This window comes from Aquila chrysaetos, chromosome 26 (genome assembly GCF_900496995.4).
Source record: "Aquila chrysaetos chrysaetos chromosome 26, bAquChr1.4, whole genome shotgun sequence".
NCBI lineage: Eukaryota > Metazoa > Chordata > Aves > Accipitriformes > Accipitridae > Aquila > Aquila chrysaetos.
The window spans coordinates 7,958,729-8,030,817 of record NC_044029.1 but is presented as its reverse complement, the minus strand read 5'-3'; positions in this window follow the sequence as shown (position 1 = coordinate 8,030,817).

Genomic DNA, 72,089 nt, shown 5'->3' with positions numbered 1-72,089 from the left:
GATTTAAGAATCACACATGGAGGAAAGGGAATTCAACTACTGTTATCCCCTTAACATTAGCTGATAACATACTGGAGTCAGTGCTGATGCAAATTCATTTCTGATTCGATTTTGTGTTGGAGATAATGAAAGTTCAGGTTGTAAGTACAGATAGGAGCATTGTGAGAATCCAGTCTGATCTCCTACATCACATAGGCTATAGAGTTTTTTCATCAATTCTTGTTACGAATTGGAGCACATCTTCTGAAGAACACGCCATTTCAAGTAAAATATTTATAACATTGGAGAACCTATCACACACCATAATAAATTGTTTTAAAGCTAAATTATTCTCAGTGTTAAAAATTCATTCCTTAGTTCATGTTTGAATTTGTCTGGCTTCAGTTTTCTGTCATTAGATGCTATATCATTGTTCACTACAAAGAAGGCACAATTTCTAGAAGAGTCTAAGTGAATAGAAGGGGAAAATATAGTTTTATGAGTTCAGTTGCAGGCCTATCTATGTGACATCATGATATCATGAATTTTTTCAGCATTTGTTTTACTCCATAAAACATGAGCTACATAGACAGAGAAACACGATACTTCTCCTTTCAGATAATATGCAGACTTCAGAAACAAAAAATTGTTTTGTAAAATTTTTTACCTCAAAGTAAAAAGTTCTCAGCTAGTCCTTAGGGTAAGATATCACAAAGCAATAAAGCTTTCACAAATTGACTAGAACATATTGTCTTTTCATAAGCATCTTATCATGAGGCTTTATGTCAAGTATGGAAACTACTGCATCCAAAATATTTAAAAAACTCTTCTGTGAAGCTTCCCTATGCTGCATTTTCCTAAGGTAGTCCCAAATGAAATCCTGATTCCTAACAATACTGGGTTTTAGGAAAGTTTGAATCAGAGCACGATGTTGTGGCTTTGAGAATGCCGTTTACCTATTTTGTAACTAGTTTAGTTTTTACTAAATGTTCCAAGAGATGCAATGTCTCTCAAGAGTACTTCACTTTTAATTTATCTTTCTGAACAGATCCAGTTGTACTAATGTGGTTATATTTAGGCACAGATAATTTGATTTAACTTTAACACTGTTTACTGGATCAAATTTAGCACTGCTTTAGTTTCTTAAAACTGCAGTTTATACCAGACCTTTATTTGAAGTATTAAGCATTTTATGACAGTTCTTTAACAAAAAGAAAAAAGAAAAAAAAAATCAGATACAAAAAGGTTCAGGTCTGAGGCTAGAATTCACATTATTTTAATAGTAATTATCATTAATGAATCACTACTTCATAAGTAATATGAACTCAAAACTTTCAGAAAACCTGTGTAACACATTTAAAAAAAGATAGTTCTGATGACTGAAGGATTCAAGTATTGACTCAAATTCTTCACAGACATCCTGAATGCTTGTTCAGATCCCAGAACACTGAAGTTAATTAGAGTTTTGACGGCAATTTTAATGGATATAAGAGAAGGCTCTTTATCTGTCACTTCATGACTCACCTCAAAAGATATCAGCACTGTATTATAAACTTAAAACTATCACTGTTGAACAAGAGAAAACACAAAGCCATAGAAAGAGAAGAGAAAAGATCAAAGTCCTTGTACTGACAGAGTACGTGAGCTCACACTACCCAAGAAGCAGACACTGCTACGTACCACCAAAGACAGCAAAAGCAGAACTATCATCTCCAAATTAGATGAACAAAGAAAGTCACTGCTAATCTGATATGGAGAAAACATTACGTTGTAACTCCAAATCTAGTCACTGAAGTATATGAGCAAGACACACTAGCCAGACAGCTGAAAAGTTTCTCAATGCCAGCAAAAGCACCAGCTCGCCTAATCCAGTATCTCTTCTCTAGCAGCAGTCAGTCTCCAGTGGTTCAGAGGACAGTGGGAAAGGGAGCAACCAGTAGGCCCTGATGCATGGAATTAATTACCGACAGAATAAACAAATCAAACTAAACAGTGAATAAGTTTCCTTCTCAACCATCTGCTGCTTTCATTCTTAAACAACAAATGAATTCAGGAATTAAATACTTAGCAAAAAAACAGCCTGTAGACGCAACAGTGAATATTGCTGGTACATCCATGTAATTGCTGCAGGACAGGATGTGTCACGCACTGTTTTATATCTTGTTTTATTTATGGCTTTTCCTTTTACTTAAAAAGCAGTAAAGAAGAAAAAGAGTCAACTGTAATTTTTCAGATACCAGGTATACAACTTCTGAAAAAAAATACAGCAACAAAATATTCCATCTGCTCCATGTATTATGAGATTAGCAACGCACATGCTCAGGACTGATGGTTAAAGCTGAAGGCCTCCAGATATTGGTATAATGAAAATCTGTATGCCAAACACTGTATCCCATTTCATAGTAATCATAGGTAATATTTTATTTCAGTGATTTTTTCCCTGATCATTTTTGCAGCATTGTAAATGTTATGGAAACTTGAAGACGGTCAAGTTAAAATTAATGTGGATTGAAAAGCTGAAAAGCCAATCAGTACCCAACAGAAATTTACTGTTATATATAGGTCCTTCTTATTGTTTGGTAACTGAAGAACTTTTTGTCTAGCACAGGTTTTGTCTTCTTTTGGTTTTGGATCATCTTCCAGTACTCAGGGTCAAACTTCTGTTCCACTCCTGTCCCATTCTGAAACTTTCCAAAGATTCTTAAATCTACTCTCCTGGTTTCTATGGAAACTCTAAGAAATTACACAAAGTTGCTGCAACAGTCATTCTTCAAAGCACAATTAGAAAGAGAGTAAAAAAGCCTCAAATTTGCTTATTCTTAGCAAGAAAAAAATTGAGTTGAAGCTGAATATGATTCAAAAAACCCCAGTGAATATTACAGACCTTCCTTTCAGATCACTGGTTTTACAAAACATTATATAACTCTCCTACCCACCAATCACTCCTCCCCCTCTTATTTCTGAAATTTGAAACTGAAAATATCTAATTCATCACCATGGCAACAGAGGCGTCATCAAATTTTCTTGAAAATATTAACTCAAAATTTACTTTCTCTGTTTGCTACATTTCATGGGTAATGATACAGTTATTAGTATATCAGCAACACGTAAATATGGAGTACAAATTTTGACAATAACATAGCCCTACATCCATAACATCATGGCAGTTTTCTCAGTTCTAAGAAACATCTAAGAAAACAATAACAGAATTCTCCAAGTGGACCCTGAATTCCCCATCATAAATATGGGAAATATTTTGGATAAACTGGAAAGAAACTTATCTTCCACTGTCCTCTTCAACAGAAGGATTAGATTTTCAGATCCTGTTTACTTCCTAGACTGGCTCACATCTTCATTCCAGACTGTGCTTTATCACATTTTCATGACATTCTTTTTTTCCTCATTATTTAAATCAAATAAAAAATCTTGGTGTGATGATTATTCTGTTGTGAAGAAATATTAGCACCATTTAGTACCCTGCCAAATATTAAAATTCATTTTTTAAGTAAAGACAATTAAAGGAAAAGTTTGCATTTCCAGCTTCATTGCCCAAACTTTAGTTTTGAAACAGTGGAGAACTGGATCCAATGGAGTAAGGAAAACAAGATGACATCAAAAGGCATGATATCAAAATACTGTAATCCTAACAGCTGTAGCAAATTATAGAATAGGTATTGAAGAGTGAAGAGTTCAATACTGAGCTTCTTTTGAATTCTACAGCATCAAAGTAGTCATCTCTTGAGTAATTTCTGTCACTGTAATGAAAGTTATCTCACCAAAACTTCTTACTTTCTAAAGTGCTCTTGCAAAGATCTGAGACAATATGAAGATAACGAAAACTAAAAGGAAGAAAACCTTGGGAGAAAGAAAAAAGTAAACTATTGTAGAGACTTTTTTCTCCTGTTGTAAAAGTATGCATAAATAAGGTGCACAGTTTGCATATAGGCCACACTAATAGATATGTGAGCATATATTGTCTCTGTTGCTTGGAAGTGTTTGCTATAGTATGTAGGAGACTTTTCAGGCATCAAAGTGGAACATTCTAGTTAGATTTTTATCAGTATACTTCAGCACCATAGTTTCTCCACTGAGACTGAATATTTTAGGAAACCGAGGAGAGGCATAAAAGTTAATTGACATTTTATGGAGACAATAAAACTAACATTGAAAAGGGTGAGTTCGGGACACCATTGCCCTTCCTCACCATTTCCTCATCCAGAAATATAACCATTCTGGCATTTAACATAGTGTTTGGCTCAAAACAATTCAACTTTAACAGCATTGCAGAAGAATACCAGTGTGAGCTTGAAAATTATCTACCATGAATAACCAGATACTTGGAATCAGTAACGAGTTGACATTAGCTTGTTTTGAAATATAAATTCCACTGATGTTATTGTTATTTTCATTCCTATTAGATTTCATTGAAAATATGAAAATGCATTGAAAATATGAAAATAGGTTTCATGCTATTTTCATTCCCATTGTTGACCAAATGGGTAAGCTGGCCTCATCTGTTGGCTTGCTTTGCTTTATTAATAGTTAAATTTCTTTCACAAATATTAATCAAATGCATGTGTGTTAACATCAGTATGAATTAGCTTGTGACTTCTGTGGGAGTAAGAATAGGCCCTACCAGACAAACAAGATTTTGACTCTTAAGAACTAAGTACATACTCTGCTTTTGAAGTAGCAGCTGGGTTTTTTCCATTTATCAGACAGTGGATAGTCTCTTGATGTAAATTTGCTTGCAACGCCAGGTCAGAGCCAAGAATTTTGAGTGGAGAGAGTTTTAGTACAAAGGTAGCTACTGAAGTGAGATTCTACTCAACCAAGTCTTAGTCATTCTGGGCAAGCTTTTGGAATTTACGTGGCATTTGACGTTTTAGAGTAAATCAAGCTCTATAAGAAACAATGAGACTTAGTTGCTTTGAGAAAAACAATGTTGGGGTAAGACAGCAGAAGTCATATTACAATGTTAGATAGTGTGTTACGGATTAGTTTTAAAGAGCATTTTAGCCTGGTAGTGGTACATGCTTTATGGCAAATATCCCTTTTCCCAGATTTTCCACATCTGATGTTTCTTCAGAGCATCTTGTCAAATGAAGCACAAGGAAGTCCTGGGGAGAAGGAATCTAATCCATAATCTATTTCTTTTTTCTGTAAGCGCCAAAATATTGAATTTATTCGAGATTAAGTCTTTGAAAAGAGAATTCTGTGCCTTAGCACCAACTTCACTAGCTCTCTAAAATCCTGAATCTGACCTCACCTCCTAATCTTCAGTCTGTGGGAATTTTTCTTTTTCGCTGGAGAAAACAGAGAAGCAGATAAGGTTCGGGATTGTATTGGGTTTGCGTGGCAAGATTTTGGTGGTGAGGGGGCTGCAGGGGTAGCTTCTGTGAGAAGTTCCTGGAAGCTTCTCCCATGTCTGATAGAGCCAATACCAGCTAACACCAAGAAGGAGTAGACATAGTTGTTTTATAGCCATTACTTTAGAAAATTTACTCCTGAGGAGCATATAAATTCCATTTCAATTATTACCATAAAAGTACATTCAGACACTTATAAATAATTGTCATTCTGTATTAAGATATATGCAATGAGAACTATAGCATTATAAAATCTAGATCATTCTGTCCCCTCTTAGTTATAGTTCTACCACTCATATAGCATACATCTGTAGTGAATATATTTTCAAAGACCATAATTCAGTTTTCTTTACTGATGAGTATTTAAGGATTAGATATGGCCAAAATATTTGTAACACCTGATTTGCTTTCAGGTATTTTGAGACACAGGTTTTCTCATTTCAGCTGAATTTGTAATGTTATTGAAGAGAAAAACATAAATGGCAAAATATTTTGCATACAAGTGGTGGATGGAGTTGTGATGCTTCTTAGAAAGAACTGATGTTTTCTATTAGGAAAGCATGCTGTTTGAACTTGTTGATTCCCCCCCCCCCCCCCCGTAAAGGTGCTCAGAGAAACAATATGACTGAAAAACATTCCATTGTTCAACAAAGCTATAAAAATACCTGCCTGTTAAAGTAGTCTTTGTTTCACACATCTGTGTACTGGTCCCAGCATACTGTTTACCCCTCAGCAATTGTTATTTGACTCACCTACACCTCTAAAGAACTAGAAATAGCTATACTTGTTTACACTGTAATTGCCTCCTAATTAATGAACAGCTTTACCTCATTATGTGAGCATTATATAAGAATAAACCTATTCCCACAATATACAGAGAATGTTTAGATAAAAGAGAACAGTTTAACATTAAAGAAAATAGGCAGACAAGCTAGTGTTTCTTTCCATGCACCTTTATGTTCTTTGATGATCCATGGCACATGGGTTTACCTTAGTTGTCTAGTCTTTTAGATCTTATGGCTTATATTTTAACTGTTGTGTTTGTTCTTTTTATTTTTGAAGGATAATTTTATATACTTACGTGTGTTCCAAGCAAGGTAATTAAATATATTACAACATAAAAATACAGAAAAGTGAAAATATGAGCTAATTCACAAAATTGCATAGCAGACTTGGGGAACAAGTAATATTCAAATAGAGAAGTGGTAAATTTACTATACAGAAAAGTAACAAGGGACACAGTCAAAAAGGAGATACCTACATTAGGGTGCTAACTTTGTTCTTTGTAGATCAAAAATCTATTCCACATTTCTTTCTGAGTGACTTGGGGTTAAAAGAGAGAAAAATAGGCGTAGCTCTCAGTGAAGTGAACTCACAGCACAGGTTATAAGCAAAATAAACTTCATTCCACTTAAAAGACGAATACGATACATGTTTTCTATGAGTTCTTTCTACTTTACTGAAATATAACTGTGAAAAATCCATGGAAAATTATGCTTTTGCAGCATAAATGTTAATTCAGGAGCTATGCATTATCAGACTAAATGTTAACTCAGGAGCTATGCACTAAAAAAAATGCAGAAGACCCCAAATACAAATGAGTAGTAGAAAAACTGGACACAGCTAGATATTTATTCAGAATCTTAAATCTGCTGCCAACAAATGTATTTCAGCATTATCACTGGAAAGGTATTATCACTGAGAAAACTGAATACTCCTCAGAGGTCAGTTAATGTGCTATATTTAGTAGCCAGTTCATATTTTCATAAGGACTCAAGTACTCACTTGCCATTAAGCTGTGTAACACTTCAGGACTGAATCCACAGCAACACACAAGCAGGCCTTAATTTCCAAATTCCTATTTTAATACCTTTCTGAGATCACCTCATTTGCCTCGTTTGTGATCCCCAGAGTACGGGCCGTGGCGATGCTGAGGGGCAGAGCCCCGTGCCTGGAGGAGTGAGTGATCCACCGCAGAGCTAACCTCAGCAGACCGTGCCGTGCCGTGCCGTGCCGTACGTACGTACGGTGTGCTGCGTTGTGCCGCAGGACAAACTCAACCAGCTCCTTGAAACAGGGGAGCCTGCGGGCAGCTCCTGCTCGGCACCGATGCTTATGGTTCCTGCGTGGCCTTGCCTTTACCTAACAGCGCAGCGAGCAGTTCTCATGGGCACATCTTTCATATTTGACTGTAGAAACGGTGAAGAGACTTGCTTGAAAGACCAAAAGGGGAGAATCTCTGCTATGGACAGGGTCTGCATGGCATGCCGCACGTGGGTCAGGGTCCTGTTCCGTGCTACACCACTCAGGGCTCCCAGCTTCTAAGGGGACATAAAATTATACATGCTACTCTCTTCCAATGTTAACTCTAACAAATAGCCTTTTAAAGGATACTTCAAAGAGTCTAAATGCCTTGCTTACTTGGATCATAATGGACCAGCTCCTCCTGGGGCAAAACAGGCCTACCCAGATATTTTTTTTCTTAGTGTTTCAAAATGTGGTTGCCTGCAGGCTGTCCTTTGTCTTTTCCTGCAAACATTTTGAAAGCCCTGGGTCAACAGAAGTTGTTCTGATTCAGACTCCAGGTGAGCAATCCAGAGTTTGTTGGGTTTGTGACGATGTCCTGGCAAAGTAGAACTATTCTTCTGCCAGCTCTAAAGATGATCTGTTTCCACTAACTTTTCCAACTAACTGTTTTTTCTCTTTATAAAGCCTTATCAAAGCCAAAGCTGAATCTGTGCTTGATTTAAGTATAAATTAAATCTCTTATTGGCATGGATTATATTCATTTCACAAAGCACATAACAGGATAGTTTTATCTCACATACTTAGAGGAACCCTGTTCCAGGCCTACTTAAAGCCCTCATTGCCACCCCCTCTACAATGCTGTGGCATCCCCCTTGGTACAAATTGAGAAACAAACCACAGTGGCCAGGTTTCATCCAACAAAACTGCTGATATCCAACTGACGCAGACCATTTAAAAGTTTTGCCACTTTTGGCTCCCTCTATAGTCAGTGAAGAGAGAGAACTGAGAGAAAAGACACCTCTTCAGAGGAAAAGACACAGCTTAGGTAGAACAAGACTAAGCCAGCAAGACTAGGAGTTACAGTCACACCAAGGATGTAGGTACTGCAGGGCTGTCGCTGTAGTATGCAGATGGCATCACTGTACAGAGCAGTGTACAGAACTCCAGGTGAGGACACGGGATCTCCATCCCGTGATTAATAGTTGGAGGTCCAAGAGTGGATTCCACACCAACCAGCTTATTGAACACGGAGCTTCTTCCCCTAGAGAATAATGAATGCCTACAGAAGTCGGTACCTCACTCCTCTTTGGATTCATAACTGTAATCAGCTGAAGAGCTTTTGGAGTCAGTTACCTATATTTGCCGTTGTAAACAAGACTGTCTCCTCTAAGTGAGAACACCAGTGTTTAAAGAGCTCTGAAGAAGTGAGGAGGCCATAAATTCATAACCCTTGTCTTGGTGAAAGAACCCAGTCCTACATCTCCACCCTTCTGGATAGTGCTTTAACTATCAGCTATCAGGTATATATAAAATGATATATTCAATCATTATCTGTAAAGTCATTCCATTATATATTACTTCCCTTGTATCATGTAACAAGGTAGGAGGGAAAGGAAGGAGAGAAGTATAGGAATGGGTGAGATGTTCTGAATGGGGAAAGAACTGCATTTCAGAATCTGTTCTAAAAACCAACATATACAGAATGGATAGATTGAATTGGAGAGTCTGAAATCCTCTCTGTCCTTACTGATATTCTCCTGATAAATGAGAGTTCAGGTGTTCTTAGGCAGCACCAAGAATTATTTCCAGCAGCTATGGTGATTAATTTAAATACCAGCTTGTCTGTCTGAAGGATAAACTACTTGATGTGGATCAAAGTTGCTGCTTAAAGATTTCTAAGAGGTTGAGTCACATAGATTTACTCAACACAGGTTTTGGCAATTATAGAAATTTTGGGTGCCTAAGAGATGCTATGTAAAGAGTTTGAAGTCAAATAAGGAATCCAAGCAAAACATGAAATTGGTCTCATTTATTCTCAATGCTATTAGTCTACATAAATTAGTCAGAGTCTCTAGAATAGTTAATGTTGAGTAACAAGGGATAGAACCACAGTTACTCTTTGGTGGAATCATCCTAAAGTTTTTAGGTTACGTAGGCTTCATTGTTTTACATAGAACAGACTTTCTTTGGACAGAGTTTCTTATTCCCAGAAGGATTTGAAAACTGTTCTTTTCCCAGCTGAGTGAAAACAGTGCCTCAGCTGTCACATCTGCAGGGAACAGATGAATAAACATGTATCCTGGACATGTTGCATTGCACATCAATGATTTTAATCATGTCTTTGCATTTAATGTTCTCTTTCCATACACATAAGCGATATTTAGACTTTTCAGACTGAATATGTTTCAGATGGTGGCTTTTATTTATTTATCTATCTGTGGAAAATTTTAGTAAATGTAAAGTTATGTTATTTTTGCTACAAATGGTTATCCAATGAATTCTCACCAGGAAGAAACTTATTCTGTTCTTGTCCCTACCCACCCATCCCCTGCCCCACACTATAATTATTAGGAAGCTAGCACAACATACATGACAGCTGTGACTAACTCTTCCATCCCTAAGATGGAATTTTTTGGCATAACGGTGTGGCAAGTGTTCCTGGATTAGACACACACGCAGAAGTCCGTGGTGTTCAAACCACTCATGAACAGGAAAAGGCTAATAATTTTAACTGGAATATTCCGCCAGCTGCAGATGTAATTTCATTTTCAGATTACTATTTAATTACTGTTACAAACAATTAAGGAAATTATTCTGAAGGATACCATATGGAAGTCTACTATAGTTGATGATAAGCATTGCATAAATAGCTGACTTTTCAAAGGTGTTGGGAACCTGAAGATTCACTAAAGTGAGTGGAAACCCTGAATTTAGTTCAGTTCCAGTCTGCGTGAGCAGTTTTACAACTGCTAGATGGATCTACATTCAGCTTATGATCCTTTTGTTTCCAGATCAATTATCTATTTTAGTGTTGTTTAGGGTCCTGCCACGTTTGACTTTAATTTTAAACTGCAGAAATTTCTGGGGGAAAAACAGCAGTGAATTTGTTGATTAATAAAGTACCTTTATTTCTTTGGAAGGAAGTGTATGGAAAATTATTCTGTGACGGTTAAGCAAAACCAATTATTACATCAATTGTACCCTTCCTCCTGGATATGTTGCTACTAATGTGTTTGTTTAACAGATAATAGAGCAAGAATTTTTAATACTCGATGATGCCTACAGATGATCCCTGCTCCATAAAATGTCCAATATTTTGCTGGACTTTCATACAGTGACTTGGACAATAGGACAAGAATTTTCTGGCAATAGCACAATATACTTGATCCGTCAGTTTACATTGTCCTGTCACTTCAGACTTATTTTTTGGAAGGCACACTTGGATACCAATGTAAGCAATTTTTCAGAGCATTCTGAGATTGTATAAAGCAAAAATTCTGAAGTACATAAAAAGGGAGGAAAATATTTGCCTTGAGAAGTTACTTCTAGCAAGGAAGGTGTAGCAGGAAGCTTTGTCTCCTGTCAGAGGCTTTCTTGTGATTATCATTTAAGGGAATAGCTAGATATTCCTGATGCCACTAAACCCAGAATTGTTTTCTATGAACCTCAAAGGATAAGAAGGACACTTTCCAGCAGAAAAGCAGAATTGCAGCTGAGGCTATTGGCACTTTGACAAACAGTGCCAGTGAGGGACTTACCACGGCTGCTGAAATACCTGTTGTCATAAAGCCAGATCTGAGTGCCACAGTACATTCTGGCCTCTTTCGTATAACACCATGTATACATGCAACAAATTATTCATATAAATACAGCACTCTGTATTTTATTTTCACCCTTTTTGTCTTATTAATATTTTCCTTGCTTGCTGTGATTCATGTATGATCTAGGCTTATGTGTTTGGCCACCATGGCATTTCTGTCAGTAGCCAGTTACATTCAAGAGTCTTTCTGGACTTTGGTCTTTACAAGCTCTCTCTTTATCTCTGCCTGCTAGAAATTGCTTTTAACTGTTCCGCTGAGCCTTTCTTCCTATCAAGTAAACATCTGAAAGAGAATACTTAAAATAGTCAATAAAAGCAATTGACCTTTTTGCCTCTCTTTAAATATACTACTTCTCTTTTTGAAAGGGCATACCTTTGACCACTTAACTTTTTGAATTTTATTTGATATCAAGGGAGACTTAAGTTGTCTATTTCCTGTTACAGTCAGTTGTTTATCATGTGAAAAAAGGAAAATTCACTTCTGGACTCTATATAAAAGTAACTGATCTCAAAGTAAGGTTGTCTGCCCAATTGTAGTTATCCAATTCTAAAGTTCTACAAATGAACAAATAAATAAGTATAGACATTGTAGACATGCCAGGTAGACATTGTGGACAAGTAGACATTGACAGACATGCCAAATGTCTGTATGTCACGCCAAATCTTGAAGTGCTTAACCCACTCAAAACTTTCTGTTGAAGTTCACAAGTGTCTGGATTAGGACTTGAAAATCAGACCATTTGGAATTTGAATACCTTAATCACTGACAAAAAGTTAGTGTCCTATCATTTAAAAAGGAGACAGCTTTACAGTGGGAGAGACAATGCACATCTTTGAGTGACAGCTATGAAAAACTACACATTAAATAGTTGCAAATCAAATTATGACCCCATCCAATTGTCTGTGAAGATAAGATTCCTTCAGACTATGGAAAAGTCAAACATAAAAAGAAAAATCTTGTGACAGAAAAAGGTGTTGATGAAAAGTAGATTCACTTAGAATGTTCATTTAAGGAGAATAAAGAGAAAGAAAAAATAAATAAAAAGAGGAATATTGTTTTTCCATTCTCCAACCAAAAAATAGTAGACATCCTCATTGAGGTAAAGCGAGTTTTCAGAAAAATTGTTCTTATTCATACCCACTTTTAGAAGGGAAATAAAAATGAAATATTTAATATTATATCAGATCTTTATGGGAAAAAAATCTAAAACCCAAAAAACCTCTAAAAAATCCAGATGCTCTAGTGGCACCCTAGCCACTAGCAGGTGACTTCTGCATGCTTTCTAATATTTTACTAAGTGGTTAGTCAGTCGTCCAGCATCTTGATACGGATCCCTGGAAACAATCAGATGTCTTAATATTAAAGAAACCCAGAAATCAAAATAAGTAGCACCGTAGTTAATGTCCAGATCTATAGCTGGACCAGACCAGAGAATAAAGTCAATAAGACAGCTTAATTCCAGTGATTTGGTCTCAAACACCTAAGTCTAAACCCTTATCAGCTTCAAAACCTGTTCAAATACTTCAGATCTAACCATGGAATGAGGGGGGAGGTCATCCTATTGAAGAGAAGAAACTGGAATGCTTTTGCCTTACATATTTTCAGTGACTCTACTGACCCACCAAGGGAACAGGGGGATTGACTATATGGGAGTCATTTGACCCTGAATCGGCTTCTTTCTGAAATTAACTTCCTAAGGAAAGCTTGAACAGTTCTTAAACTGGGATGACAGGAAAGAAAGGTCAGGCACCTGTCTCCTTGCTGAGTGCCTTCTCCCGGGTCCGTGCTGGGCGCAGCACTGAACGCCTGCTCACAGCTTGCCTCCGAGAGAGAGTGTCCTCTTCCATTAAAGGCATTTTTGCAAAGCAGAGTCTGAAGGAAGAACACTTGAGCTGCAACCTAAAAGCTACAAATGGCTGTTTCAGAAGTTTCTAACTAGCTCTTAGTCTTACTCAGTCCTGCCAGTAGGTAGGACAGCGTTTGTTTGCAAGGTGGCTTTGTAATCACCAAAGACCATTAAGAGTTGCTTTTTCTTCAGGTTTGGGAATGGTGTATCAACATATCATTTTCCTTTCTGTCTTAGCTCTTTAAAATTTCATTTAGAGGCATAATTAGAGCAGAAGATGGTTCTATTTTCCTTACAACTAACTGTGTCACAAAAGAGGTAAAAAAAAATTGCTAAAAAAAAAGCAAAAAAATTTCTACATGACCTACTTCAAAGCTTTCAAGTCTGGTATACGTTGACACATAGATTGGAAACTATAGAATTAAAAAGGGTTTAGAAGATATCACTATTGGATTCCTTATCTCTGTAAGTACAAAACAATCCTCAAACTATCAATTTAAATTGCTCTCCAATCCATGTGTAGGAAATATTTGGTAGAAATAATGATGTAGAAAATTGTTCAGATCTGATAACTGTGAAGTAATGATAAATGGAAATTACTAGTCGTAAATAATCAGAACAGAGAATAAGTGAAGGTTTGTTTCAGGCAAGAGAGCTCACTGCAGCTGAAGTCACTCTGCAGTTGAGAAACAGCATAAAGCAAAAATCTAAATTTTATTCGTCTTTAGTGCCTTAATCAAAAGTTTTACATTAAGATTTACATTTTATATAACTTGAACTGGCCAAAATTTAGGCATCCTGAAGTTATTTATGCTACCTCATCAAATGAAATAACTTATCTCAGACTAAAAGAGTATTTTTAAGATGTATTTGCTATTCTGCCTTAGCAAAATGATCTGGTTTATAGGATTATTACCCCATAGAACAGTTGAATAGATGCATGCTGCACTGCAGTTCACAATGACTAGCCAGAAGCAGGCATATAAACCAGTTTTGCCCCTGGACAAAATGTTTATAAAATTACATCCCTCGATGATGAAAGCGATGAAGCAACCCTCGCCCGTGTACCCACTAATCCCCATACTATCTACACACATTTCAGTTCTTCAGCACTGTACAGACACGAGTCTTGTTTCAGAACAACATTTTATAAAGCAATTTTAACACTTCTGCAATTTTGTATACACCTACAATTTATAGTTTTTCCTTTTTGTGGTCTCGTTAGGTACAGTAAGATTCTCCAAGCAAATGCAGTGGTGTAGCTGTTGAAGTGCTACATTTTTGCAGAAATTATCTCCTAAAGAGAGCACCACTATTGATATTTTTTTATAACCAAAAGATAACTTCATGGTATCCTAACCTTGAATCCTAAGTGATATCATTATTTGAAAGCTATAGGGAAAGAAAACTAAAAGCTTTAAAATTGCATATAAAAATAGAAAATGTTAATGGTGTAAGGTCAAATTCTCAGTCTTTAAGAAAAGATGACATTAAAGTCATTTGTGCAGTTTACTCATGTTCCCTTGCTCACTGATGTTACAGCAAAGACTGTCCGATATTGATAATGGTTCAATACTGTTTTTCCAAATAATAGACTTTTGGTTATTAAACTAAGATATGCCTTCTGAACATATATCAGAGATTTTTCAGAGGATCTTCATATTCATGTAAAGGTTTGGCCACATTTCCTTCATAGCACAGGTCAATCAGCTTCCAGGATGACCAGAAACATACAGAATCATAAACGATGAAAGACTTCTCAGGTTCATGACTGTTTTTTTAACACTGTCATAACAACATTTTCTTTTCTCCTCAGTTTTTTTCTGAGAAGTAGCTAACTGCTGTTGCTGAAAAATCTTGCAAAAATACAAGGCCAGATAATTAAAATCTAGCAAATTTTTAGAAAAATAAAAATAGAGCCTTAAAATGGAAAATATTTGGCAACTTATTCTTTTAGTGTCCTTCCCAGTATCACCTACAGAAATGTAAAGGCAAAGTATCGACAGATTAGCAAGTTTTTTCCTTACCCTAATTTTATTCTCTGATTCTCTTACCATCAATTAGACAAACATGACAACTTGTTGGGCTCCCAATTACTTTTAAATCTGGAGACTGGAACACTTATGCTACTTAAATAATTATGCAGTTTTGACAAGGAGTTTTAAATGCATGTCAATCAAACAAGGGGATGGTATTTTTCTCAGTTACTTCCACTGTTGACATATGGCATGGGAAAAACAAACAGGGTGCTTGTCATAAGGCTGCACTTACTGGAGTTATTTGCTAAGTAACAGAGCCATAGAACATAACTTTCAAAATACTGTGAATTTTCTTTGTTTCCCTTTTTGGACTCGATGATCAGACAGCTGTCACACTGTATATTTTACTCAGATTAATTTATACCTAAAATTTGGGTGATACTGTACTAAAGAGAAAGCCCTGACTTCATTAAAAAGAAAAGAACTTTCCCTGTAACTTCATCGGGATCAGTAATCTGTCTAAAAATTTTATGATTAACTTTTTGTGCATATCATTTGTGCCTGGGAACACAACCATGTACTGTACCTCTGCTGAGAGCACAATAATAAAAGACTCTCCTAAAAAGCTTATTATCTAAAGCTGTCCATTATGGAAGCTACTTTCCAAAATAAAGCCCGTTTTAACCAAGAAAAAGTTTTCATCAAAGAGAAGCCATACTGTAAGAAACTGCCAGAATGAATCAGCTTGTCTTGACCACTCTTTTGTCCTGAACAGTGACCAGTGGTGAACCCGTAGGGAAAATACAGAAAAATAAGCATGTACAGAGTGGTTCTTACCCCCAGCTCTTTGAAATCAGCAATTCAGGCACTTTCAAAGTCAGAAGTTAAATCCATCTATGCTCCACTAACGTCTCCAGACCTATTCTGAATGGATATATTTTTGTGTGTGTCTGTTATAACCTGTGGCAATACCCCATGAGCTATTTGTTTTATAAATAACTCTTTTCAGATTGCTACTTCGTGTAATAAAGCTATAGGAACACCTGATTAAATGATCAGCTTGTTGTTCTGAAATAGATTATCCTTTTCAAGTCATTGTCTCCATAGAATTAATGATTTCATAGACTTCTGCCATAACCTTCTCCCTTACATATTTTGGCAGTGCTAACTTATTTAATCTCTACTTAGATGGAAGTCATTCCTTACCTGTGAATATACTGCACACCCTCCCTTCCCTGCTCTGTCCTGTTGAAATGGAGTGGAAAAAAGGTATTTCTGTATAACTATTCCAGAAGCTTTTTATTAGGCAAATCAAAAGATAAGGCAAAGTGGTGGATACAACTGATAGAGGCAAAGGAAATAATCACAGCAATACTAGACACCACCTTGCTGTGATTTCCCCATCTTTTGATCATTTCCCATCTGTCTCCTATAAACCCAATAGCATTTATAGTTGTTAGATACATTCTTGTTCTTGGAATTAGAAGTAAGTTAATTACATGTGCTTCTGATAACTTGAAAACGAATGTTTCAAGGTGTCAAGCAAGTTATCAACAAGATCCACTTATGGCAGTAGTTTTGAAGCCTGAGTTGAGAAAGCAGGGAAGGAACAAAACTCACTGCGAAGAGGTAGGTGGAAAGCCCCATAAAGACAAAGAAAGGAAAGGAAATTCAAGATGTATCATTCACAGTTTGGTTGCTTGTGGCTGTTAATGTCACTGTTTTGCCTAAAGAAGTAGTTTCTCCTGATGTAGTAGAAGAATGAGCAGGGCTCACCTGGATATGAAAGATGAGCAAAGATGTTCAAATAAATCCAAAAGGACCAGCATTTAAGTCACCTTATGAAGGTGACAGTTCTCATTCTGAGTTGCTTACAGGTGAAAACTTGAAATCTCTAATACATATGTAGGTGGGTTTGCAATGGTCTGTACAGGTCTTACCTTAAAAAAAAAAAAATCTAAAAGAGACAATGCAGCACTAGTATGTAGTGGTGGTTAAACCCCTTTTGTCAGGAATATATCTGAATTGATTTAATAGGTCATTTCCATTTCCAGGACACCTCGGACTTCTCTTTATGACTGTCTGAAAGCAACAGAGCCTTTCCAGAAGGGCAGATGATTGTACTTACTTTTTGGAAAGAAGAAATAAGTTTTCTTTCCTTGAGAAAAGAAAAGACCAATATATCAGTCCTAAGGAGTTTATTTCTGTGGCTTCAGAACAGTTGTGAGGACTGGGGATACAAAGAGGCAGTCAAAGCTCCGTGGCTATTGTCAGATATATACATATTTACAAGCATATAGGTTTCCAAGGCCCTTAACTTGTGAGTGCAACTTGATCTAGTTATAATACTGCTTCCATTTGTATTGGAAACTCAGGAGGACAATGGGCTACCTAGTTCAGGGATACGTGAAGAGAAAGCTATTTTTCTCTGTATTTTTCATTTTGGTGCCAAATGCAGCTAAACCAGAACAGATACTTTACCTAATTAGATATATTTAAAGAAATGCTTTTCTTTATTAAAGGCTTTAGAGCTAAGCACATAATTAGTGTATGCTGTAATTAAGCTCCAGTGAATTATAGATCAGTTGGCCTATAGCTGCATGCTAAGGCTATTAATTTATATATTTTTACCTGCTTATTTATATGTTTTGTCTGCAGTTGAACCCATATGTTCATGTGTAGATATTTATGTAGAGAGTCTGAAAAACTGAAGAACTTCTTTGTTGACTATTTAATTTAATTTGATTTTAATCAAATTAGAGTTGTCTATCTGAAGGGCCAGATTCTCAGTTGACCAAAATGAACATGTAAGAAATGGATGTTCTTTGGCACCAGATAACATGCTGGGTCAGATGCCTAGGAAATCTTTAATGTTAGCTAAGTTCTGGTTTATGTTTCATGGCTTATGAGCAACTGCAAAATTATTTCCCAATATAGCATTACTGACTGCACTAGAGGCAAAAAAAAGGAGTCTACCACTTGATCTTGAAGTGTTAGAAGTCCTAGGTAACATCAAAAAAATACTGTAAGATTTAATGCAAAACCCATTTCATATGAAATACAAAAACAGTCCTGGAAGCATGAGCCAGATTCACGCTCTTCCAGGGTAGTCTACCCAGCAAACTACAAAGTCAAATTCACCCTGTGCTTCCTCTCTGGTCCAGTATATCCTGCCCTCTTATCTGCCTGGGGACTTCTTCAAGAGAGACATGCAGATTGTCTTCCCACACTTCAGGAGACTATTGTCTGGTGAGTAGGACGTGAGCTTTGAAGGTGACGGATGCGGATCAAGGTTTTCAGGAAAAGGATGGGACTGAATTTGGGAGTCCAGCCTGCTCAGTGGGTGCACCAAGTGGTATGCCAGTAAGCGACGTGCTGCTTGGGGAACACGGGCAAGGCTTCTCATCTCTTCTCTGACTGTGGTCTAAAACTGACCTACTTTAGATTTGTAGTGTGTGAAGAGAGTGCTCCTGCCATGTTCTATGGCCTCTGGGAGTGTTTACTGGATTGAGCTTTTGGGGTGATTCAGACTTCACTCCTCCTAGTTTCTCAATCTAGACTGAGCTCAGACATGATCTAAGTGCTGAGCTGCTTAAGCCTGCCAAGTATAGGACAGTTCTGGGCACGTGCAGTGACTTAATAGGTACCTGAAGAGATTTAACATCAAATGTTGAAGAGTTTATAGAGATTAGGTGTCTCCAGCTCAGAAGGTGAGTCAGGACTTTGCAATTACAATTTCCCCTCAGCAGCCCAAACTTATTTTATTTTAGTACCTAAATCTTGTACTGGAACTTGCCTTGAATGCCCTCTATATCTAAAATAAAACAAGCAAAATCTATCACTATAATGTAGCAGGGTTCCTTGTTTCCTGTAGTTAACTGCAGAAACATCTTTCTTTAGAGAACAAACCTTAGAAACACATGAAATGCTCATCAGTAAATCAAAAACTCACAAACCACTTTTCTGCACTTATGACCCTTCTGATCTAGGTAACAACAATACTTACCCATTGCGTTTAAGTAGAGAAAATGTGCACCGAAACAAGAAAAATGCACCAGGCACATGACATTGAGAATAAACTTGCCTGGTAGTGTGAACAGCATTACTGATACTTAACCCAAAGTTTACTCACCTCAATGCCATTATTTTCTGAAATAATTATGACATGCAATAGTGTAGAAATATTTCAGGAGATGTTGTCTGAAATTAGGTGAATAAGTGCTGATCATCACCACTGAATATATAAAGGATTTAGCTGAAGATACTTCAATTTTTAGGATGCCAAGAAGTAGCCAGAGACAAGCTTCATAGCAGGTTAGGCCACTCAGTCCTTAAAGCCTATTTATGAAAATTCACTTTATAAATCAACTCCAAGTTAGCTGGAACACCTTTAAATGTTAGTTCAGATGATCCAGGAGTCATAGACATGATGACCTTTATTATTACCTCTGGTTAGGCACCAAAGAAGAAACAAGCAAACAAACAAAAAAATCAAAAAGTGTGTTCCTAAATTCCTTAATTGTTTTTGAATGTCTCTTCCCTCTGCAAAAAATATGGTGCAGTTCTCAGTTGTTCAGGGTGCTTGCTACTGCCACTGGCTTCACTTCTATCCTGAAACCTGTGTATCTAAGTGCTTTATTTTGAGGTCATACATGTTTGGAAATGGCAGGTCAAGCTCTCTTTTGTGACAAATATACAAGTGAGGCATCAAAATGAAACTGTTTGAATGAGTTGTCAGATCTTCATTAATCTATTTTTAGGGATCATTCTATTAGAGGTTTTGAGATATTGTTGTACAAGAGGAGGAGGTTCCTCAAGCACTGAAGTTACCAGACAAAGCAGAATCTCAGATGAAATCAATGTTTAGGAGCCTTTGAGTGTCTGGGTTCCTATCCCTGGAACAAAGCTCAAATAGATGGCATATTGTTCCCACCACACAGGTTCCTAAACTGTCCTGGATCAACAACATGTTGATTAAATTAATTGCGTCATATAGGCAGTGCACTTGGGGTAACATTCTTTCTTTAAGGTACACTCATCTGAGTCCAATAATACTTGTGGTTCTTACAATTGATGGTATAATATTTTAAAACTTACTAACTCTCTTTGACTCTTTTGTCACATTGTTAGTTACTTTGGGATCATTCAGATGATACACTTTTTTTCCATCCTTATTCAAGTTGAAGTCCACTGGGAAGGGAAAATGAAGAGTTGAGAAATCAAAAGGATCAGAATGTAGATAAAAGAACATTTTCTTTTCAAGGTGCATTTCTTTTTGTCTTCTTTTTTTAAGATCTTTACCACAGACTGATGTTCTCAAGCCACAGGCTATTGAACTTTCTAGTACAAAGATCCACCTGGTGCTGAATAATCACATACAACTTTTGTTTGATCTCTTCAACGTGAAACTTTTATGTCAGACTGCTGAGACCATTGCCTATCACGCTGACCAATACTGTGTCACTTCTTCCTTGTGCTTCCCTGCCAGTCCGCATTCATCTGGTGCCTCTTGCCTCGCCTTACATTCAATTATAAACTTTTTTGCGGCAGTGACTATGGTTTGTGTTTGTACAATATATATAAATATCTGAAGTGATCTCCCAAGTATTGCCACAGTGCAAATATCACGCAATAGTTATGTAAAATCATTTACATTCATTTAATTTACTGCTTCCTTTTTTTGAGAATAAAAATGTGTACATCATGCTTCTAGCATGACACTTCAAGATGACAGCTCTGCATTTGAAGGTAATTCTGATTATGAATATTTTAAATACAATAAAATAAGCTCTTTAAATATTCAGCTCTGTGAGAGTTGGAATCAAAAGGGCTTATTTTGTAATAGAAACTCTCAAAGATCAGAAAGTTGAGAAATTCAAACACAGAAATTCTTTCATTACTATGTGATTCTGAAAAGTGAATACAGTTCAGAAAAGCAAAGTACCCAATATTTAGTAATCTCTGTTTCTAGTAAGGTTCCATAAGACTATCTTTCCTCAACATATGCCTCATGCCCTTCATTCTGACTCTTCCAGAAATCATGTAGTCACTTACCCAAGTACAATCTATATGTTAGAGAAATGCCTCTCCTTGTTTCTGGAAAGAGCAAATATATGGTTAGACTCTAAAAGCACTGCAAATGTATATAATTGCTATTTGTGGCAGATCAGATCAGAACACGTCAAAGACAGAGTTACTGTCTTTGTAAAATGAGCTTAATCTGCTAGATAAAGCAAAGGCATTAATTTATGTGCTACAAAAGGCTGAGAAGAATCCTTTCTCTTCAAATCATCTGCCACGCAAGGATTTCTCACCTGACACATTATAAACAGTCCACTAAATACATCTGGAATTTAGTAACCCAAAGGTTAATTATACCTGAAAAAAAACCCTCTTATTTGTATACTGTCTGCAGAAGTTCTAATTCAATTCTTCTATGGACATGACTATACAGCTGCATTAAATGGAATTACAGCCAGAAGAATCTCTCCTAAGCCACTTATTTTCAGTTAGAATAATTAGCAATATAAATATTCCAGCATTTGCTTTATTAATGCACACACTAAAGATTCTACTGGGATATATAAAGACTGAAGGTAAAGTGGATAAGTCAATTTACTTTAATTTTCTCTTTCACTTATTACATATTCGCTCTTTAAAGGGCTGTGGGCTTACAATCTGCATGAAGACTTAAACCTGCAATCTGAATGTGAGACGTAGACTCAAATTGAGGATAAGGGGAAGTTGGCTTGTATTGATGGAAAATATTACATTAGAGAAGTTTGTTGCAAAAGTTTTCGCATCATCTACCTGTCTCATCCTTTCTGTCATATTCTTGTAACGTTGTCTAAAAGAATGGCACTCAGGCATTGGAATGTGGGTGACCTTTCTATGTTCATATGTGTTCATATGCCTATATGTTTCCTATTTATTATGCCTGAAAACTAACAGTTCCAATCAGGAAGTAACATTTATCTGTGTGCAGAGATGGCTCCAGAGGATGGCAATCAGCACTGCGTATTATTAATGTATCGTTGTTGTTTAAATGCAAAATTTGAAAAATTTAAATGGAATAGCATGACATTTGATCACGTAATCATACTAAGGATTACATACATACATACATAACTGCACATGTTCTCTCTTCCACCAAACCTCCCCTGCACTACCAGAACAGTTAATCAGTTGTAGAAGAATATCCTAGTAGAGTCATTAGGTATACTATTCCTTTTCTTTTCAGCTATATGGTCTGTTCAAAAGGAAGGAGGTTTGGCTGGGGTTTCTGTATCCTGACAGTTACAACAGCTGAAGGTTGTTACTGGCAGTCAGAAAAACTGACCTAAGCTGTACATTGGGTGGGAAAAGAGTAAGGCAAAAAGAAGGGAGATTGATGCAAAAAAACCACTTGAAGTTTTATTTGGACATTTTTCTCCTCACAGTTTCATTCATCCAATCCTCTATTTTTTCTTACATTTTCTTTTTCTTTTTCTTTTTCTTAAATACCATTTATTTACATACTGTTTTAGCCACAGGCTTTAATTTCTGTCCTAGAGTTCTTAAGCTATGGCGTTAATTATTTATTTGTAATTATAAGTAAAAGCCATTTTGTGTCAGATGCTTTGTAACTCCACAATATAAGAAGGAGGCTGTTGATTTTTGGTCTATCTATGTAAATCAATGATTGTGGTAAAATGGATATTGCTGATACTAAGTTAGAAGCAAAGAAAACCCAAATTAAACATGACATTTACATCCTGTAGCTTCAGCCATTTAAAAGGCAGATAGTCTCTCACCTTCTAGACTCTCTCTACAGTCAGTGATACCTCTGGAAGGTGATTCACTCCACTGTGAGGTTCACATTTAAAATAGTTGCACATCATGAATCATGCTTGTTCCTCTCCATAGAGAAAACCCAGGTGACTGGGTAGGTTGGTGTTTACGTTTTAGATGGCTAAAATAAGGAGTGATGAATTTCACCGTCTTGATGTGAACCCAGCAAAGGCATAAAGACAGTCCTTTGTATTACTATCTCTCGTTTTCAAACAGGTACATAAATGTAATTACATTATTGTTTTACTAAGATTGGCTTAGAATATCCAATTTGTTTTCCCTTTTGTTCTATCAGTCCCAATTTGTGTCAAATGACAAGATATGTGAAACATGGCTCGCCTTTATTCTTTCACCCCTGTGACCTCATTTATAACAAAAAAGTAGTTACAAAATATTGTTTTGCTGTTCATTTTTTTCTAAGCAGTAAAGTCTGTGGAATAGAAACCTCGTACAAGGTTGTTTTGTTATTGTACTTGTTAGCTGAGGGCATTTAGCTCGCTCTCTGCTGTTCTGATACTCTCCCTATTCTCCCCAGTCTTATCTGAGTTTTTTAAATAGTTCAGTTCTTTACCTTTTTCAGTCTGGGGAAAATGAGCATAAAGTTGCTGAATTAATGTCATCAAATTTTAAACTAACCTGCGTCATTAAACTGTATGTTTTGACTCAATATAAGTTAAGGCCTTGAGACCAAGAACAAAGGGCTTTGAAAAGTTTGGTTTGGGCTTTAGCAATTTAGCTAGGGAAGAAGAACTTGCATTGCATGTTGCTGCCTCGAAGTGGTACTTGGCTGGCACTAGCAGGCAGAATTCTTTTGCATTACCTCCACCCAGTGAATAAGGAACTCTTCAAACCAGCTAAGGGTTTTTTTTTTCTTTTTTATGGCTCACTCATTATTTTCTACAGCACTAGTGTGCATACAGGATCACCAGTTAATATATTTGATGACTAAATAGTGCATTGCAACCTTTACAATTCATATCATTGTAAACCCATCACTTTAGTAATATGAACACAGCAAAATGGCATTTTAAAAGTAAGAAGAGATAATAAAGAGCACCCACCCTCCTTGTTTATACTGCAGCAGTCAGCTCTTATTATTGTTCTGTGTAAAATGCTAAAGCCCCAATAATTTCCAGGCTGGATAAAAGCAATGTAAATATCAGCAGGTGTATCTAGTGCTATTAACCTGGCTGTAAAGAGCTTATGTGCACAAAATGTTCAGGAAGAAACTCTTATTACTTGGCAATGTTACTGGACCATAATCGTTAAACAAACCCTGAAATCACTAGCTAAAACCATAACGGTGTTGAAGCAGAAGCAGGTATGTGTGCACAAGAGTGCTTAAAAGCCTGGTAAAACAGCCTAAACAGGAGCAGGCGTCTTTCTGCTGGTCAGTTATAAGGAAAGTAACAAACCTATGCTGTGCAAAGCGGGTTTCTTCTGATGAAAGCTACGCTATCGTGTTTCTTGGAAACACAGAGGTATAGGCACCTCTGGACACCAATCCGTTTCACAGCAAGGCACTTCATAACCTGAAACGTAGCTGGAGATTGAAGGAGTGAAGTCGGATTCACCAGATAGCTATCACTACCACTCTGAATTATTGATTGTCAAACTTATCTTTCTATTGTAATCAATAACAACTGGTTTGCAGATAAAATTTTTCACTGTCTGTATTTATACAGCTGGAACTGACTATAATTGAGTAACTTAGTCTTGTGTAATTCCAGTGTTGCTGCATAAGAAGTTCAGAGGGAACCAACAGAGAATACAGATAGAGAACAACCGGGGTTTTTTTCAAAGAATATTGAACTGTAAGGCAATTTTTTTTTCCTGGTTTTTTTTTTTTTTTTGCTTGTTTGTTTCCCTTGGGAATGATCAGTTCAGTTGTTAGTAGGCTAACGTGAAGGAAAGAAACAAAAAGGAAAAAGAAACAATGAAACAAGTATTGACTAAATAGGTAGAAATTCCAGAATTTCTGGGAAAAAAGAAAAAAAAGAAAAATCTGCTGAATAATGGAGAAATACATGTAACACTAATTATACCAACGTGCATATTGGCCATAACCAACAGGCAAATGAGTCAAGAACAGGGGGAATACACAAGACACTGAACGCAGATCTTTCCTCCTAGATAGTAGAAATAAATGTTCACTTGGTATAAGCAACTCATGATTTTCCAGTTGGGATATTTTGATACTGAATATTTTGAAGATTAAAGAAGTTAAGAAAAGCTGATGTTTAACACAAATTATTCAGTCTTGAACTTGTTCATTTACACTTGAATAGTAAGATATTTGAATAAACTATTCCTAACTCGATCCTAATGCAAATATAAAAAATGGTTGAAGTAGTAAGGGTGACTGAGTGATGAACTACCTTTTATCTTCTGTTTAAATATATTAGAATAGCATAAGGAATTATAAAAGTCCTAACAGTGTGCAATTAAACTTTAGGGAGACAGTAGGAACTGTAAAATAGAATAAAAACAGATTAAGAAAAAGACATGTAAAATCAATTTATACTCAAACTATAATCCATTTCGATTGAACATTGAGACTAAACGTTGAGTCAAAACTTCAGTGTTACTGAGCACAAGTAAAAGGAAACCAGAAGCCAAGAGAAAAGTAAAATGAATGAATGATGATGAGAAACCTGAGGTTTATATCTTACTTCTGGAAAATAAAAAGGCAGCCAAAGGGAATAAAGCACTTCAAACTGAAATCTGACACAACACACCCTCTCCCCCCAAAAACCCCAAAACCCAACCACCTGAACTTGCAAACTGGAAACACATCTGTGAACATTAGATTTCATTCACTGTGTTTAATATTTTTCTAATAAATAAAAAATAATTTTAGACAGCTGTTTTGTTCGCAGAGAAAGATAGTTAAAGCAAGTCAATGCCCACTTCCAGCCACAGATTTCTTCACTGTTGCATTTTTGTTTGAAGCTGTGTTGTCAGCTATAATTAAATCAATTATCGGGCAGCAGCAAATAGTGATGGAAAACCTGGAAAACTTCATAAGTTGACCCTTATAAGCAGCTCAAAGTTGTTAGTTACCTGATAGCTTCAAGCATTTTAATCCACAAGACTTGACCATGAATTTTACAAGAGCAAGTACTTTTACAATAGTTGAAGCGACAAAAGTATTTAGCAGAAATCACGGTCGAGATCTTCAGTTTCTCCAAGTAATGGATTTTAAACTCCAATGTGAGATATTGAAAATGGATTTTTCTTTTATTTTTTTCCCCCAACTAACAAACAAATAGAAAGATATCTTGGGTTAAGACCTGAAAACTAATGCATCTAAATTATTAGAACCATTAGGAAAGCCTTTTACCTCATGAGAGGTAACATTTACTTCAACAACAGATAAATGCAAAGGACACAGAACATAGAACTATTTTTGTCATCAGCAAACATAAGAGGAACCTGCAAAAGGGCAGATCCTTGTCCTTCCTTAGGAGTCAAGTAGAACATCTTAAGGTCAAAGTTGCTAAAAACAGACACGGGTAAGATGTTGTTACATCTTGACCCTCAGTACATGCAATTTTTCAAAATACCAGGAGATAATTTTGACATACAATTACCCACAAGAGTTTGTTCAAGCAGTTAAATGTGGTTAGAAGCCATTTTCTACCATTAAAGCATCCACACTTCTGGTTTTAGGATGAATTTGGAAAATAAAAGCTCTGTGAGATGATAGAAGCTAAAAGGGAATTTCAGTCAAACTTTTGCTCGAATTTAGTTCTACAAGGAGCTGACAGTTACCTGAACTGGTGTCATCTGTCTTTAAGCTGCAAGGATATTTTTGTGTAGTCTAACGTGCTTCCTCCACTGCTATTCTTCCCCTTCACTGACAAACAAACCATTCGTTTTTTAATGCCTTATGCAGAGCTATTGCATCAGAAAAGGGAAAGAAAAGTGGCACATGGTAGGACATTTCTATTAGAAGTAGGCTCAAGATGGAAGGATTGAACCTGATCTGAAACATATGAAGAAAAGGGTTTTGGTATGTTTTTCCCAGATTAGGACTTTTGTATGAGAGCTTTTGGCTGAGTCTGGCTCATATCTACCTCCTCTCAGTTCACAGAAGAGAAGCTAATAAAGGCAGATTGCAGGAGGGAAAGATACCTATAGAGGAAAATTAGGAAAATAATTAATTTATTTCCTCTATCTATAGTAAATAAACCCTTCTGAATTCCTCTGTTTAAAATTTCTGTAATATTCTTGTCTGCATGCAGAAACCTGCCTCCAGTCAATCATACGTAGCAGATGTAGTTATCCTGATAAGATTTACTGATATTCTAAGAAAAAACTGTGAAAGAATTAATTTATACTTAAGTATTTGTTCTAGTCAATTACACTTTGGCGTGTTTGGAATTATTATCAATTTTTTTATCAAATCAAGTCCATTATTGAGCTAGGAAGAAATCAGGTACAGGTTTTTTGGCTTTCCTGCTTAAAAATGCCATGTTGTTTCTGAGTGGTAACTTACAAGAATTCATTTTTCAAAGGGGTCATATCTTTGTGGTACCGAGGCAATTAGTTTTACCTCTTAACACAGATAAGCACATGACTACAAAAAGAGGCTAGAGAATTTGTCAGCTGCTTTACTGTAAAAACAACCCCCTTCAGTAAAGATGATACAGCCTTTGGGTACAATATTTGCATATATGTTTCGTTGTCTCAAAAATATGAATTTCTTGTTTTGTAGAATAGAAGGAAGAATAAACAATCTGCATTTCCAAGTTTTGCCCATTCTGGCAATGGAAATGAGATTTGCAGTGTACCTGTTTAAAATGAGATCTTTTAGTCTTTCACTGTGACATTAAACCAATGCACAAAGGAGTGATCATAAATAAAAGCTTTTATGTCTGTTGTTTTCTTTGGGTCGGGTGGAATCTTTATGTTAAAAGCCTGTAATACACATGAAATGGGACTCAGAGGGGACCAGTAGATTACTAAGGTCTCACATTAAGGCAGCAAGAGCAACACGAATAGTATCTCAAAAGCAACTACTGCTCTGTTAAACTCAAGTATTTAAACAAGAAATTAATGAAAATTAGGTTGGAGTAATTACCGAAACTTTGTAGGGATCTGAACAAAAGCCTCTCCTCAGATAGGTATGCAGAATCTAAGTTCTCGTGGCCAGGGGCAATGAAATAACTCATAATTTTGGCTTACGATAAGAACAAACCAGGTCAAAACAATTTCATTTCCTCTGTGGCAGAAAAACAATCTCTGATGAAAAGTGGAAGTATATGTAATATATACATTCATAAACTTTTGCTTTTCTCTTGCATGATAATTTCATAAACAAGGTAGAGAGACATGCCATAGGTAAGAAAACATTAAGCTGGATGGAAAACCAGTTTGGAAAAGAATATTTTGATACATAGCAAAATAATAGTTATTTACAGCTCGTTATGAAACTGGAGTCAGTTATCTGATGATGACCACAGAGATTTGTCTTGGACCAATACCATTATTGTTATTAACAAATTTTGACAAACAGATTTTCAACATCAGTACAGAAGGTGTTACAAGCAAATCAGAGAACAAAACTTGAACAATTCAGAAACACTGTCCAACCTCCAAAATATTCAATAAAATGAAGGATAAGTATGATGACATGTCAAGAAAAAATAACCGACAGCAGGAAATTTGAAAACCATCTCATCTAGGGAAAGGACAAGAAAAAGTCTAGGCAGGACTGAAAGGGGTAATGCTAACATGATCTGTACTGGGTCCAAAGGTCCACCTAACTTACCATTCTGTATCTAACACTAGCTGATAAGAACTGCTTAGGAAAGACTATAAGAAGCAGAATAAGATAGACTAACCCCTCCCTAGTATATTCTGTCATATTAAAACAGTCTTACAGTGTGTAAAAGACAGCTTCACAAAAGAAATTAATGTTCTCAACATCACCTATAAATTCAGCCTTAAAATCCATGGCACAAGCCTCAAGTTACAGATTCGGGGTAAATGCCAAAAAGAAACTTTTAATAGAGTTCAGGGAAGTTTCAAATCACTATCAGGAGAGATTTCTGTAACAGTAGGTCAGACAAATGTTTATGAGAGATGATAGCTGATCCTGGAATGAGTCAGGGAATGAATCAAATAAGCTCTTGAGATCTCATTCAGACATATTTTCTGTGATTCCGTATCTTCTCAGTCATCTTCCAAACATCATCCAGGTGTTTTTTGTTTCTTTGGCAGAAAACATATAATGTGTTTTATGAATAAACCATGTGCAATGTTTGGCCAAGGAAGATGAAGTGAAGAGGCCACAGCTCTTCTCAGGTGGAATATGATTCAGCAGCACAAACCCAGAAATAGACTGAAAATAAAAAGGTCTTTTCAGAAAACTAGATGAACTTTAATACCTGTCCTGGAGATGCCACTTGAATTTGAAAAAAAATCGAATGAAGCCCTAAGGGGAATTAAACGAGAATTCAGACTTCACATGGGAACACATCACAGTAGTATCCCAGTGAAAGTTTTGAAAAGAAATATTGTTTTCATACAATAAATGAGAATTTTCTTCTCTCCATTATTCAACACAGCTCCACATATTTTATTATCTTCTTTCATCTACTGTGTTAGTAAAATCTCTCCATTTTTTTTACTATGCTGGCATTCCATACTCTCAGATGTAAGACCAGACATTGTACATTTCTCCTGCATCATATGCCTTCTTGCTAATAACTGAAATCTTTAGCTATTAAATTAGAAATCATTTGTGTACAGGAAGTCAGCTAAACACAATTGTATTCATCACATTACAATTATATCATAGGTATTACCTAAGGCACCACTAAAAATATGCAACAATATATAAGCTGAAACTACTAAAGCTTCATGCAGGATTTTTCTTGAGCAATTGGCAGCCAGCCAGCCAGCATGCTTACAGCCTTCTCAGTCTTCTTGTATAGAATAAAATTTGAAAAAAAAAAGGTAAATTAACATTTCATTTAGAGGAGATTAGTTCTCCTTTACAATTCCATTAAAAAAATGTTGTGGAATAGTAGCTTGCTTTGTCTCATTACTTCTATATGTGTTTTTTCTCACTCTCATAATTATGGAAAATATTATGCCAGAAACAGTGAACTAAACCCCACCTTGACATTTGTACACTGATGCTAATCAAGGCTAATCAGGATTGTCCCTGTAGCACATAGCAACATAATAGTTTTCTAAACACAAGTACACCATACAGGTCTTAATTCATTCTTTCAGAGGCACTGACATGTTGAGGTTCAACTAGTTATGCTTTTCTCAGTTTGATTTCTACAAATTGAAATTTTATAACTAACTGAATAAACCCCATGTTTACCTTAATCGATCTTGTCCATTTTTGCTTTGCTTTCCCCATGAGGAGAAGTATTGTGTGTGATTTCATCGTTCATGAAGAACAGTCAGTAGTGAAAACCACTTCTTGACATATTTTTTTCTCCTCCATGTCTATCATCTACTTTGTGTGTCCACCAGCCTTTAGCCAGCAGACAAGTAACACGGGATTAGCCCTTTCTCAGACACCTTAAAGAAGCAACTTGTTGATATGAAGAATGTTTCTTCAAACAAGCAATATCTGTTACAAGAGTCTCAGTATTGACCTTGTGGTGACATGTATTAGTGCAGGATTATACTTGCTTTTCTGAAGCATGGCTGCAAACTTATTTGTGCTATTCTTCTTTCTATTAGCCAGTTTGTATTCAAAGTATGAGGAAATTCATGGTAATTAGCACTACAGATCTTCCATGTCTACTATAAGCATTACCTACTCAAATTTTCTTTCCTATGTCATTATCTTATGTGTTAGATACTGATGGTGAGCAATAGAAATATTTCAGTGTTTTTGAAACTATATTTATTTGATCATAAAAAGTGGTTTCACTTCACAACACTCTTTGACGATGTTGCAACTATTTTTTTCCTTTTTTAGTAGCAAGTTCATACATTCACCTTGATTGTCTACGGTAGTTTTGAATGTTGTTTAGTTTTATTCTATAAATACTGTTTCACTGAGATGACTGCAATGTAAGTGTAAGTGAAACACCCTCTGTTGGCTTCAGAGAGATCTGGAACGGCTCTGTACCGAGAGCTCAGACGTCACTTTCCATGGAACTTATGACAAGGCGGTGGAAAATTTTAGCCATATTTTGGCTGTTAAATCAAAGGAAAAGATTATTATTGCCAAAACCAATTCCCTTTGCAATTCTTTACCTCCGTTATCTGCAGCATTCTGCCTGTTATCTGTTTTCTCTCCTCATTGTTCTGATTGGCAAGGGAAGTACAGGTCACTCTGCAGTGGCACCTGAACACAGCTGCACAGGCTGCTCCTTGCAATGACGAGCTTATTACACAATAGCAAGAAATCAAAATGCTCATTTCCTGGCGAGCTGAAAGGTATCACTTTCAACAGAAGGGTAACTAATGCAAAGGGGAAAAAGAATCCTTCATGTTCATATCTCTTTGCAAAAGGAACTATTGCATAAGTTGCGTCTGCGGCAAAATATGTTGAGGTCTGATTAATAAGGAAGCTGACACAATGAGAGGAAAAATGTTTTAGTGGACACAAAAAGTGTTCTGATCAAACAAAATACAAGCCCCATCAATAATGGCTTGAAAGAGACTATCTTAATGCCTGCACCGAATGTGTCTGTTTTTTGAAGACTGCTTAGGTAAAACTGAATTACCCTGCTCATGCATTTAACGCTACGTTTTTCTATGTACCACTTGGTATAGATTACAACAGTGGACTGAAAACACAGTCATAGTGATCTGAGGGATATTTGTTACAATTTTCTGGCTAGATAATATGAATTTGTTTACTAAGCAGTTGGTTTCTATGGAATAAGAGAAGCAGAAAATTATTTCTGCAAATTGGAATTGATGAAATATCTTTTTCTAAGCCATGCATGCAAGTAATTACTGATTAAATTTTGTGTTAAAATAATTAAGGTGAATTATTTTCTCACTGCTTTTGAGGTTTTTTTGAGTTTGCTTGTACTTTCTAGACAGACTGAGTGACATGCTTCACTCCTGAGTATTTATAATCATTCTGCTTAATTGAGCTGTCAACTGCTTGAAGGAATACACCACAAAAATCATCTAAAAAACATCCAAAGATTGGGATTTAACACAAAGATCCCATTTCAGAAACAAATGGAGAATTACATTAAGAGTTTTTAAGGCAATTTTTGCAATTTAGCAAAATCAGATAGGTTGAAATAGAAATATATAAGTTCTTGTGCAGTTATGGTGGTTTTTATTTGACAGTCCCCAAATCAAATCTGACTTCATTTTGACTTTCCCATAAGGTAAAAACCAGAGTTGTCTGAGGCTCATTATGTCTTCTCAAAACTGCCATTTTTAAAGATATATAAACTACAACCGTAAAACCATTTGTTGATCTTTTGCAAGTCTTCATTCATATTCAGAGTTGGTCTCTCAAGGAAACTTCCTTTAGATTTTGACTTGTCCAGATATTTCTTGTACATTTTTCAACCTTTCTTGTCAACTCAGTTTTGCAATGTAAGCAGGACCCAGAAGCTAAAGATGGTAAGAGAAAGCTTATTTCCTTCTAAGTCCAGAATGGATCATTATAGGAAACTCTCAAGATTTTCCAGATATACAGGCTTCAGAGGTAAAACAAAGAAAATAGTATCAAGAAAATCTCTTCTATGCTTAAATACTCCAATAACATAAGTGGGCACTTGGCTTGAAGATACAGGTCCATCATGAAATGAATGGTTTCCCATTTGTATCAGAATCAGAACTGATGTGCTTGTCTCGGTCATTACATCTGCTTATGGATGCTGGAGAGAGGGTAGATGGGCAAGTGACACAAGTAGATTTTAAACCTCAGAGTAAAAATGCTTTCATGAAACAATATTGCAGTATGCTTTCAGAGGTTATATGAAAATCATTTAATCATTTAATCTGACTTTCCTTTTTCTTTTTTACATTATCTTTTCAGAAGTTTTTTGTTGGCATAAAAAAATCAAACCCCTTCAGTGTAATTTTTGCTTTTATTTGCCTCATATGACTCTTGTTCCTTCCTTTCTGTCTTACTTGAGGCTTGAAAAAAGTAAAACTAAGCTTAAAAATGATATACATGTAGTTTATGAACAATAAATTTCCTTTCATTTTTTTACAGTTACTTTCTGCTTCTCACACACACTCTTGCCTCACATATTCCTTTATGTTCAGAAGGAAATAACATACTGTGCTAGAAAATTCCTGGTTAGTGTGAGCATTTCAGCTTTTAAAGTACTTCTTTACACACTTCTCCACAGATTGTTAAAAGTTTTTCTGTTGCATTGGATCAGAGTCTATCAGGCAAATGCTTCATGTGGAAGACATAGCTGGGAATTCTGTTCCAGCTTAAGTCACCTAAAATTAGGTGTCTACAAGGTGAGCTGGTGCCTAATTTCCCTTCAAGTTAATAGAGCTCTAGGGCTTGACGCAGTTGCCTAGGCATAGACGTTCAATACCATCTAAGGTGTGCTAGAGTTTGCAGTTCCAAGTGGCACCTGAAGGACATCCCCCTTTACATCCTGTGACTTGCTGATGCTGGCCTCATCAAGACAACTCGCATCCTAGGGCATCTGAGATGGCACTATAGCTGGAAACCTGTGTTCAGGCTACACAATCAACATCCTAAACAATACAGCCAGCGTGGTCTTGAAACTGTTTAGCTAACTAAATCCCGCATATTCACTTGAAGGTGAATTAAATTGTTCTGTAAATTTTGTTCAGTAGATCTCCTTTAATAGAAGCTTAGGCATATCAGCATACATGCAAACATCTACATTTATATGTCTTCATTGCAAACTGATTCCCATCCAGATTATTTGTCAAATATCAAATTTGAGAGACTTTACCGTGCCTCTTGTTTTTCCTTTTAAAAGTCGAAACTATGATTCTATGAAATTAAGTCCTTGAGAGATCAATATGTGTTTTCCATATGGGTTAGAAATACAAAACCCATTTGCACCTCAGGAGGTAATTTGAGTAGTTCTGACACATCACCGCAGGAAGGTGCATCTCTCATATCTTCAGTTTAACCAGCTCTTAGGAGTTGAGGTACACTGAGAAAATGTGTCTTTCTACAAGTAGCTGAAGAGCCTTCTTTTGCCCACAGAGCAGACTTTAGCTTGCAGTTCCTCAACTGTTTTATCTTGTAATGAGAGGAGAAGAATCAGGTCATTCCACGGGACTTCAAGAAATTAGGAATAGAGAGTTGGAGGGATCCATTCCCGAAAATCTTCCAATCTGATTACATAGCCAAAGATACTAAGCTGGAATGATTTAACAAGCTTTCTAAAATAGTATACAATTGCAACAGGATTTTTCCAATAAACGTATTGAAATTAAACCTCCTATAGCTAAATCAAAACATTTAAAAATTTAGATTTAAGGTTCCCCCCACTTAAATTATGAACTTTTCCCTCTTCAAATTCTCACCCGTTGTGGCTAGCTGAAGTAAAATAATGAACAAAATGAATAGAAATTACTAATAATCTTCTTTTAATCATAAGACAAAATGATCGGCTTAATCCTTAAATTAAAATACTTAAAAGTGTATAAAGGCTCATTGATCAGCGCTGAAGCTTGATTAGGTGAGCATTCAAATCAGCAAAGCATCCAGGCAGACTGTCTAAAACTGCAGAGTGCGTGTGATAGTGTTCTATTTCAAGTCATGTCTCAGACTCTTACAGTGATGTGCAATAGACTGAGAGGAAAATTTAACCTTACCGTCTTGCAGAGATGATTTCCACAAGGTTCAGATGGGAGATAAAATAGATTTAAGGGGCATCCTGAACAGACACTAGTTGATCATTGAGTTAATTGGAAGTGATGAAGCTATTTTATGTGGTAGAAAAACTAATCAAGATTTATTAACCTCAGGTAACAAACCCATTTGAGAGGGCTCTGGAGAAGTAGGATAATCTGATTTGATCATTTCTTGGACAGGAAGACTATCACTCACAACAAATGTCCTGCTTACAGTTCTCATTTGTGTTCCACATTACATTTGTTGCAGGTTTGTAGAAGTTCTGTGATGTGTCAAACTCCACTCCTTCATCTGGACAATGTAATTCTCAAATAAACTTACAATAAACAAGCTTATATAAGCTCAAATAAGCTTACAATGAGCAATTTTAATCTAACTGTCATTAGAGAACAGGTATATTAGACTATTCATATTTATCAGACTTCTCATATCCTCTCATTATTGTTAATGATGTGTAACGTTCTAATTGCTCACACATACAGGATTAGTGAAAAGCCAATTACAAAAACTGTTCCAGAGATACTCTCAAAAGTCTGCCACACTCCAGCCCTTTTTCAAAGCATGTCTCTGACATAAGTGACTCTAACCTGAGCTCCTGTTCCTTCCACCTGAAGAGAAGTGGATATTTCTTTATCGTAGCAAACTCTGTTGCCCTTGATCTTTAAATATTACAAGGAGATAAAAAATGTAGCCACTCAACTCTTCTATTGTCCAGCTCTCATATGACTAGTTTTTTTAACGTGGTTTATCTGTTCAGTTGCATTAGATGACTTACTTCTGGAAGTCCTTTAGACTTCAAATAGCTTTTTGCTGCTGCTTTTGCAATAAGCTTGTAACTTCCTGTTAGCCTTCAGGTCTCCCTCTAAAACCACGGATATTTGAATAATCCTATAGCCACTACGTCAGAAGACACAGACAAACAGCAATAAATGGATTGAAGGATCAACAAGGTGGTTCTACTTAAGTCAGTGAAAAGTTCCTCACCGGCACCGTAATACAGTTCTAGATAATAGTCATTTATATCTTCAGTATTTCAATATCTAAAATAAGTATTTCAAATTAGGTTCAAGGGCAAATATGAGACAAAATTCAGGAAAGGGAAAAATTATGAGGGCTTTCACATTCCCTCATGATTTACCCTGGTGATCATGATCTTCCACACTAATTTAGTGCTTTCCACATTATTAAATCTATCTTGAATGTATGATTACCTGAACTACTAGTTATCAACAATATTAAGAAATCAACCTTGTTATTTCCACAGCGCACTGACTGATTTTCAGACAGAGAAGGCAGTCTTTTCAGTGAGATGCTCAGGGTCTTTAGACAGACAATCTGCACATAATTTACACTGCCACAGGTAGAGTTAATTAGTTCTGCAGAGTTCTATGGTGATATGGGTACACTTTCTAAATTTAGTTTAAATCTAAGTGGTATTATCATTATTATTACTATGATGTCAGTCATCCATGCAATGACATGCTGCACTACTGAGCCTGAGGTGTGTTCATACAGGGTGAGACTGGTCTCAATATATACACTGAGTATCCCCTAACTCTATCCACTTTTCCATGAGTCGTTTGCTGATGCTTTAAATTTTTAAATTCTTTTCTGCCTTATCAGATTGACTTGCAAACTGTGAACATGACTGCTAAGCTCTTACATAAACGTTCTTGGCAGCTCCTAACAAAATCCCTTTGTGTGAATGTTTATCTTCTTGGAGACGGTATGCACAAGCCATAAATTGCAGGATGATTTTTATTTTTTGCATAGCCCCCTGTGGGTTTTTTTGGAAAATTTTTCTTCTGCTGTTTATAGTTTCCTTCTAGAACTGTAAAACCTCTTTATGGAGTCAAGTTATATTATGAAAAAATAGAGAGTTATAGCCAAAAGTTTGGACTTAGGTAGTCGAAAGAGAAGATAGAGTCTAGTTTATCTCACACTGAAGCTAGTGAGCCTTTGCACTGATTTACAGAAGCCCCAGATTGCACTTTTAAGATGGGGAGCTAAAGAAATGCCTTTCAAACAGCAGATGCTGCAGCACACACACACACACACACACACACACACACACAGAGGGTTTTTTACATTTATTGAATTAAAAAGCTGTTCAGTAGCTAGAAACTTTGAAAGCAAGACTTGGGATATGACAAGTTCAGGAGAAAGCAGCAAAAAACACATGCAATGGGATATTTGGAGGGCAAAGTCAAACTAGCAGATTAGTTTATCAAGAAAGAGACAGAGCGAGCTGCCAAAACACAAGTGAAAACAAGACTTGAGGAATCAGTCAGGGATGAAAGATATGGGGAGGGACATAAGTCTCTGATTAGAATTTTTAATAAGGGATTTCTTCTGTGTTGTGAAACATACTGTAATTTGTCTAAATTTAAATTAATCTGATATTTTTCTCTCAAGCAGAATTGTTGAAAAATACAGCCACAAAAAGCAGAATTGATAAATTTGAGGAGTGGCTTTTTGTAACAAGGCTATAGATCTCATACTTGGGGCTTATCTTCAATTTATACCTATACAAATTAGAAAATATTCTTTCAAGTTCTGAGGAGATACTGGCTGACCCCTATTATTCTGAAGCTTTCTTAATAAACATCATGGTCTCATCTGGATTTTAAGATCATTCTAATACATCATACACCTTTTGTTCAGTATTAAAAACTGTAATTTAATATCAACTTAGAGACAGACACATAAATCAAATATTAAAGAGAGATGAAAGCCTAGTTAATACCATCTCTTGCTCATAACTTCTCTTACTGTAAGTGAAGTTATGAGCAATTGTTTACAGAAATTAAATTCCTGTGCATTTTAATAAGATGAATTTACAGCTTCAAAATTATAGCTTCTCTTTCCAATATTTAATTTGTGGAAATATCTTTCATCATTATATAAGCACATACATTTTATATGGAGCTTTTGAATAATAGCATTTGGATCTTGGAGAATAAATGTTTAATAATCTTGTTTAAAAGTGAGTTGCAGAAGCTTATCAAAAAGAAATGTGGAAATAAACCAATTGATTATTATATAACTAAGATGGCCCACTGATACCTGATTACAAGCCCACATAACTGTCTCAGCTGCAGCAGTATTAAATAAAAATGAAATTCTATACTATAAAACTGGTATTTTCAGTTGCTGAAGGTTGTGATTATAGCCATAATAACTACTACAGTCATTCCACCATACAATCTAATTCTGGCTGTAGCTAAACCAAGAATTACTTGATTAATTTTTAGACATCAAAAACTATTTGGATTAACCTTGAGGCTTTAACAAGGGATTTTTAAACATCTTTGACAAATAGAATTTCTGAAAGCCTAATTTTGAACAGTCTGAACTTCCTTAAAAATACGGTTTTTCAAAAGATGTCAGTACAGAAAAGATAGTGCTATAAGTCAACGTTAGCCAAGTATAAGCATGTACTTAAACCTTAAGCATGTGAGTAGTCTTGACAGATAATTATTAATTCTCTAATAAATTAGCTTTGATACACCACAATTTCTATTCCCTGTGGTGAATTATAAGTACTTTACACTGGAAAAGAAAAAAGGGAGAGGCACTGCTGGACACAGCCATAGATTTCAGACAGTCATCTTACCAGCTTGTACACTTCAGAGAGGAACACTAAAGCTGCAACAAAGATGATAATCATGAGATGAGTGGTTGAAAAATTATTACAGGTGGCTAGAAAACACAACAGTGAGACAACAAATAGCTGAGTTAGAGGAACAGTAGCACATTCATACTACCACAAGTTGAAGTGTTTATTCAGTTTCTCAGCTACTGTAAATATTTGAGGCATATAAATGAGAAAGTTAAAATAGCGTGAGACAAGCCATGGGTAAATTTTTGTTCAATTTAATTTCAAAATTGAAACATTTCCTTAATTCCAAAATTAAACTTTTATTTTTCATATTTTCCCATCCTAATGTGTTGATGAATAACTTCGGTTCACCTGAACCAATATTTTGCAGTGAGTCTGAAGTACTACCAAATTTTTTCAGCCAACCTTTGTTTGAAAATGTCACATAAAATGATTGATGAGTATCAAAAAAAGCTCTCTTCAAACCTCACCACTTTACCGCTTGGCTTCCATGCAGTCTATTATACCATATACCCAGTGATATTTATTAGTTATCTCATGGCTGTATGCGCCTGAGGCTTCGAGTTATGCACCGTCTCTGCTACAGTGTGAACACTACAGGATGGCAGCAGGTTCCCTGAAGTGCACTTCAAGGGAGAATATGATGTGGAAGAGTAGCCTCAGAGCTACTAAACACAGCACTGACCAGTCATGGGTTTCCCTTTTTGCAGCTCTCTTAGATGTCACCTTTAGCTATTTTTTAGTAAGGTGCTGGGGTTTTTTTTAAAGACATTATTTCCTTGACAGTATATGCAGATGCATCTTTCTATGCATCTACAGTGCACAGAAATAATTACCATTGAAATTTCCCTTGATTTTTGAGGGAAAGTCAAAATGGTAGAAGTTTATTTTTTCAGTCTTATGAAATGGTGCAAGTCTGGGCTATAGTAGACTACATTTTCCTATTTCCTCACAGGCACAAAACTCCAAATACATTAATGTCAACGTGCACCGTGTGCCAAGTGCTTCATCAGCTCATGCAGTCTTCCTTTGTGAGGTCAACTGTTCATGCCTCCAGCCTCCTGTGCTTGCTATAGGAGGTAGGTGAGCTTCCTTTTCCTGGTGTTTACCTGTAAAACTATAGCACCAGAATAGGCTAGTGTTCTGGTTTTGGCTCTGATAGAGTTAACATTCTTCACAGTAGCTGGTATGGGGCTGTGTTTTGGCTTTGTGCTGGAAGCAGTGCTGATAACCCAGGGACGTTTTCGTTCCTGCTGAGCCGTGCTCACACAGAGCCGAGGCCTTTTCTGCTTCTCCCCCCACCAGCGAGGGGGGCACAAGGAGTCGGGAGGGGACAGAGCCGGGACAGCTGACCCCAGCTGAGCCGAGGGAGATTCCAGCCCATAGGACGTCATGGGGGAAGACGAAGGAAGGGGGGACGTTGGGAGTGACGGCGTTTGTCTTCCCAAGTGACCGCTTTGCGTGCTGGAGCCCTGCTGTCCTGGAGATGGCTGAACGCCTGCCTGTGGGAAGGGGTGGATGGATTCCTTGGTTTGCTTTCCTTGCACTTGTGGTTTTTGCTTTCCCTGTTCACCTGTCTTTATCTCAACCCAGGAGTTTTCTCACTTTTACCCTTCCGATTCTCTCCCCCATCCCTCTGTGGGGGGGAGTGAGCGAGCGGCTGCGTGGGGCTGAGCTGCCGGCTGGGGTTAAACCACGAGAGCCAGTCAGGCTGGCTTTCACAAACTGTAGGCATGAAACTCTGCTGTTGTCGGGCCTGTCCAAACTACAAACTATCCTCACAACCTGTGCCCATGAACTTCATGAAGTTTCCAGTTAACTATTTGGTCTCCCTAAACCTGTAAAAAGACAGAAGGTTGTATTTTGCAGCTCAAACTTATCCATAACATATACTCTTCATAGGTCTGGCATAGTTTGGCAAGGCCATATATTTAAATCCTGCTACTTTTTTATTCTGTCTTTCATTAGAAGGATAATAAATACTGTCTTCAAAAATTCTATTTCTGAAAGCTCTCTGGTTGACTTGAAAGTATTACCCAATGGCAGGTACTCACTTGACTCCATGACACTATGGACACACAAACAATCTAATATTGTGCCAGTACTGAAGGACTGAAGCAAGTTCGTCTTACTGTTTGCAGGAATACGTAGGAATTTTCTGAACTTTCTGCTGATCATTGCAAGGGAGTTTTATTGAGGACTGATTATCTGCACTGAGGGATTACAGTGATATGGAACTAAGCATCCTCAGTGTTCACTTCTTCAAGTGTATTGCAACATATCTGCTGTCTCCGTGATTTCTTTAGGAAAAGACGACACTTCTCAGAATGGCAAACATTCTTTTACCTACACATATTACTATCTTAATTCATTTTTTCCTGTGTTTTAAATGAGTTCTCTTAATATTACTATTTCAAATCATCCACAATGGGGACTTCTGATTTTTCACACCAGGATGAAAACAAATAGTTTGCAATGAGTGTCACAATTCAGTATGTCACTATTTGCATTTGAAAGAACATGTGAGCAAAATTGCCAGCCATGTCCACTGCAAGCTCAAGCGGTCACATCCCACCTTTCTGCCTCCAGTAAAGGGTACCGCATGTTCTCAGAAAGGAAGCACCTGTTAGGAAACGCCTCTCCCTTTTTCAGTCCTTTTTGATCTCTAGTAACAGACCTTTGCTAAAGGTCATATATCTCATTAGGTTTATCAAATTTAGCCAGGAGTGACTTTTAAATGGATGATAGATGCTGTCAGTTTAAAAATAGAAGGAAAAAAATCAGAGGAATGCCATGCATATGATAAGCTCCTTAAATTTAAAGCTTTGGAAACCATCATGTCTATCATATTAAAAATCAGGGAGCATACACAATGTATAGCTTCCAGTTTACAGTCTTTTCTTAAACTGTTAGATTTCCCACCTTTTTCTTCTTCCAGAAAATGTTGGAGCTGTGCAGGCACAGCAAACACTCATTTCACACCCTTACTATAGAACAGAAACTTCACAGAAACATTAGGTAAGAGGAAATAATGATCTCAGCTGGATAACTGAATTCATATACAAAGGCCAATAAATGCCTTTATTAAACAGAACAACTCACTTCAATGCCCCAAATCACCGACAATTATGTTTTTTCTATGTCCTGTGTTATATTGCACCCTCCCTTATACGAGATACTTCTTTTGGAGTGACGAAAGCTTTTTGAGTAGATTAGTCAATTTTTTATAAGTTCAATTTTTGGACAATCTTAAGAAAAGCTTCTGTGAACTCTGATTATACTGGTATTATCATCTATTTTCTCATCTTATTCCCTAAATCTTAGGGAATTAGTCAAATGTAATAATGTGCAAGTAGCCCAGTGATAGATTTTTGGGTACCAGCTCCTCACTGTCATTAGCTGAAAACGTAACGTCCTTAGCAGTTAAACAGGTAGCACTGCAGCGTCAGTGCAGGGCTGTGCATAAGCTTCTAACCTTCCCACACTGCAGATGTTCAGCAGAACACCTGAGCTTAACTGATTTCAGAGCCAAGCAGTGCGAGTGCTGGGCTTTACCTTCAGGGACATATTGGTACTGAGGTGGCTACGCGTTTGGGTAGAAACACATCCAAAGACTGGTGATGATTAATCGATAAAGACCTCAGAAAAAGGAAGAATTAAATCTGTAGTGAGGAGCAATTATAATGCACTTCTGAAAGAATATAACTAGTTTAATGCAAAAATGTAAGTCCTTGCCATCATTCAAAAGCATAAAGTTATACTTTAATCAAATGATCTCTTCTAACTAGCAAGCAGCTGAAAAAAATGTATGTTTGGTACCTGAAAGGATGTGCAAAGCTGCAAGTAACTCACACAGCTGTTTGTTTGTTATAAGGCAAACTTCTGAGTAAGATGCCATGCTGGGAAGTAAGTCTAACTGGCACTATGTTCATAGTCACAGGAGAACTGTGTGTAGAAGGAAACATCTCCTAAACTAAATTTTTGTTAGGGTAAGGCTGAGAATACAAGCACACAGCTGTGATTCACAGTCATGGTATTCAAGTATGTTAGAATTACATTTTCTGTCCTTTGGCTATATCAGAAAACTAGAAAATGAAGAAATGGTCAAAGCATCAAAGAAGTACCTTAACTGTGAGCCATTGATATTGGCGGTTGGACTTGATGATCTTAAAGGTCTTTTCCAACCTAAATGATTCTATGAAAATCCACCAATTTCCCTTTTCTCAGACACACAGTATGGAACATATGTTTCACTTCATAGCAAGCTAAAAAAATGTGTTTATTTTAACTTTGGCTTTGTTACATCATCATTTCTTATTAGCCACTATGATTTCTCCTTACCAGTGGGACAAGCCATTACTCTGGGAAGTGGCACTAGAAGAGTGAGTTGCTATAAGAAATCAGAGGGCCTCATCTGAGCCACGCCAAGAACCACCTACATGTTACTGACACCCCTTTAAAACTGAGTGGGGATAGGAAATGGTTGCCGTCAGCATGATTGGTTTTTTTTTTTTAATCTGATGTTTATAAAATTATATAAAATCTGCTTTAGATGACAGAAAAAGCTGTAAGCACCAGAAGCATAGCAAGCATTGAGGTGTGCCAGGGCTGCAAGCTCTAATGATATGAAGCCTTTCATTATAGACAACTATTTTGTCAGATTATAGATGAAGCTCATGAGCTGTGTTTGAGAAATGTAACCTGAAGTCATGACTTTTTATTTCCTAACATTTGAGTCCCGGGATTTTCTAAGGCATGAAGTGGCTGCGCACAAGGCTTACAGGCCTGTGCACGTTGGTCTCCCTCCTTGGCTACATGCCATGTCATGAATACTGTAGGCACACAATTATCTCCATTAGAGGAAAACACGAGGAAAGGTAAAGAGTAACTTCTCTGCAGAAAAGAAAGAAACAGAAAAATTGCATCTGGAAGAAAACAGTCATCCACTAGGTTGTGCCAGGGTTACTGATCTTTAAGAATGAGACCACTGACTAGTCAATATGTTATTTACTGGTTGTTAAATACAGGCAAAAAAAGTTTTTCCTACTTAATCTTAACTGCCAAGGCACTTGTTACCAATAGATAACCAGTATGTTATTATTGTTACCTTTCTGTTACCTAATGCTACCTTTCTGATCAGCTTCTTAGGTTTCATAAGTTGGTACAAAACAGAAACTTAATTTGAAAAGAAAAAGCAAACGCACCTGCTGAAAACTGCTTTTTCATTCCATAGTATGTTTTGGAGAAATATGTAATAAATTTCAGGCACCTTTCTTGAGTTTTTCTTTCTGAGTACTTGAAAAGTCTGCTTCTGTTTATACTACAATAACTGTTTAAATTATTTTGGAACCTTCCATGTAGAAGCCTTTCATTAACAAAAGCTCAAATCAAGGAACTTTAAATGCAAAAAATATCCTTTAGCTACTGGAGCAATTTATAGCCTTCTACTATTAACACCCTCCCCACCCCCGACAGACTCTCAGAATTCCTGTACTTCTGGGTTTAAATCAAAATTCAGCTGAAATATATCCATGTGATATATTAACAACCCATCAAGAAAACCATATTTAAGCAAATAAAATCTTTCCACAAGAAATCCAGTTGTGTAACTGCAACTGCCCTTAATTCCCATTTCTTGTCCAACTGAAATGTCCTCCTGAGGACAGGAAGCAAATTTGAAGTACATGTTAAAAGAACATAATGTTCTTGTTCACTAAAAAATGCAAAATACATTATTTTTAATAATAAAAATGACAAAGTAATTTTTGATCATCATGCCTCCTGTTTTCATCAGATGAGCTAGTTTTTGGTCCTGTCTTGGCAGGTTGTTGTCAAGAAGAATGACCATAACGTTGCTCTTTCAATAGGTGGCAGTCTTATTCATTCCAAACTCCAGCAGTGGCTATAGTAGGGCAGAAGACGGATATATGAAGATAGTTTTTATTCTTAAATCAAAGCCAATAGCAACCTAAGAAGAGTATAAGCATGCGCTAGTGAACAGTGCACAGAGCTGGCAATTGCAAGACATGGGTTCTAGCTTCAACTCTGCCACTTTCCCTGACGTATGGCTGCTAATTTAGTCTTCCTGAATGGGATTCATTCAAATAGCTAAACTGAAGCACAGTTTAAGTATCAGGAACAGTCAGAGACCTATGCATAAACTCGTAATCCTAGGCTCCCTTTCTTGTCAAGTGACAAAACCGAGCACTTCCAGAGTGTATCTGAATCCGATTGCAGCCTATAGAAGTGACTAATTCTTCCTATTGACTATAAGGCAGACTACAGAGAGACATTTAACTTTTAAATAGGTAAACCAGATGAACTTAATACCACTTTTTATTTCTCAGTGCCTATATTACTTGTCCTATCTCTAGACTTTAGAGTAAACACTGTTCACTTGCTATGTACACAATGCCTAGTTTAACAGGTTTTTGACTGTACTTATAGCCCCTGAAGACTGCTCTCTAGGACATTTGTTTTAGTCTGGAATGATGCACCCTTTACCCTGGAGTAATTTGGAACCAGCATCTTCCTATGGAGCTACAGAAAATGGTAATGATGGAGTCATTAAAAAAAAAAGTTTAAGCTTATTTGTGGTCACTAAAATAACCAGAAACAGCTTTCCCTCTATAGAAATGTTTATCCCAACATCTCAGATATAAGTTATATTGTTCGAAACTTTTTTTTTTCTGAACATAAACTTAGCTCAATGACACCAATAAAAACTTGGGGTTGGTTCACGGTATCCCTAAAGCATTTACATTTCCGAAGCACGCTAGCAATTTTTTATCCACACAAGAAACAGCTTTCAAGAAACACAAATCCATGCATAAGGACGCAATGGGCAGGGGAAAGTTTTGTTTTCTAGTATTAATTTGGGCTTGTTTATTTCTAAGAATTTCAATAATCTAGTTTCTATGTTTATAAAAATCTAGCTTTCTTGAGTTTAGAAAATCCTAGATGTGATTTGAGGGGTACACTATATGGGAAAGATCTTGGCAGATTCACCTTAAAGCTCTGGCCAAACACCTTCATGTCCAATCACATTACTTTAGAGAAAGTCATTAGTACATATTTTACAGTAGATGCTAAAAATCAACAAATAAAAAGGACTGCAAGATATGAGAATGAAGCTTCTAAATTATAAAATTCCTTTAGTTTCCTAAATCTATCTTCAGCTGAGTTCATGTGGTGATAGTTTTGCAACTTTCAGATGACCACAGTCTTAAGGAAAATGTAGTCTGTGATAGTATGAGATATACACAGAAATTGACTGTATAAAGGACTCAAAGTAGCACCCATTACACATCATACAAGAGTATGCAAGAATTTCTGTTCTGTTACATATCACTCCTCAAAAGTCCTTTACATATTTGAAAAGTCTTCTTCATCCCTCTGCCCTGGGACAAATATAGCTGAAAAGTTTTTGTCCAAATATTAACTTTTATTTGCTGTGAAGCTTAATACAGGAAAACATACATGAGATGTAGATCATGTGTGAGGCTGAACCTCTGTGTATCTTCTTGTTGTGAAAACAAGCATCTGAAGTCATCTTGATATCAAGCTTTTCCATTTTAAATTCCCTGGCATCATAAAACTTAATGCAGTCAAGCAACATTTCTACATGGAAGTGTAGCTGAGAACACTGAATAGCCATAAAAGAGAATCTTATCTTCAGGCAGATTTGATTCTGCAAGTTCTATTGGCACATGATTGGTGTAATAGCTTGGTACTGCAGCTAGCAAGTATTTCAGTACTGGATCAAAGACATGTCTAACTTTGGAAGGAACAATTATAATTATTAATGGAATTTAAAATTGAAAAGTGAATATCAATAAAACACTGAGTGGTGTTTAAATGTAGAGAACATATTTCTATTATTAGCTAATTGTCAAACTTAAGTGAATATGGATTTACTAGTCAATGACCACAGAGTGGTCCATTTTGTTAAATTTCACTGTTCCTCATCTGAAATCCCTATTAAGCAGTCATTGACTTAAACAAACAAGCAAACAAACAAAACTTCTGTTATGAACCTAACACTAACTTAATGTGAATTTAAGAAAATATATGCTATTTTGCTTGTCTGATTTTAGCTACTCTGTCACTTAAAATCACAATAAGTCAGAACAAATTATGTGGTAAACACTTAAAAGGTTCCCCAGTTCCAAAAGGTGATATTTTTTTCTGTTTTAAAGTTATGGTTTTCAATGGTATAATATTTTGAAGCAAAATAAAAAGCAGGGCGTTACTTTTGAAGTACTAAATTTTTTTAGGAAAATGCGATGCCAAGCACAAAGGTGTCATTGTCAACTGCCTCTGTCTATCTTTTTATGAAGAAAACAGTTTAAAACAGAAACGCCTTGAGGATATAAAGCAAGCAACAAGGATTAAAATGTTAATCTGTTACCTTTCTGAAATGAAGCAGATGGACAAGATCAACAGTGAAAGAGAATACTGAAATAATCTTTTATTTATAACATCCAGATAATGTTGTTCCTTAATCCTTTTAGACATTTATCCCTAAATTAAGTTTGCATCTTATAATTGTACATAATTTGCCTTACAGAACTTTCCTGGGTACAAATCCTTGCAGGCAGTATACGTGCAAAAGTGTAATAAATATCTGAAGCTGAATTAGAACAAGTGAATCACTTTGAGAAGGGAAAAAGGCAATTTTCTGAAAGGACTTTAGAGGTGCTACAGTGATTCAAAAATATATTAAATTACCCATAAGAAAATACAATTTAAGTCAAATGCACCATCAGTGAAATAAAAATTTTCTGATTTGATTGTCTCAGTAAGAATGAAGAGACAGAAAGAGGCTATAATCTCATCATTTTCAAAAACCAGGTACTGGCTCTAACTTTGTCACTTTTGACCCCTCTAATGGCTTTTTGTTTTTCGAAATGCGCCCTTGGCTTGAATCTTCATCTTCAATAAAAAACTGTTTCATTCCTACATACTTAGACTTTTCAACTTTCATTGGTAGTATTCACTTCTTATAAGACTAACATTTCACAAGTAAGATGAAATATGACTTAAAAATAGCCCTAGAAACTATGTGATTTTAGTTAAGTCTTTTGTAAATGATATAGCTTGCCTTAGGTCAAGTAGCAACTTGCTTAATCCCCGATCCAATACCCATTTCAGCAGAGAGTTTTTTGACAGAACAATTTATTAACTTAAGGGAACCTCATATCTAATCCAACCTTTTGTTCAACCTCCGAGAACATTACAGATGTGCCTCTAGTACATCATACAAACATTACCTTACTCACTTGGCTCTCCTTTTCACACTACTTCAAATCAGATGACCTTTCCTTTTCTGTTAAAGCTCACATTGAGTTTATTTTGCCAGTACTGTTTTTTACAAGTGAACTTATCATCAAGATCTGCTTACCTTTGATTCTGTCCAAGACAGTCACTGAGAAGCAACTAGAGCTGATGTTTTTGGTTGTAATTATACTTTATAGCAAAGTGAATATAGACATAGTCTAAGAGTTTTCTTTTGTAAGTACCGTGAAAACTGAAAGTAAACTTAGCATGAACTATTTCTATCTGCAGTTTAGAAAAGAGTGAAGGCAATGAAATGAAATACTTTAGAAAAGCTATAAAGGCTCAGAGCCTTGTAATTGAGTAAAACGGTTTGCCACAAGAACATTAGTTGAGACTGATACTGGCTTTTAGTTTAGTGAAAGAACTCTAATCATACTTGATGTTATTTAGAGGTATTATAGGAAGAAAGATGATGATATGTGGTTCATTGAGATGCACCATTCAGTGATTTCAATAATATTTTAAAGCTAGTTAACAACAGTCACATTAGAAAATGATTGTTTGCAGGGCCAAAAATATACTTTAATATCCAAAGTGCCTAAAGCCAAAACCAAAATAAGATCTAGGTTATATAGATTATGTGATCGTTGCAAATCTTTCAAAGCAAAAGCCCAGCACAAACCAGCAAATCCAATCATATCCTTCCTTTTTTTTGTCACTTGCTCCATGATGTGGATTTGTATATAATAAGAAATTGTGATATTTTCCTTACCAGTTCCCTGTCCCAGAGGTATTTTCTTTCCTGGGCAGCTTTATATTGGTTTAAAGAACCCTGCCACCAATCACCACAAATTAGGACAAAAGAGTCAATCGCCTTTGAAACTTGCATGTTGTCAAACTCATCTTGAGATTGGCAACAAAATGTTCAGAATACGTATACTACCCCTCTTTTCTGGTTTCCTCTGCGCCTACAGAGGTAAATAAGGGATAGGCATGTTATCTCTAAAAGAGTTTGGAGTTCAGAGCAAGATACAATCACCTTTATGGCCTGACTTGTAGATCAAGTCTGATTGCAAGCTAACCGTTGGAAAAATTTCCCATCTAATTTCATGGCTTTGGTGTCAGGCACAAATCACTGATAAGAAATTGTTACTGTATATCTGATGAGAGTCATCACTTCTGTAATTGACAAAGGGTTGGGTTTTTTTGAACGTGTTGCTTAACTTTGTCCACTAAATTTTTCATCAAGCATTAGCTGTGTCAGCTGAAACAACACAACATCCATGTTTAGAAAAGTGTGTGTGCATCTGTAATTACATGCCCATGACATGTAGCTTTTAAAAGACAAGAATAAAGGAATAAACAGATTTAAATGGATCTCTGAGCTTTTAATTAATTTAATTAATTCTTTATAATCAGAATTTGTTGAGCCAATGACACAAGGTGTTGCTATTTTGCACCTCTCCACTCCAAACTGTCATTGTATTTGCATGAGCATGTGGTGGAGTTATGATAGGAGTGGTTTGTGAAGCATAACATTTGCTGCTGAGGACCTGATGCCATACTGTTATCTGGCAGTTTAATCTCATTATAGGTACTGAATGTCCATGAGGGGTTGGAGTGCATTTTTCTGTTAAGTTTCATCCAAAAACAATTGAGCTATTGCAGTCTGCGAATGGTCTATGATGCAAATCACATCAGCGAGTGGGGACAACTGGGAGATTCCCTTCAAAAATCTCAGTCCTCTCCAAATGAACATGCTTATGCAGAGAAGCACGTCATCTGTCCAGCACTCATGGTAAATGGGTGACCATGGAGCATTCCACTAGCATGAATTCAACACTTCTCATTTAACTTTTACCCAAGATAGCTCAGAAGAACTGAATCTACAGGAAAGAAGTAAGGAAAGGAGTAACACAGAGCATGCATCATCCTCTCCACCAGACAAACAGCCAGTTTCTTCTGCAACTGGATGGAGCTTTCCAAGTAATGGAGAGGAGTCATCAATAAGGCTTCTGAAATTGCTATAATCCCAACTGGCCTATACTCATAGCAAAGTTTTGAACTGAACTCTACCAACAAAGATCAGTCAGATTGTAGTGTAGTTCAACTACTGCCCACAGGTAAATCATCTTGAAAATATTTTAAAAAGCCGTATTGGTACTCGGAATTTGTCAGTGTTAAATTCATAGTGAGCTTCCAAATCCAAGTTTGTCAAACACTAAATTTGTAATGCATATGCAACTTCATGCTACCATCAAGAGCAAAGATTATCTAGCCCATTAGTAAGTAGCAGGAAAGAGCTCAAAACCTATGTTGTTTTTTTTTTTAATCCAAATGAACATTCAGGTAAAATATTCAAAGTACTCACAGGTTGATAAAAATAGCTGCTTATATATTGCTTTGTCCAAAGAGAGTAGATAAACACATATCTGACAGCTGGAAGCTTCTCAGGAGCATTCTTAATATTTTTTCCCCAACATTGAACAAATATCTTCATTACAATTTAAAGCAGGAAAATACTTTTCCTGCAGGTTCTATTTGAAACAAGGTTCTTTGGTGTTTTTACATGAAGTTGAGAAGACAGTTTTTCATCTGAATTTGGAAGCTGTCATAGAAAAATTATTGCCCAGGTGAGTTAATAAACATTGTGTAAAAAAGCATTGGACTTTCAAAAAAACCCAGATTTTCAACTTCAGAAAAGCATTATATTCATGAAATAGTGACATATTTCAGCCTCCAGCTTCCAGGTACCACAAAGAATTCAAATTGGTTCAGAAGATTTTGCCATCAGCATCTGAAAATAGGCAGAGAAATATATGAATATACCTATCTTTTTTTATATATTTACTGTTGCAACAGGTAACATTAAATTCTTTTACTTGTTAATGAATCATTTCTCAATAAGAAATACTCACTCATTTACCTTTAAAATTTTTGGAAAGTATCCAGAAATAAGTATGACAATAGAATGACACCAATAATAATCTGGTAGCAAATAATAACTGACATTTTAATTCAAGGTTCTCTGTTATTTTACTTGCCAAATTAATATTCACTAAGACCACTGATGGTTGAGCTAATCCTTGTGTGTGTCTTCACTATGACAAGCCCCAAACTTGATGCAAAGTTTTGGCTTGCGCCCACAGTCATGTTTTATAGCAGTTATGTGCCACCACTGTTGGAAGTGGGTGGAAGACTACTTAACCAGACTTTTTAATAGTTTGCCTCTTTCTCCCCTTTCATCAGCTGGTAAGGGTTTGCAATATTTTTGTCCCATGGTTTTCAGATATTCCTCTGAATATTCAGGCTTGTCAAACATTCACTCAAGAGTTACTTCAGCTGGCAGCCACGTTTCTAATGCCACAAAACTACCCTGTGCATTGCCTCAATGATTTCTGGCTTTCTACATGTGAAAAACTGGACCCTGGACAAGTGCAGATAGGTATCAAGCAGGTTTTAAATATCACCAGTAGATATTTCTGGTAGCTATCTTCACTTAATAATATTTCTGTCAAAGGCTATTCTTACAGCATCTCAACAATACAATACAATTAACATCCAAATAGCTTTTCACCTGCTAGTTTCACTCTGCAACTGGTTTCAGTCAGGGAAGCTTGACCTAGCTAAGACTATTTCCTAAGTCTATATATTAAATAAAGTATTTTTAAAAAAAGAAAAGAAGAATCTTTCTTAGCCTAAAGGCCAAGTGGCTCAGTCTGGTTTACCTCCATACCAGCTCACCTCAGTACTGCTCCACAGTCTTTGTTTGCATGAAAGCCATGTGATCCAAAGCAATATAAAAGAAACTGTTCAGGAAACCCCAATATTTACCTCATTCAACCTTATAAATGAGGCAAGCTTCCTATTTCCAGGAATCTGCTGTTTCTGTTTGCCTATTCCAACCTCAAGTTTGTTGACAACTCTTTTCTCTTCCTTTGTCTATTCCAAAGAGAGCTTAAAAATACAAAACATTATCTGATTTTAAAAGCGTACTCCACAAACAGACCCATAAAGCCTCTGATGACAAACAGTATCTCATCATCATTCATCACACTTAGAGGTTGACCAGGGAAACCTGCATTTTCATGCCTGCAAAATATTGCTAAAACACTTGCTGGAGTCAAAACATGTTCCCCAAAACATATGCATCACCAATGACCTCAGAGAATGAAATGTGAGGAAAGATCTAAGGCATATTACCAGGTATAAAAAGGAAAGGATGCACTTATGTGCCTATCTTCAAAAAGTTCTCATAGCTGTTTGTCTGAAGCAGTCCAGAAAAGCTGACAGCATGTAATAAATTTGGAGATCTTTATCCTGCTTCTCAGAAGAGAAACTTTTGGTTGACTGAGGCTTACTATAAGCCTGTGTACATGAGCTAAACATAGAAGTGCTCCCCAAATTAAAGTCACCTGCCACATAGATAAACATAATGTTCTGTGTTATATTAAATACTCCTGATGAATGGGACAGTTTTAACTGCACTGCAAATACTTCCTTAATAAAACTTCACAATATTTTAAATTCTATGTAACTTGTTTGAAAACAAAAAATTTGCAATGTGCAATTATTTTTTTTTCCCACTTTATGGCAAAGCAGTTGTCTTAAAAAAGAACGAGATCTGAAACAGTTTCTATAGGTTTCTTAAGTTTCTTTAAGATCGCATGTAAAGAGAACACACACTCACACGAGACATATTGTTTTGAATTATTTGGAAAAAAAAAAAAAAGTCAGTGTTGACCTCAGGATCTAAGTTCCTTATCTTGTTTTTACTAAAACAAACTAGAGCTTACTATTAATTTAAATAAAATAAGATTAGAACCTAGTTGAACAATAATGTACTAGTACGATAATTGTTTCCATTATTTTGATAGTCTAAGAATTTTAACATCAAAACATGTTACAAAAATTTCTTCTAAATCAAAACTATGTTCTGTATTAAAAAAATAAAGTCAGTTATTGTGCTTTGTTTTATTTGAAACAAGGTCTTTGTTTTGGGATTACTGCTTCAATGTGTGCTTAGTGTTTCATGAGTTAAAAGAGTTACTTCCATATAATAATAATCTATTTTAGATTAACACATCTTAATTCTGTGAAGTGTTATAAGAGCAGCCTCAAAAATCTTGAATTAATCCTATCTCCATTAGGTGGCAAGGTAGTAACCACAGAAACAAAGCCAATCTTTTAGAAGTTACATCATGAAACATAGGACAAATGTAAAATGTTCAGTTTACATCACTGGTGTGTATATATATATATATATATTCAATAGAATGTGTTAGTGTTTCCTGGATATTAGTTGTCTGTGAAGAAATATTTTTAAGGAAAATGGCTGGGTATTATATGATATTGAGTATATCTTACAATTACGCAATGTTGTATTGTATATTTCAATAATTATTTTGGATAAGAATTGCTGGGTTTCTTTTTATTCAATAGTGCAATATCTTTTTTGTCTAAAGAAATGGTTGTAATTTTGATCAGGAAATAATTTTGTTTTAAAGGAACTTATTTTCTCAGTGTGAGATTAACCTAACTCAAGTCTGTAATAACCAGATATTTGCTCAACTAAAAGCAAATTGTGGAAATTTTCTATGGTAAATGTCTTTTAACAGTCCATATCTCACCATTTAACTGTGTTGATGGTCTCTGACTTAAACCAACAGTTTTCCTTAGCAAATATTTGAACACTGCACGTGGTGAAACTTTAAACAGACATAACAGAATATATGGCTTCTTGATCACAGGGACAAAAAAACCCAAAGACACCAAAGATTCAAATGGGTGAATAGTAGCTGTTACCTTTAAGTTGTTCTCAAAATTTGGATAAAACAATAAATTCACAGATGAAAGCTCTCTCACCTCACAGAACCCTGCAGTATTAGGCTAAATGAAATACACTAACTCAAGGTAAAACCTTCTGGCAGACTAACAATGATGGTATTTTCATTCAAATAAGATGCTTTTGAACAATACTTTTGAAACACTAACAAGGTTTTTTTCTCTCACTGTTTATGAAACTTCATCTTCTCTTTCAACTTCTTTTTCCCAGCTAAATCTATGCTGACTGTTCCCTTCCACCTAATAATATTTGTTTTTCTTACATTCCCTAGCATGTTGACATCCTAGAAAAAGAGCATAGACAAATGTTGGTAGCATAATATTCAGTTGACTTAGAAATATGCTGAAAAGACTTTTTGGATGTGAAGGGGAGAGGAGGCATTAATACTAATAATCAAAACTGGGCCTTTAGAATAAAACTACAGTAAGTACTTTCACTGTTATCATGGCAACAAAAACCTGAAATTAACATTAGCTGGAAAAGTGGTCATTAATAAATGGTTTAGATGATCAGATAAAAGTTAACCTCAAATGGATTCACTACCAAACATTATCAGATTAATGCTAAATAGCTAAATAATGGCATGCTGGCACCAACGAAGGAATTATGCATGCTTCACCAAGACCACATTGGTCTGCCAAAGCCATTGCAAATTTTAGTAAGGTGAAACCAGCCTGAAATGCCCAGTTGCCAGTTATAATTGGGCCTACTAGCTATTGTAGAAGAAAATCATCAGTCTCCCACCTTCCGTGTCTTGGTGGGGTGTTGGGAGGTGAGGGAGAGAGGGGGTATTAGAGTAGTTCTTTCAAATTATGGATGTGAGTTAAGAGAGTGCTTAATATATACATTCCATTTATACAATGATTTTCCACTTAAAGTGATTCCTAGAGTCAGCTCTGTAGTGCCTGTAGAAGCTATGAAGACAAGATGCTGGTAGTAGTGTGTCATCATTTGAGGAAAATTAAGGATAACTGTTATTGCCAAGATTTTTTTGATACATTGCTAAAACATGGCATTTGTGACACCAAAGGCTGTGTCTTTTAAATAGAAAAGTACACAGCGTAGTATAGAGTGCAGAATCTGAGCTCAAAATGCAGTAAAGTTAGAAACATTAAAGCTGAGAGTAGACATGAAAAATATTTTTATATTTCATACCGTCATTAAAATAAGAATGGTTCCCTGTACAGGCTACATCTGTTTCAGTACAATAAATACCTTTGGGATTGTTCTCTAACACTGAGGTCACCTTGAATACTTTGACCCACACTCATACTTTTCAATTTGCTCATCCTGCAAAACATCACTGAGTTGTCCTAGCTCCCAATTCTTTCAATTGGGAAAGCGTTAACTGATCAGGGCCAAAAGCAAGCAAAGGATAGTCAAACAATTTTATGTGATAGAGAAAATGTGATGTTTTTCAATTGAAAATGTCACTCCCATTATTGAAAACAAATGCAGATGATATGTTTCAAACCCGTAAACATTAGGGAAACACATGGTGAAGTAAGCTTGTATCCATACTTTACGTAGTTACATCTATCTAGAAAAGTACATAATTTCCTACTGTGAAAATTATTTTCCTGTTATTAAGACAGAGCTATAAGATCATTATATTTATTTCTCAATAATATTCTCCACATATTGTTTGAGGTACTTAAGTTGAGCTTTTATAGCCAGATAAGGCTTCCTTCTCAAACTGCAGTATACCTGCTTCTGTTCAGGGACTAAACTGATGGTTTTGCCCCAGATCCTACATTGGTTAAGCAGTCTTACGAGCAGAATTTCCAGATACTGCTACAAATGCTACCTAGCCTCAATGAAACAAAGGCAACCCAAACCAATAGATTAGTTTAGCCACAGAAAAAACATAAGAGAAACCCACTGCATTGGACTCAGGAAGAAAGCGTCCATATTTACTTGTACTTTTTCTCATCATCCCCATCATCAGTGGTACTTGAAGTCAATAAAATCTTCCATTATGATTGGGCAATTGTCCCACTATATTTGCTAGAAAGAAAAAAAAAATCAAGCTAAGGCATGGCTAGTAGATTTAATTAGCAGGTTGTCTATGTCATCATACATCCTCCTGTTTATCTACTTAGAATGATCTCACAGTCAAAATAGTATATTCAATTATAAGCACTTTAATTGCATTATAACTTTTATTTATTTCTTTATTTATATTTATATCAGTCTAAAAGGAGTTGTGAGTATTTTCATGGATGTTTAGTTCTAGGTCTCCTAAGATCAGATCAGACCTGTGGTATTGCACAAGTAAATAAATGACTTCCCTTCCTGTAGCTAAAGCAAGTCTACAGCTGTAAAAATGGCTGTTCAGATTAGTTGAAAATGAATTTACTTCCTCTAAACCCAATTCATAGAACTAGATTTTTTTTTTAAAGTGCAAACAGATTTAGGGCTTTTCAGATCCAGGACCGTGTTTCTGTTTCGTTGTTATTATAATGTCAGAGAAGACACCTGAATCCTCATTTCTATACAGTAGCCCTGCTAACTATCTAGACTAAAAAGCCAACATTTAGTTATTCTAGAGTATACTCGATAAAAGATTTAAAAAGATTGGCTTGCTTTTTTGTGAAATACAAAGAAAAAACTGAGATATAATATTTGAGAAATATAATCTGAAAATAGTAATCTCAGAATTATCAGTCTCAAAAAGATTTCCTTCTAAAATGTACTCCAATCTTAGCTTTGAAATTTGTTGAGTAAGTTGGAGCTACTCAGAGGAATATTCTTTAGAACTGACCTCATGAAGACTGAGTCTTTTAGTTAATACCAGTTTTCCTCTGCTGTTGAATACATTGAACATTTTACTGCATACACAAGTAATTAAGATAATTAGTGTCATGTTTATGATCTAATAGATCAGAGGTAATGCAAGAAGCAAGTATGAATATTGAAAGGGCAAACAGTAATAATCTAATGATGACATTCATTATCTATATCAGCATCCCACGGACTGAAAATTTCAAAAGCCACCTCGCTGACAGATTTGCCATGACCTATCTTTCTTCTTTTGCTGCTGGAATCTACATCTTAATGGAAGTGAGTAGTTATGGAGTCCGGTTAATCCAGAGAGAACAATGAAACAGATTAAGAAAAAGACTTAAGCTTTGAGACAGATAATGTCAGAACACCTCATTCTTAACAGTAAGTATTTCACCAGTGGAAAATTTATAGCCCTGAGTTAGCACAGTGCTGTTGAGAGCACAAAGATCCTTATATTATCACTAATAATTGTTTCCTTGGAAATGGATTCACTACTTCCAAATACATATATCAGTCCACTTCCACACCTATGTCATCCAAAAGAAAACACCTACCATTCAGAACAAAGTCTGATATGGAGACTCTGTCGTGGCATATCTCAGTAGACAAGTGATTTGTTTTTTCAATGAATACCTTTAGACAGTAAGACACAAATGTACAACATGGTTGTAGAAAATGCATCAGTTTTGCTAATCAAACACCTGAGGTAAAAATTCTGTCTCTGTGTAGGACTACTGAGATGGATAATATTTTAAATAGTACTTTATATTATTGTTTCTAACCGTAAAACATGGGGCCTTTAGAGAGGACCATCATCGCCATTTTACTAGTTAAACTACTCAAGCAGAAAGAAGGAAGTGGAAGAGGTGGAAGAGTGGCACTGATGAAATGAGTCTTCTCTGACAGGATCCTTTCTATGATAAACTCACAAATATGCTCACTGTACAGACCTGCTTATGGAATCAAGTCAAAAAAGCAAAGAGGATATGAGGAATAAAAGAAAGCAAAATTCCAAAGGCCAAGTATGAAAACTGCAACTCACTTTGGTGTAAGAAAGTAAATAGCAAATATTAAACTTTTCCAGAAGATATTTTTATAGTATTTTCTAGTTTAACTTCACTTTTTTTTCTAAGTAATTTTAATTTTGGAGAAAACAAAATGGAAAAAGTGTGTATAGTTCTGCAGAGTTGAGTTTCCACAATTATAATTAACCCCCCTCCCCCAATTTATATAAGCATAATTACAAAAAGGGAGCCATAAGTGGGAAAGTGAAAACTCAGAACTGGAAGCCAAAATATGCAACCTTCATTAGCAGTTTCAATTACAAAAGCAGGCCTATTAAAATAATCTAGTACCTATGAAGTTTCTCAGGTTTTCAGCAACAAAAGTAATTTAATCAATTTTACCAAGAAAAATAAGTGGAGTTTATTCACTAGGTGCTGACCATGTAATTAGAAAAGGTTAATCAATTTTACTACATAGTAAGACACATGAAACAAGATATTTGCAGGAAAACAGGTCTTCACAACTTCAAAAAGACTGTCTATTAGAGAAACTTAAAGATTTCAATTTTATAAAATTAACCTTTCATTAAAAATACTATCCCTCAATTACAAGTAAAGCGAATAAGTTTTGCAAACAGTTTTGCATAGAGTAGGTAAACTTTTTTGTTTCCATTTTTGTTTTGTTAATGAGTTGTTGTCATTCACTTGCTGAATGATTTTTCAGTAGTTTTGTTTTCATTGACCACTCAATTTTAGTAAACCACACTCAAAATAAAGACATAAATAATTCTCTTTAAACCATGCATGACTGCAAAACTAGGGTCAACTTTAGCAGTGTGGGCCCTGTGTGAATTCATTATATATATGAGAAATTGTATAGAAGGAAAATTATGAAAGCAATTGAGAGCTATTATAAGAAAGTAGAAAGTATAGTAGAATACTTTTAGAACTTTATAAACAAAATATATATACTGTAGTGTGCACAGTGCTCCCTAAATGTATCTCTCTAAATCAGAGGGCTATGCATGAGGCATATAAAGCACATGAAGTATATTATTAACTTCAGCTTACTTAAAAACATTTCCAATTATGTTTGTTTCAGAAGAGAAAATTTTTTTAGTAAAATGTCAGCAGAAAACAGGATAGTGAAAGCGCTTTTATTGGTAAAATCTCCAGTTGCTGCGCTTTCTCATTTGTGCGTTACAAATTTTAATGCAGGCTGCAGAGCATCTTTTTTTTTTCTTTTTTTTTTTTTTTAATGATCTCTGTGCGCTTGGATTAGCATGAATTGGACTCTGGGACCCAATAAACTTTCTTGAAAAGAACAACCATTTATTTCTAGAAAAAAACTTCTGTCTTTGTAAATGGTTTACTACATACAGTATTGCACTTTTGGTCAGATTAGACAATCAATATAATGTACAATTCATTTTAACTTCTATAATTCTACCCCAATTCGTTTAACTAAAAATCATTTCATTCCTTTTTTTTGAGGGCAAAGTCTACATGTTAGCATCTAAGTATTTAGGCATTAAAGAAAGGTTTTACCGTCTAATGTTATAGAACTTCATCCTGAGCAGGGCTTGGTAGTCTTCTAAGCTAGACCAAATGAAAGATGCAGACACCTAAGGTAGGTCTTAGGCAAAGATAAAAAAATTAAGTTTTTCCTATCTATATTTAATTTTACATAAACACAGATGTGCATTTCTCACTCATTACCTTATTTCATTCTAATCTTGAGGTACGTTGGATTCTTTACAGAGAGACATTCCTCATTCTAAAAATTGTTTCTGTCTTCTTCTAAAGGGGATCCTCACATTAGAAGATGGAGAGAATACATCGTCATCATAAAGACCATCACAAAATGTTCTTGTGATTGCTGTCTTTTAATTAAGCACAGCCATCTAAGGAGGGTGGTGGTCATGACCACCACTTTTTATATCAGTCCAGAAAAAGCAGTCCTGAGTCATCTCTATCCTTCCTAACACAGCTGTGGCACTGCACACACACAAAAAGGACAACCTTTCTCAAGGTAACCGCCCATTTAAGAGATTAAGTGATGGCCCCTTGTCCTTAGGTGGTGAGGAGATAATTTCTCTTCCTTTCACCCTAACCTCTCCAAGTGTGAGGGAGCAGCAAGACCCAGTGACTCCCTTAAAGAAGGTAAAATGGAAACAATTCCCACACAGGCCAACACTCACAGCAAGGTGTCTGAGCATGGTGGGCAAAGCCTGATGCTGGCAACAGAGTCCTCAACAGCCCGAGACCCAGCGGGCAACGAACTAGATCCATCCCGGGAGTCCAGTCAGAAGCAAAAAGACACAGGGACAGAGACAAGCTGTAACATAAACCCAAAGCACCCATACAAAAAACAACATAACCCCCCCGTCAAACCAAACAAAAAGCTGACGACCAGTACTTTTACACTGTAGGTAGGGCAGGCCTAAGCTTATAAGGGGTCCTGGGCCGATGGATAGATGGTGTGAGCCTAGGATAGATGGAGGTCTGAGTGAGGTTAGTCAGGGCCATTAAGGGCTTTTTGGTGCCCTGAGGAACATGACTGAAATTATTTCCTCTAATTCTTCTTAGGTTATTTGTGATAGAAGTGGCTTATCAAGCTCTTACGCTCCAGTTGAAAGTTCTCATTTGTCATCCCATAACAACACTAGGCATAGGGTTATAAAAATACCCTAAATCTGTAATTTCTTAGGTCATTGAGCTTGAATTAGAAATTATGGTTTCAGTTCTCTACTCCAAGGCTTTTTTCGTGTTCTGATTTAAGTGCACTTGACACTAAGTTACCTATTCTAGATCTCATTTGAGTGGACTCCCTTAAAGGTTTCCTTTTATGCAATAGGAAGACAACCCTTAAACTTTCTATCCTGCTATTTAGGATATTCTGCTGCCAGTTGGATGAGGGATTCCAACTTGTTCAGGCTCAGGTCATCAAGCATTCTAACCAGAATATTGAATAAAAAGCAGGTGGTGACACCTTATCCTCCAGGATCCAAGGTATAAAAAAACCCAAGATCTACTTGGTTTGGGGGTGGTTGGTTGGTTGGTTGGTTGGGGTTTTTTGTTGGGTTTTTGTTTGTTTGGTTGGTTTGGTTTGGTTTGGGTTTTGTTTTTTTTAAAGTAATAATAGACAAACACACCTTCAGGAGGGTATTTTGGACTCAGGAACCAGTTTGCACAGAACTTAACATCATGGAGTGGAGTTAAGCTCCTAAACTCCAGACAGGGAATTAATTCATCTATGCATGGAATTTTCTGTGATGGGTTCTGTGCTACTCTGTAAGCACAGTATGGGTTTTTGGATCCTCCCCTCACTCCCTTTTCCCCTTGAAGACTCTAGTTCTCCTTGTGTACTCTGTCAGGACTTAATACTGAACCCTGGATTCTGCTGTGAAGGTCAGCTGAATACAGGCCTTGAAGTAGCTCAATTTGTAGTGTCCAAGTCCTTTTCTGTCTCTAGCTCCTTGTTGGTATGTGTATATATATCTTAGTGTAACTGAGATAGGTTTTTTTCATAACCTGAAACCAAGTTCCTACTGCAGAATAATTGATTGTGCCTTAAGGAAGGCAATTAAGATTAAATGAGAACGTCAAAACATTGGTAATCATCTCATGCATGTCTTTCTGTAAAGATGCCTTCCGTATGAATTTTCATTCAGTCTTCTGGTTTGAAGCTTCATAATGGCTTAGATCACCTGTGAACTGATGTTGAAGACAACCAAGACTATGAAAGGAAACCTTTCCTTACATGAAGTAATGATAATTAAAAAATACCTACCAAAGAAAGCATTTTTTTCTTCTTCCATTGAGATATATAAAGGAATAATAGAGGAACCTGATAAACTCCAGTTATAACTTTTACATGGCAATAGAGTCATAGAGTGATCACAAAGTAAAAATTAATATCGATCAACCTATACAAAATGGTGCCAGAACTATTAACATCTCACTAAAAAGGAAAATGTATTATCTTTTATATGATATTTACTATGCAGCTGCCAGATCACTGTAAAAAAAAGTCTCAAAAATTGTGTCATTTAACTTAGCTTCCTTATCAGAGGATATTATTTCCAGGAACCACCAGTCACAGGAGGTGTTTTCTATGGTTTGGCTGAGGAAACCTGTGAACAGGCCTCATGAAGAATCTTGAATCTCATCACTGTAGCCCTTAGAATTACGTTTACAGTGTATCCTACCTGATTATTAGTACCCTGATCAATTAATCTTTATCTATCAAACTAATGTTCAGTGCAGAATTAACCTAAGTTGGCTATAATATGTATTTCATGCTAGAATTTATTTACAGTACAGTTTTCTTAATGTGATTGAGTTACTGTAGTGATATCTCTGCACTGAGAAACTAAAATGGCAGTAAGAAATGGTTAATTAAAAGTAATAGCCTTTTTCGTTTTTTCTTTGTTTAAGTGGACAAAGTAATAGCTGGCCACAACAGCTGCCAGTGCTCTAATTTTTGGACAGATGTATTTTCCATGTAATTTTAAGTTCACAAAGACCAGATGCTTCCCATGGTTGCTCTAACCAGTTTCTCCATGTTCAGTATTCTGTGACTTGCTTTGAACCAAGGCTTTTGTTCTCCTGAATCTTCCATTATTTGTATTTATAAAGTTGTCAGGCAAAGCAAGAGATATTAGCATAAAAATTGGATTAATTTTGACCACACATCACTTCTTTTGGAGTATTTTCCTTTTAGGCTCAAATGTAAAGTTATCATACATGGCACTGACTTTACACCTGTATAACGTGTGTGCATACCTTTTCAGAGAGGGATTAAAGCTACAAAAATCAATGTTTCCTGTAAACTCTTGTTAAAATTTAGAAATTAATTTGCTTTAGAAAGGTCCATGCTCCCAGTTACATTCATATTGAGGAAAATATGAGTATATCTATTTGCTTACATGAAGGTTGGACTACTTCCTAGAACTGTAACTGGAAAACTGGAAAAGAAAACAAACTACAGGATTGAGTTCTGAAATTTTCTGGGCCAAATCTTGATCTTACAAAATGCTGAGCGTGCTGTCACTGATCCAACAAAATAATTAGGCCCAGCAATTACAACAACTGTTTAGCCTCAAGGATGAGAGGGATGTCTCATTGGATTCAGCTGGACAGTTCCAATGTTTAGCTCTGAGTCCAAAAGTAGTTGCTTTGCTGGAATGAGACCAGAGCACTTAGCGTATTGTTAGATAGACACTTAAATGAGCCACAGATTGATCTTGTCCTCATGTTTAGGGCTGTGCAACTCATTATTTTTCAGCATAGGCTGAAGTGATGACAGACAATTAAAGAGAGGTAATTGCAATGAACTCTGTGTATTTCATATGTGATGGGACATAAGGAGGAGCTGGGTTCCCAAAGTCTGTTGCCAGAGCCCTGGCATAGAGGTAGTTAAGCCAGAAAATGTCAGACCACACCCTTCTCAGTGAGAACAGCACATCCATACAAAATTATTTTGGCTGTGCTGAAAGAAGAATTAAGCACAGTCTTTCGCCTACATAGCAGAGGAAGTAAAGATTGAACAATTTATTCTTTATGATTTTATGTGTATGTTTTATTCAATTACTCACTCTGTCCAAGAAATGTACAGCATGTGCATCCTCAACTGTTAATATTTTATCTACCTAGTCAGGGAATAGAATGACAGGGAATAATTAAAATACCTCAGATTTTAAATGTTTAATGGTCATACCTGATGAAGCTACCTGATTCATACTGTTTGTAAAGAAATATATTTGCACTGCTAAAATAATGGAGGCATTTGTTTACTTAATCGTTGTATGGAAAAAATATATATAAACCTCCCAAATTCTCCTCAAGCTATTTTTGTTTCTGCTACCTTCATGTATATCCTCAATTATTAAAAGGATTGTAGTTTATACACCTAACGTATCCCTATGACCTATGTGTTGCATTTGATATTTTTAATTTCCTGTTATCTCCTAGAGGTGACTGCTTATGTGTTTTGTACCTTGTACTGTTTTCTTAGCTTGGAGGAATGGGGTGTCTTATAATTTTAGTCAATTATTTCTGTGTTTCTTGGGATCTCAGGAACTATGTTGTTAAACTATATCCAATGTCCATCTAGTCAAAAGTCTGTTGCTGACTGTGGACAGTACCAGACAGAATACAGAAAGCAAATTCCTAGTAGTAGTCATGGAAAAAATCTGGCTTCCCCCATAGCAGCTTTATGCTGGCCTTTAGAAAATTTAGAAATTAATTAAAATTCTGAAACCCTGCAATTTACAATTTAAAAAAAAATACTTTCTGCTTCCAATTCTCTTGCTGCTTTGTATTGCTCTAATTTACACATAGGGTTCTTGGTATATATCAAAATACTCCTTTTATTTCCCCCCCTCATTTTTTTACTTTTGATCTCAAAGCATATACATGTGTAAAAGTATGTGCTGAGTAACAAAGAATTTATGATCTTTTTGACTTTCCCTCAGTGACCTTTGTCAAGGGCATTGTCATGTACAGTAAAGTCTCCTGATTAATCTTCTGTACCATTATATCCTACAGTTCTTGTGACACCTCTTTGTTTTTTTCCTAGGAATTGTATCTTTTCAAGTATCTCTTCATTGATGCCTTTTCTTCTTTCGTAATTACTCTCATGATCATTCCTTGAGCTTTCTTTAGTATTTGAAAATAACCTTGACTTGAGATGGATTGAACACTTCTTCACAGAGTCCTCCAGCTAATGTCGTACCACAGATTATCCCCCATACATTGTAAGAACTAGCTAGAAAGTATTTTAGTTTCTTTTGTAGAAAGTGCCATCTTTTCATAAAAATGCACAAGGTCAAAAAAAAAAAATGGAAACACTCCTGCTTAAATCACTAATAAAAGAGCAATATTTTAAAGACAACTCAGTGTCAGGAACTCAGTATTTCTATATGTTTCAACAACACCACACCTCTTTCCCCCAACTTCCTTTCCTGGTTAGCCTATAGTGAACACTGTGACAAATTTAATCTCTCTGGAGAAACTGGTTCATAGAAAAGAATGGAATGATGAGACATCCACAGAAAAGAATGGAATGATAAGATACCCACATTAGGTGAAACAACATATCAATACCAAGTTTAAATATATTTGTGGTTTTTTTTAAAGATGCCATTTTTATTTTTTTGTATTTATTGCATTTTTATATTACAGATTTTTATTATGTTTTATGTATCTAAGAGTAGAAGTATAAACTAAGAAATCTTTCAGGGATCCATCATCCAATTTTAAGAAACTGAAATTTAATTCTAAAAGAGTTAGCTAAGGTAAGCTAACTATTTTTTCTTATCTGGCTAAGAACAGTATTTAACACGGAGTACTGGGAATTCTAGGAATCATGAACATGGACAGATACAGCCATCTAAGTGAAGTAAATCCACAAACGTTTATTGGAACTTACTGCAGTTTTAATGTAATTTTCTAAAAATAAAAAGGGATCTTTATGATGTAAATTGACCGTGCTTTTATGCTTTGATTTTTTTGTAAACAGAACCAGCACCAGAGAATGGAGAAATCTGTGTGCTTAATTAAAGGAATGAAGGAGTTACAAATCATTATACTGCTAATACTTTAAGTGTTATGTAGGGGGTCTGGTAACAAGGAAATGGGAAGGATTTAAGAAATGTTAAGAGGGTTATAGACATCTCATTAACTTCATTCAGCATTATTTCCATGGTACAAATCAGGTGATGCTGCTATAAATATCTAAGCCCTTCCACCATACAAGTTTTTCTTTTCACTTTGCACAGAATAGCTGAAGAATGTCCTTCCTTGCTTGCTTTTAAATTTCCTTTCTTTTTTTAGTGTATTAACTGAGAGTAGCCCATTAGACAAGAATACTTAAATACATTTTGACTTAAGATATCTGACTGTTCTATGTATTTGACTTGCAATATCCAATCGTATGTCCTTACAGCACACATTGTAGAATTTTACAAGCACTAAAGAGTATTGAACCACTGGTCAATGTTCCCACAGATGTAGAACATTAGGTTACTACTTTAGAAAGCATTACCTACCATTTGGTATGCTCAGGCAGCTATGTATACATAAATTGGTACTAGTGTTTGGCTCAGTTTACAAAAGTAATCAAAATTTGCTCATTCAATCCATTTCCTGGCAACTACAGTGATTCATTAGTAAATTGTCTGCCTATAAGCAATCCATAAGCAGGGCTTCTTCCCAAAATTGTTTGCATTACCTGGATTACCTTCAAACTTTAATGGGCATTTCGTGAGATACCAAGAAATGGAGTCAGATTTATTAGTTACGATAGCATTCTTTTATGGCTGCATATTCCAGGGGATCAGATGGATGACCCAATTTGTGCAGTTCCAGAGAAAAAGAGGGTTCATACAGTGTTATGTCATGAATCTAGAAATCTCTTTCTCTGGGTAGAAGGTACAGCTAATAAAATGTTCCCTAGTGACACTTCCAGCTGAAGAGGACAGCCTTGTGAACTCACAGATATTCATCAGGACACTGGTCTCCAGTAGGCTAAAAACTCTGCAAGTGTTCATGGTCTTAGGAAACATTGCCCCTAACTACTGTGCTAATAAGTATTTCAGAGTGCTCTTTGTTCAGAATCACTTCTCATGGGTCCTCATGGATGCCAAGTTTTCAATAGATCACAAATAGGCGTGCTTATGAGCCATTCTCCTGTCATCTACTTTCATTTCAAACACAACCTCGATAAAATGAAAACGTTTTCATGAAGATGTGTATAATATGAGTCTGATGAGATTATAGAGTAACTATAGTTAGGCCATCATTATCTAGTAAGTACACCACCCGAGTGTTGCCAACTCACATAAGAAAATGATGAAAAGAATGAGGTTCTTTCTAGTACTGTGCTCCAAATTAAGTAGGCAAGTTTGCTGATGGTACTAAACCTGAAAAAAAAACCCCAAACCCAAAAAACCTTCTTCTTTGTGGTTTATTGATTTCAAGAGAACACTTTCAAGGTGATGCATATAAGGGCCCATAAGACTTGCACACTCATTCTGACTCTTCATCCTTTGCCAAAAAAGGCTCATACACTGAAAGCAGAACTTATTTTCTCTATATGCTGTAGAGTAAATTAAAACAATGCTCAAAATATACTTCTGTGGTATGCAGTTACTGTGGAAAATTAGGGGATTGAAAAGAATTTAAAGGAAGAGGAAACTCTCAAGTACATAAAATCTATGTGTAAGACAGCCTATCCAAACACCCTGAAATTTCACCGTGAACAGAATTTTCCCACATTTTTATTACAATAACTTATAAAATGTAGATTTTCTTGTCTACTTGCACCTTTAACCAGTCTTAATGCAACACATAAATTTACTGTGTTGTCCAGAGTTTCTCACTTCCTTTGTTCTTTTCCTCCTTTTTCTCCATAGTAAATCCAAATTCCCATAAAGGGTTCAGTTTTACATGGCTTTTACCAGATTCAGATGTTCCTTCTGAACCAGAGCTGAAATGATTTTCATGAGCATTACATTTAGAAAACCATGAAATTTAAATTAAAAACCTAAATCAGTGCCTTTTCTCCATTCCTTGCCCTCTCATCCCTAAATGGCCCCCTTATTCCATGAAAAATTAGTCTTAAAATATAAATGGATCTAAAACTCTTCAACTGGATGATCAGGGTAAGAAAGAGAATGAAAAACTACTCTTTTGTTCCAGATTCTAGTAGGACATGTAAATATACATAGTTCTTCATAAAATATGTTCTTCTGCTTTTTGTCTCTGGTCTCACAGCTCTGTTTCAAAAGAGAAAATGGCTTAAGCCACAGACTCTCATTTTATTATGGATTTGTGACTTGGCCAGACCATTACTGTAATGAGAAACAAAAAAATAGAATCTCTTGATTAATCCATCTAGCTTCTGGCACGTATGTGACCATGCCGCTCAGGAATCACTTGCATAAGAGACAACATATGGTTCCGCAGGCCTTATCCAAACGCCAGTGCGGGGACAGAGCCGTCTGCTATGGGAAGGGGACCTCCCTCCCTACATCCCCTTCTGCTTTAGGAGGAGCACCAACACATCACATTGCTCCTTCTGGCAATGAAGTAGGAGGAGGTTGTTGAGGTGGAGACTCTCAGAGGGTGTCCGGCACCTGAAGAAGTTTGCCGCGTTACTCTTGCCTAGGCCCAGAGTAAAGGTGCTGCCGCTGCCAGCAACCTGCAGTCCTAAAGCACTGTACTGATCCCACAGGTCAACCTTTTTCTTTCCTGAACTCCACATCAGGCAGGCAAGTATTAACTTTCTTCTGCCCTTAATAAGATCAGCTAAGAAAAATTCATCTTAAGAGTCAGAGGCTTTTATAATGATGATAAATTCATAATATAAACAAGTCAATCACCTTAGTAAGAACATTTCTGTTCTTTTAAGTTAGAAGGAATAGCAAGATTTTATTCGCTGAAGGGCAGAGTAAATATTTCAAAGTCCTCTTTTCACTATCAAAAAAATCTTCAGGGATGCAGTCTGAGCAAGAAAGAGTTTAGAATATGCCTCTTTATGTATGAATACCACACACACCTTCTTGTTGACAACCAGTGCTACTTTTGGAGTTACCAGGGTCTAGGGTCTTTTTATGCTCTTACTTTTATTTTACAACAGTAAGGGGGGAAAGAAAAAGCATAGCAATGTTTGATTTTTGGGTCTTATTTGCAAGCTTTAACCATCTTGTTGATAGTAATTGTAGAACTACAAAGTCAGGGTTAGCACTCTGAGAGATTTTGTGAGACCCACTATCTGATCAGTTCTAAGAACATTCAAATAGAATAAAATGACATATCACTACAAAAGCTGGCTCTGTAAATCCATGAAGGGAACCTAGTAGCCTTTTGTTATTTTAGCTGTATTTTTGTTATAAATTCTTCACAGAGAAACACAAATCCAATATTCAGAAGAAGATGAAACATTTTCTAAGAATCTCATGAAGGGGAATTGTAAGACCTGGTTGGATACACTGTTTTGAAATTGTCAGGATTCTTTTATATTCTGTTTCTGTATGATCTAGTTTTAACCATGATAACTGAACAGTAATGGCATATGGTCAGACTGTTCTACATTTTAATCAATATCATTGTCAGGAAGTCTTCTTCTAAACATATTCAGATCTTTTTTCCCTTTCCCAAGTTACAGCTCAACTTCACACACAGTTCCAGGACTCTTTCTGTCTTGGACCTACCCTAAACAATCCCTGTGCATACAAGATACCTGAAATCTTCAAATGTTCAAGGATTTATTGTATATAGTGCTTCATTACTACATTAATGAGTTTGAGTGGGTGGGGGTTCTTTGGGCTTGGGGGGGGAAGTTCACATAATTAAATTCTATATTTATGAAGTTCATAATAACAATATATACTTATGCATCTCAACAAAGAGGCCAAAAATGCTTATGAGACTTTATTTAAAGTATTTTTTTCTTTCAGTGTGGTTGATTTTGCAAATGTAATATTATCTAAACCTGTTTCTGGACACAGTTTCCTCTTGTATGCAGAGGTAAACAGACATAAGAAAAAAAGAAAGAAATCTAAGCTAACAAATGAAAGCAGTTTTTCCATGCACACTGTTTTATATTGCAGTCAAAATCTCTGAAGATTTGCATGTGAAAATTTAGTGGCATATTAAAAGGATCCGATTTTCAACAGGTCTTTACTGAACATCATGTAAGCAGAAGAGTTCTTTAAATGCCTTTGCTTTGGGGCCTCTGAACCAAAGGTGCCCAACATGACTACTTAAAATCTGAGCAGAGCACAAACACTGGTGCTCTAGCATATTCAGAAAGATCAGCCCAAAGACCTGTCTCAGGCCACAGGGGGTCACCTGGCTGGGAGGGGGACAGCTTTTCCGTGCAACATTCTGCTTGTTTCCTTTCCCAAAAAAAGTTACTTAGCAACAGGGTTTTTTTCAGTTAAATCACAGCCTTCTTGGAACTTCCTTAATTTCCTTACACTGGTGATGTGCACATCTTTATGTAGATGAGGCACAAACGCCAAAGTTGTCATATTTGACTGTTGGAAGTTAAGCTTCTGAAAATGTGCTTTGGTTCCTGAATAGAAATGTCCTTTGAAATTCAGAGTTCCTTGTCCAAACGTCTATGTTTGCTTTAATGAATAAAACAGCCCAGGGTCTGTCTTGTGGTCCTGAGGCCAAATGCAATGGTTGACCTTGCATTCAAATGGTAATGCTCTACAAAACAGGGTGGACTCTTGTGTTACCTCCTGGGAAGGACTGTCCTCCCTGCTCCTTGATGGGCTCAACACCCTGCTCAGGCATTGCCTGGAAGAGCCTTTGTGGCAAACGATTCCAGGAACTGTGCAGTCAAACAACAGCAGGTTGTTTGCACTATATTAACAGTTTATTGTAGGTCAGTGCTGCTAACACATTGTCATGGTTTATCCCCAGCCAGCAACTAAGCACCACGCAGCCGCTCATGCACTTCTCCCCCACCCAGTGGGATGGGGGAGAGAATCGGAAAAAAAAGTAAAACTCGTGGGTTGAGATAAGAACAGTTTAATAGAAGAGAAAAGAAGAAACTAATAATGATAATAATAACAATAATAAAATGACAATAATAATAATAAAATGATTGGAATATGCAAGTGATACACAATGCAATTGCTCACCACCCACTGACTGACGCCCAGCTAGTCCCCAAGCGGTGATTCCCCCACCCCCACTCACCCCAGTTTATATACTGGACATGACATCATATGGTATGGAATACCCCTTTGGCCAGTTTGGGTCAGCTGTCCTGGCTGTGTCCCCCCCAACTCCTTGTGCCCCTCCAGCCTTCTTGCTGGCTGGGCATGAGAAGCTAAAAAATCCTTGACTTAGTTTAAACATTACTTAGCAACAACTGAAAATGTCAGTGTGTTATCAACATTCTTCTCATATACTGAATCCAAAACACAGCACTATACCAGCTACTAGGAAGAAAATTAACTCTATCCCAGCTGAAACCAGGACACACATACAGCTACTTGTGTGCAAATGTTCAAGCCTGTTCCCTGCCCTAGTTTACTGGGGCACCAATAACCAATGCAGTGAGGTTTTGGGGGTTGTTTGATTGCTTGCTTGTTTGTATGTTTTGCTTTTAGATACCAGCAGAGCAACAAATTCTAAAAGATTCCAACATGTCCTTAAACTGAAGACAGTGGATTTACACACACAAACTTTAAATGAGAGAAAGGATAACACAGTGCGTTGGATACTTATGTTTGGGCTTAGAAGGCTTGTAATAATTCCCCAGTCCATCAGACTTTCTGTGAGACCACCAAATCACTTGGCCCCTCTGTGTTTCAGTCCCACACCTGCAAAGTTGTACTTTCCATTCTTCCCAGGAGTCCTGTTAAAAATTACAAGGCTGGCTGACTTTCTGGCAATTGCAACTCTGTCACAGTGCACAAATAAATAGGGAATGATTGTTCCTAGCTCTGATTGTTAGAACAAATTTATTCTACAACTGTCTTGATTATTCTGGAGTTCAACAGCTATTACCATAGCAACCTGTTTTAATAACTGCCAAAGTGCACAAAATACACTAGAATTAGGTTAATTCTGTGGTTAGGCACTGTACATAATATGCAACTATCTGGATCCCCATGGAGACTACAAGGAATGCACATTCCAAACAGGAGCTTAATCAACAGATCAAAGCACCATACCTGTCAATGAAAGAAGATTTGCCCCCCCCTTTTTAAAAAAATGCCTTTATTATCTGCAACATTTATTCATTTTAAACTACATGATCTTAGTGAAAACACTACTGTGTACAGAAACTCTTGGCATTAACTACCCTATCACTGGAAAATATTATGCTTCAGGATTAAAGAGAAGGTTATCTTTTTTCTACATCTTTATGTCCCACCAAGTACCGAGTCATTCTAAGAATGTGCTCTTTCTGATAACTCTTTAAAAAGTTTGCTCATGTACAAAAGGATAAATTCTTCAATTTCAGTTCAGCTTCCATTTAACTCGAGTAGGCTTTCTAGATAATTGGTTTTTTTAAACCCATTATCTTTTCATTTGGATCACTGATATTTGAGATCAAGAGTGATTAGTACAGATAAGTAATATATTGGGAAGAATTACTTTCATGATGCTGTGGTTTAACCCCAGCCGGCAACTCAGCCCCACGCAGCCACTTGCCGCATCCCTCCCACAGAGGGATGGGGGAGAGAATCGGAAGGGTAAAAGTGAGAAAACTCCTGGGTTGAGATAAAGACAGGTGAACAGGGAAAGCAAAAACCACAAGTGCAAGGAAAGCAAACCAAGGAATCCATCCACCCCTTCCCAGGGGCAGGCAGGTGTTCAGCCATCTCCAGGACAGCAGGGCTCCAGCACGCAAAGCGGTCACTTGGGAAGACAAACGCCGTCACTCCCAACGTCCCCCCTTCCTTCGTCTTCCCCCATGACGTCCTATGGGCTGGAATCTCCCTCGGCTCAGCTGGGGTCAGCTGTCCCGGCTCTGTCCCCTCCCGACTCCTTGTGCCCCCCTCGCTGGTGGGGGGAGAAGCAGAAAAGGCCTCGGCTCTGTGTGAGCACGGCTCAGCAGGAACGAAAACGTCCCTGGGTTATCAGCACTGCTTCCAGCACAAAGCCAAACACAGCCCCATACTAGCTACTGTGGAGAAAAATAACTATTCCCGCCAAAACCAGCACACATGATTACATACCATGAGAAAAACCCAAGAAAAATCCCATTTACTTTCAGTGCATCTCTTTTGAAAATAAGACATTTGTAATATAGCACACTTGTTGCATATTCAGTCTTCTGTACCCAAGTGTCTTTACAGCCTTTGGACACCAGACAGAGAAAACACACTCAGAAGGCTGAGGATAGATGAAAT